General features: G+C 35.8%; 1 protein-coding gene and 1 long non-coding RNA gene across 16 annotated transcripts; both read right to left on the bottom strand.

Moving 5' to 3' along the window:
• Window positions 1–295: 295 nt before the first annotated feature.
• On the bottom strand, window positions 296–2,577 carry LOC128548994 (uncharacterized). Its single transcript, XR_008367406.1, has 2 exons — window positions 1,052–2,577; window positions 296–729 (listed from the first exon to the last, which is right to left on the bottom strand). It is a non-coding gene; the product is annotated as an uncharacterized LOC128548994 (long non-coding RNA).
• An 18,020-nt stretch (window positions 2,578–20,597) lies between these two features.
• On the bottom strand, window positions 20,598–56,571 carry LOC123533407 (uncharacterized). Of its 15 annotated transcripts, none has more exons than XM_053524872.1 (17): window positions 56,385–56,571; window positions 52,500–52,581; window positions 47,673–47,796; window positions 46,913–47,024; window positions 46,439–46,719; window positions 45,705–45,770; window positions 45,322–45,406; window positions 39,833–40,041; window positions 39,205–39,423; window positions 35,926–36,113; window positions 35,106–35,258; window positions 31,732–31,970; window positions 24,842–24,919; window positions 23,677–24,344; window positions 23,167–23,415; window positions 22,345–22,606; window positions 20,598–21,151 (listed from the first exon to the last, which is right to left on the bottom strand). In XM_053524872.1, the coding sequence occupies exons 14-17, from the start codon at window positions 24,111–24,113 to the stop codon at window positions 20,951–20,953; spliced, it is 1,149 nt and encodes a 382-aa protein (XP_053380847.1). In that variant the 5' UTR covers window positions 24,114–24,344; window positions 24,842–24,919; window positions 31,732–31,970; window positions 35,106–35,258; window positions 35,926–36,113; window positions 39,205–39,423; window positions 39,833–40,041; window positions 45,322–45,406; window positions 45,705–45,770; window positions 46,439–46,719; window positions 46,913–47,024; window positions 47,673–47,796; window positions 52,500–52,581; window positions 56,385–56,571; the 3' UTR covers window positions 20,598–20,950. The 15 variants fall into 15 exon arrangements, with proteins under 15 accessions (XP_053380847.1, XP_053380845.1, XP_053380844.1 ...); XM_053524870.1 differs by having other exon boundaries at window positions 46,439–46,634; XM_053524869.1 differs by lacking the exon at window positions 46,439–46,719.
• Window positions 56,572–72,089: the final 15,518 nt, after the last annotated feature.

Raw genomic sequence — 72,089 nt, 5'->3', positions numbered from 1 at the left:
CTTGTTTTTTTATCCCTGACAAGATATTAATTGAAAATAACTTGACTGACAGCTCTAGGACCTGTTAACATAAGCAGAAAAATGGCCGTAAAACACTGCAAAGTCATACATACTTGTGGAGGACTAATTTTCATGGATTTCATAGTTGTGTAATTAATTTCTAACAAGCCATAAATACCATTGTTTTTATCTTCAAAAGGTGAATTCTATAAAATCGTGTCCTCATGAAATAACCATTTCAATATAGACAAAGCAGTTATCAACAACAAAAATAAAAATGACTATTAAGTCTGTAAAAAGAGCTGATCCTTGTTGTCAAATGTTGTACAATTTATTACAATGCTAACTTCGAAAACAAGTTTGCACAAGTTTGTTTCAATTGATAATGCATTGTCTCATTAGTGATGGTGACTTTCCCCTTGTGACTCACATGTTCTGTTGGTTGTTCTGACTGAGCTCCTAACTTAGCCAGTTTGTCTGCCTCTTCATTGCCTGCAAGTCCACAATGGGATGGAATCCACTGAAGTGCTACTTTGCAGGTTATACTCAGGTGCTGCATTCTCCTGGCTAGCTGCGGAGCTTTATTGTTGATAAGAGCTTCCATGACAGACAGTGCATCTGTAAGAAAGACGACTGAGGAACTTTCTTCTGCCGAGTTTTCAATCATTGAGACGGCCTTCATGAGTGCGTCAGTCTCTGCCTTGAAATTGCTGTAGTGTTTTCCTGTGGCTGCGTTTAGTGTAGAGAAATTTCAATTCACCGAAATACATATAACTATATACATAAGTATCAATTATGTTTAATAATGTATATCATTGGTTTCTCCCCCCACCTAATACAGTGACATAAAAGTTCAAAGTATTAAGTATTATCTGATCAAGTCAGGGGTGTCATTGGATGCCATCCGGATTTTGAATATACAATGCGTCATCAGAAAAAAATGTCAGAGGTTAAATATGTCAACAATTTTTGAAGAATCTTAATTAATATTTATTTAAACATGTTTTTGTGAGGTAAGATACACTCGCTGGCCTAAAATACAACTGCTTACTTAAATCAGTCCAGCACCAGAGTCAGAGTATATGTGCTTTGCTTGAACCTTGAGTAGTATAACGTCATCTATTTTTGCACATTAACTACATCACAACTGTCAAACTTTGCTGAGTGTGTCTAAAACAAGGAAACAGCAATGATTTCAATTTAGGAGTTATCCCTGTTACAAAACACTTAATCTCTAATTTTCATCAAATTGAAATAAAAAAAAAGTCTGCTGGATAGTGGATACAGTTATATGATTACATCTCAGTCTTAGTCTTTGTGGCCGGATGGTTAGGGTAGTTGATATTAAATTATTTGTCCTTCACTGCAGTGTGCTCGGAACCTTGCTCAGGGTGTAGAATTCTTTCATGTGTGGATTTTTAAGTAATCCAGCTGACTTAACGGACAGTGGCTTTACCTAGCTGCCCGCCCATGCCTTAAATAATGCATTGAAAGTTGATATATGACCTATAATTCTGTCAGTCTGACATTAAACTTAACAAAAACTATCATTTGTATTCACTCAATTGGTCTAATGTTCTCGAGTGCAAAAGGAAGTGACTCAACTGTCTATGCCATAATTAGCTTTGCTATGTTAAATTGTGGCGGCACGTGAGGAGTAGTAATAGTAGTACATGTTATTTAATATGTTTGGCTCTTAGATACAAAATCTGTCATTTATCTCCATTTAGAATAAATCTGTATCTGTATGTTTTACAGTGTAGGGCCTGTTACAGCTTCGCACACTGGAGGGAGGCGCTTAATCGTGAAGAAGGGCAGACTTGAAGCCCTCTGTTGTCTCTGCGCGGACCACCCTATCGTCCAGGTGGTTCCATTCAATTATAGTTTTCACAAAAAATGAGTTTTTCAATTGCTCAGATTTACAATGCTTAACACTAAAACCTCTGGTATTGTTTATTACTTGGTTTTCAACAATGTTTGACACTTGGAAATCACTATATGATTTTGCTCTGATTTGTCTTTTACGAGTTACAGTTTGTAGGTAATCCGAAGGGTGTATAGCTGGCACCAGACCCCCGGCCACTTTGTAGAGAAATACAAGTCGACTGGTTCTTCTACGATCCTGAAGTGGAGTTAGTTTGAGAGATTCCAACATGTTTGTGACCGATCCTTTTTCTCTAGACCTGTAGTCGCCGGTAATAAATCTCGCTGCCTGACGCTGGATACGTTCTAACTTATTAATATCGCCTTCTAAGTAAGGGTCCCAAACGATAGCACTATATTCGAGAGTTGATCGTATTAAAGCTAAGTAGGCACTTTTTCTGCATGCTGATGGACAGTGGCGAATATTTCTACGGAGTAGAGCCAAGGTCGAATTTGCCTTTTTTGTAATTTTATCAATGTGCTTAGTCCATAAAATAAATTTAATCACTATTTTTCTAGATTCGTCATTTTGTTCATACAAACCGCCTGTTTGTTCAAGAACTCATTTTAACCGAAACCAGTTTAAGTTTATCATTATTTTTTATCCAAACCAAAACCTAAAACCCAAACCGGATTTTTGCAAACAAAAGCGCCCTAAGTGTACATACCATATTATTCACCTTTTATGATCATGCAAGGGTAAGACAGTGCTTTCATACAAAAATCGTCAAAGAACAACCCGGGGCCTACAGCCAAAATAATTACCAGGACATGATGAATATCTACCAGCAAGAAACCAGATTGTTAGGAAATGATGCATATCTTCCACCAAGAACACAAATTACCAGAACATGATGTATATTTACTAGCAATAAACCAAATTGTTTAGAAATGATGCATATCTACCACCAAGAAAACAAATTACCAGAACATGATGTATATCTACCAGCAAGAAACCAGTTACGATGACACGACATATATCTACTGCCAAGAAAACAAATTAGCAGGACATGATGTATACCTACCACCAAGAAAACAAATTACTAGGACATAATATATATCTACCACAAAGAAAACAAATAACCAGGATGTGTTGTGCATCTACCACTAAGAAAATAAATTACCAGGATGTGTTGTTATCAACCACAAAAAAAATACCAGGATATGTTGTGTATCTACCACTAAGAAAACAAATTACCAGGATGTGTTGTGCATCTACAATGTACAAAACAGAAGTACCAGAATATGTTCCTTACTGGTATTTATTGAAGCAAAATAGTTTCAGATACTTGCTTATGATGTGCTGAATAATCATGGCGCTGGCTAGTCATGAATAAATAGTCAATGATTGTAATTGTCAACAAACATTTTTTATCGTTGCGATTATTTTTGCTTCCTAAAAATGCCTATTTAATAAGCTGACTCTAGTAAAACTACCACCCTTAAATATAGATGCGCATGTGAAATGTTGTATAGTTAGAATTGTCACAATTAACAATTAATGGGCAATGTGTTCAAAACACTTTACTTATATAATTGCTCAAAATTGAAAAGTTTTATCTTTTATATTTACATTTTGCCAAAATTTATAATTATAATTATTTATACATGCCATATCTCCCGCCGGGAGACTTTTTATCTCGTATTTTCAGTATATCTCCCGGTCTCCCCCGGGACATGAAAATCTCCCGTAAAAAAAAGTCAGAAAAAGTCATCTGCCAGAAAATCGTATCTCGGACCCAATGTAGATGTAGCGGTTCTCGTATCGGGTGGCCTCGGTAGCTCAATTGGTACAGCGTTGGCACGGTAAGCCAAAGGTCCGAGGTTCGAGTCCTGGTCGAGGCTGCACATTTTTCCTGAGACGGTTACATTTGGGGGCTCGTCCGGGATGCTCACCCTTGGAGCCCATGCAGGGCGAATCAGTTTGGCTGGGGTGTGCAACTGAATTCGGTTAACAGTCTGCGGCAGACATTGGCCAGGAGTGCCAATGTCTCGCAATAAGAGGGAAAGTGTGTAGCGGTTCTCGTATCGGGTGGCCTCGGTAGCTCAATTGGTACAGCGTTGGCACGGTAAGCCAAAGGTCCGAGGTTCGAGTCCTGGTCGAGGCTGCACATTTTTCCTGAGACTGTTACATAGACAAGGATAAAAACCGTAGTATACCGATTGTTTATAAAGCAAGACGTTGTTCACACTTTCATTGAATGTTTGTTTGTAACAAGTTTCTTAATCGCCTCTGGCAATCGGAAGAAGTCAATCATGTGATAAGTAGCATTGATTCACTTATTAATGGATTAGGTAATAATTGATGTGTTTGAATAATCCCTGATTAAAGTGTGATTGATGTTAAGGTAATATAAACAGGGTGGTACATTACAGAATATGAGCGGAGTCTTTGAGTAAGAAAATGATCATGTTTGATTAAAATTTAAAAAAAAAATGTTGTTAATTTTCCTGATTAAATAACCGATGCTGCTATGTGAACAAAATATATTCAACATGCAAAATATATTGTGTCAAAGTGATCTGTATTGGTATTCATCCGACATGGTCAGAAAAAAAAAGCTGTAGTAAAATTTTGATGTTTTAGTAATGAAATGAAAACATAAGTGTGTAAAAGGTATATTTCTTATTTGAGTATGTGTTGATAGAGGCAAACAGATGCATCCACTGATCAAGAGGAGTATGTGTTCTTTCTTGAGCTTCCTACAGTTGTTGTTGTTTGTTGATCCAGTTGTTGTTTAAAGTTATTTATGTTAATTTCCACCATGATAAGGGTCAGCCAAAATAGCAATAACTTTTCCAACATATTAATGGAAAAAAGAAACTAATTACATTTGTATTTACTGTGCTTCATTGACTTTTTGGAAATCCATAGAAATCCTTTAATACAAAGACTGGATGCCTAGCAATAATAGAGTATCAGCTTTATTGCCTTGGCCAGAAAGCGTTAAGACCATCCCTCTAGATTATTGAATAATAAAAAAACATAACGTGTATTGCATATATCATGAAAAAGGACAGAAGTTTCTGGTAGAGAAAGTAAAATATGAAGAAAACTTGATAGATAAAAGAACTGTGCCATTACAGAAGAAAAAGGCCTGCTGCGTACTCTTGCTGTGTACATACAGCGTATATGATGCGTACATGATGTGAAATCAAGGGCTTTAAATAGTACGCAGGATATACACCGCACATACACCGATAGTACGTTTGTAGTACACTTTTGACATGCAAATGAGCTCTGCCGCGTACTACTTGCTGCGTACATGCTGTGGACTACATAGTACACAGGATGTACGCTGGAGGAATTTAGTATGCGGGAAATAGTACGCAGCATGTACGCGGCACATACACTTTTCACATGCAAATGATCCTGCGGTGTACTACCCCTGCGGCGTACATGCGGTGTACTCCTGCGGCGTACATGCGGTGTACTCCTGCGGCGTACATGCTGTGTACTCCTGGCCCGAGTCCTGCGGCGTACATGCTGTGTACTCTTGTGGCGAAACTGCTGTGATAATGTAAATTCCTTACCCCACCAACTTTCGTATGCAAATGCTGATCATTTGGACAGAAAAAAGATAAGTGATATGCATCAATAAGTATTTACCCTTACCAAAATAATGTAGATTGATGTTATCAAATTAATTAGTATGCTTTTCTTCATCCACTTTTCAATGAAATAAATCAATTTTTGTAGCATGTAATTTGGTAAACATTTGAAGAAAATGGCGTAACTGCATCAAGGGGAAACAACTTTAATGCAACTAAATATAAGTGTTATGATTTATTATAGACGATGTGTGCGTAGTATGTATTTATTTTGATTAAAATCCATCTGAGAAAAATCTAGGACTGGAATTATATAAGCATTTATACACTTTTACGTCCGTAAAAAGTAGCGCACCAAAAAATTTTGGATTGATTTTTTCTAATGGGGCGAGCGCAGTTAGCCAAAAACGTTCTGAAAATATACGAGCGGCAAATCCGATGAACAACTTTTTAATTTGGTGAGGCCTTAATGAGTTAACATAATGAGCATTAAAGCCTTTATAAAACATGATAGAATGGTGTTTTGCTTAAGAGTATTCAAATAACAGTGAGAGCTATTAATTCTTCTCATTCGGGCGCTGTTGAGGCATTATCTTGGTAATTATTTCATGTATTACAAAATGTAATGCAACAAAGTTCAAATAAGGCTTTTCAATTATCCAAGTTAGAAAGCTCCAGGATTAATTCAAAATGAAAAAGAATATACTTTTACACTGCATGCGAGGTGCTCAGAAATCACTAAGATGTAAGCTTCACAAATGAACATTGCAAATAGTTTGGCAAATTTTCATTGTTCAGAATACTGGTAATCTGAACTATTCTATGCTATTAAGATGAAAGTTACTCGAAAATCAAGTTCTTGCTTCCAAAAAAAAAAATGTACAAATCCTTCCTGCATGAAGTGTACTTCAGACTTTTACCTAAAAAAATTCAAAGTATAAACACCAAAAGAAAATGAACAAGTCCCTCCCGCGTATATGAAGTTTACTTCAGACTTTAACTTATAAAAAAAAACTAAGTATAAATGCCAAAAGAAATTGTACAAGTCTTTCCCGCGTATATGAAGTGTACTGCACAAATTTCAAAGTATCTGCGGTGTACATGCAGTGTACTATTTTCTTGTACAAGTCCCTCCTGCGTACATGCATAGTACTCCTTAAATTTTCAGAGTCTGTGCTGCGTACTTGAAGTGTACTAGTGACCTCCTGCGTACATGCTGTGTACTCGTCGAAATAGTACGCGGCATGTATGCGGCATGCGGTGTATGTAAAATGTACTCCTCTGGCGTACTACTGTGTTCGCGGCATATACACATCAAATACGCAGCATGTACGCCACAGAGGCTTGCTTCTGTAAGGGTGAACACTTGGCACAGTAAAGCTGAAGTTATTTTAGACTTTCGCAGTTTGTTGGATGACCCTTGTGAATTATGTCTGCCCCAAGAAGAATTCTAGGGAGACATATTGTTTTTCTGCCCGAGTTGTCTGTCTGTCTGTCTGTCTGTCAATCTGTCTGTGCCCATAAAACGAGAGTTAAGTGACTATAAAGCAATGGATAAATGTAAAATCTTTTGTTCATTCCAAATTTGGCTTAAATGGCTAAAAGAACAATAGAGAGAACAATAGGATAGTCACATAAAAGCAGTTTTTGAGAACATCTGTCTGACTGTCTGTCGGTCACAAATCGTGTCTAAGCCCATCCGCTTAGCTCAGTAGGTAGAGCGTTGGTCTACGGACCACGGGGTCGTGAGTTCGATCCTCAGGCGGGGCGTATGTTCTCCGTGACTATTGATAAACGACATTGTGTCTGAAATCATTAGTCCTCCACCTCTGATTCATGTGGGGAAGTTGGCAGTTACTTGCGGAGAACAGGCTTGTACTGGTACAGAATCCAGGAACACTGGTTAGGTTAACTGCCCGCCGTTACATGACTGAAATACTGTTGAAAAACGGCGTTAAACCCAAAACAAACAAACAAAACAAATCGTGTCTGGGCTGTATCTTTTAAACCCCTTGAAGGATTTCCAAAAAACTTGGCATAAATTATCACTGTATTCAGGTGATATGCAGAACACATGTTCCAGCCACCTACCCTCAATGTCAAGATCGCACGCAAGGGTCAAAAGTCATTGGGCTGTATCTTTTAAACCCCTTGAAGGATTTTAAATAACTTTGCATATTAAAATTGTCACTGTAACAAATCATGAAGGCTGGGGGAGACATACGTTTTTGTTACAAAAACCCTTTGAGTAAGGTTTGGCTTTGCCATCTGTCCAGCTGTTTTATTTGAAAGCACTGAAAATAGTCAAGGGTGCTGTCTTGTGGACATCATTTCCCATATTTAAATTCATGTGTTATTGTACCCCCCGACAACAAAGTTGTAAGGGGGGGTATACTGGTTTCCGGTTGTCTGTCTGTCTGTTCGCCCGTCTGTCTGTCTGTCCATCTGTCTGTCCGTCCGCAGACACAATCTTGTGTGCACCATCTCTCCTCATCCCCTTGACACACTTTAATGAAACTTCACACAAGTGATCAGTAACAACAGTAGTTGTGCATGGGGCATGTTAGGTTCTTTCAGAGAAAAAACTTGCAGAGTTATGGGACTTTGTTTCTTGTTAACATACTATGTACATACAGTCTGCATATGCAGTCTTGTGCGTGCCTAATCTTGAGTTATGGGACTTTGTTTTTTGTTACTATACTATATACATAGACACAATCTTGTGCGCACCATCTCTCCTCATCCACTTGACACAATTTAATGAAACTTCACACAAGTGATCAGTAACAACAGTAGTTGTGCATGGGCATGTTAGGTTTTCCAGAAAAAAAAATTGCAGAGTTATGGGACTTTGTTTTTTGTTACTATACTATATACATAGACACAATCTTGTGCGCACCATCTCTCCTCATCCACTTGACACAATTTAATGAAACTTCACACAAGTGATCAGTAACAACAGTAGTTGTGCATGAGGCATGGTAGGTTTTTTTTTTTTCAGAAAAAAAATTTGCAGAGTTACGGGACTTTGTTTTTTGTTACTAAATTATATACATAGACACAATCTTGTGCGCGCCATCTCTCCTCATCCCCTTGACACAATTTAATGAAACTTCACACAAGTGATCAGTAACAACAGTAGTTGTGCATGAGGCATGTTAGGTTCTTTCAACGACAAAAATTGCAGAGTTATGGGACCTTGTTTCATGTTAACATACTATGTACATACAGTCTGCATATGCAGTCTTGTGCGCGCCTAATCTTCCGAACCCTTGCACACAATTTAATGAAACTTCACACAAGTGATCAGTACCAACCCTAGTTGTGCATGGTGCATATTACATTCTTTTAGAAAAATATTCTGCATAGTTATGGGACTTTGTTTTTTGTTACTATAATGTATACATACAGTCTATATACATACAGTCCACATAATTATGCAATTTTGTGTGCGTCAAATTGCAATGTACTGTGTCAGTGCATGCGTGGGGGGTGGGGGGGGGGGGGTACATTCATCACCTTTAGTGATAGCTCTAGTTACTTAAGTCTGTAGATTGAAACTTCACAACGTCTTTGGGGTCAGTACGTAAAATCACTGGACAAATGCTAACTCTTGACTTTTATTTTTTATCCAAGTTTTGTTCCTTTGTGTAGTTAGTTCAATATGAAGTTTTTTTATGCAACTATTTTACTTAAGGAAAATTGAAGCCTGGAATTTTTGTCAGTGGTTAATTCTCTCAACAATATATAATAGTAAAACTAATAACACTTTAAATTAGAATAAGTATGTGTCTTTATACTGGTTTCATAAACACTAATGAATTCATAAGTGTTCAGAATTTTCCTTCCATGTTGGTGAACCTGGTCTGGGATTCACGAATTATTCCAAGACTTGAAGTTTAAAAATGTTCCTGACATTGACCAATGAACAAATTTTAGTTTATTGTTGACAACTACACCAGTTGCTTTTAGCTCACCTGAGCCAAAGGCTCAAGGTGAGCTTTTGTGACTGCTTGTTGTCCGTCGTCAGTCGTCTGTCTGTCAACAATTTCTAAAAAAATCTTCTTCTCCAAAGCCACTGGGCAGATTTACTTCAAACTTCACAGGAATGTTCCTTGGGTGAAGCTCTACCAAACTTTTCAAAGAATTGAATTCCATGCAGAACTCTTGTTGCCATGGCAACCAAATGGAAAAACCACAAGGCCTACAGTCTTGATATATGGTACATGTATGTAGCTTCATGTAGTGGTCCTCTACCAAAATTGTTCAAATTATTCCCCTGGGGTCAAAAATGGCCCCGCCCTGGGGTCACTAGTTTTACATTGACTTGTTTAGGGAAGTAATCAAAACTCTTCTCCTCCAAGACCAAATTAACGAGAAGCTTGATTGGTTTGTGGCATCATCTAATAGTCCTCTATAAAAATTGTTCAGATGTGAAATTTGGTCCCCGCCCAGGTTTTCCAAAATGTTACATTGACTTACATACTAGGGGAAAGCTTTAATTTGAGGCACATCCTTTAAATTTGGACCATGTCTAAAGTTTTGTATAGTGAAATGAACTTTGACCTTTACCATGACCTACTAACCTACTTTTCTTTTTTTAAGTTACAGCCTTCAAATTTGGACCACATTTACATTTTTGCATATTTAAATGAACTTTGACCTTTTTTAGCTCGACTATACGAAGTATAAGGAGAGCTATTCTACTCGCCCCGGCGTCGGCGTCGGCGTCGACGTCTTTCCGCGTCCCCACCTTGGTTAAAGTTTTGGTGCACTTTCTCTTTTTTCAACTTATCTCTGTAATTACTTGATGGATTTGATTCAAACTTGAAATACTTATTCCTCATCATCATCCACATCATCTGACATAAGGGCCATAACTCTAGCACCAATATTTCATGAATTATCCCCCCTTTTCACTTAGATTTTCAGGTTAAAGTTTTGATGCACTTTCACTCTATCTCTGTTATTACTAAATGGATTTGATTCAAACTTAAAATAGTTGTTCAACATCATCACCCACATCATATGACATAAGGTGCATAACTCTGGCACCATTTTTTCATGAATTATTCCCCCTTTTTATTTAGAATTTCAGGTTAAAGTTTTGTAGCACTTTCACTCTACCTCTGTTATTACTGAATGGATTTGATTCAAACTTAAAATAGTTGTTCAGCATCATCACCCACATCATATGACACAAGATGCATAACTCTGGCACAATTTTTCATGAATTATTCCCCTTTTTACTTATAATTTCAGGTTAAAGTTTTATGCACTTTCACTTTATCTCTGTTATTACTGAATGGATCTGATTCAAACTTAAACAATTGTTCAACATCATTACCCTTATCATATGACACAAGGTGCATAACTCTGGGACCAATTTTTCATGAATTATTTCCCCTTTTTACTTAGAATTTTAGGTTAAAGTTTTGATGCACTTTCACTCTGTCTCTGTTATTACTGAATGGATTTGATTCAAACTTAAAATAGTAGTTCAACATCATCACCCACACCATATGACGCAAGGTGCATAACTCTGGCACCAATTTTTCATTAATTATTCCCCCTTTTTACTTAGAATTTTAGGTTAAAGTTTTGATGCACTTTCACTCTGTCTCTGTTATTACTGAATGGATTTGATTCAAACTTAAAATAGTTGTTCAACATCATCACCCACACGATACGACACAAGATGCATAACTCTGGCACCAATATTTAATGAATTATGCCCCTTTTTGCTGAGGATATACTTATATAGTGTTTTGATACATTTTATCTTTACCTCTCTTATTACTTTAAGTTGATATTTTTGACATAGACTCAGGCTATAGTGCAATATCTTCATCCACAATTGGAGTCATTAAACACTCCAGTGACAGCTCTAGTTTCCTCAGATGTGCCCAGTTTCACTATCCAGCATCGAAATAGTCGAGCGCGCTGTCTCCTGTGACAGCTCTTGTTTCTTTACCATGACCCAATGACCTACTTTTCTTTTTTAGAGCTATACAGCCTTCAGATTTGAACCACATGTACACCTTTGCAGACTGAATTGAACTTTGACGTTTGTTGACCTTAAATCTTGAACTTGAATGACCTACATTTCCACCCCCCTCCAGTCACAAATTCATCAAACGGGCCCATTGTGTTCTTTCGAACACAGAGCCACGAGACAGGTGAGCGATTTAGGACCATCATGGCCTCTTGTTAGCTCATCTGAGCATCTGCACCCTCAATGTAAATACCCTTATTTTTCCATCTATATTTATCAACATGTGAGGTACCAGCTTCAGAAGAGCCAGTAACTCTGAGATTGTAAACTTCAGTCTATTTCTTTTATATTCAGCAATCAGCCTACCAACAGACCATGCCCTGTTTGTGGAGTCTGTTTCCCAAAAGAATTGCTAGAGTTGCATGCATCATCATGTGGCGAGGACAGGTCAGCACAAGTGGACAAGGACTCTTTTGTAAGGTATGTTTTCAGCTCACGTGAGCAGAAATCTTCAGAAATCTTCTCTGAAACAACACACAGACTAATTCTTTGATATTTGACTGAATTATCTCCCTTTTTGTACTAAGAAAACCATGGTTTACCTTGGTTAAAGTTTTACAAGCAACTTTATAACTTGATTGACTACCAAAGTTTTAATATGGACACTTCTATTGGAAAAATCAAGTCTTTTTGTCTGTACCTTCATGGCCGTGGGTTTTGATAATTGGTTTGTAGCATTGCCTTGATCAGGACCTCTACCAAGACTGTTCAAATTATGCCCCTTGGTTGAGAAGATAGTCCAACCGGGATCACTTGTTGCAAGAAGCCCACATAACTAGGCATTGTTATGGACCCTCATAGGTTAGGTCTGAAAAAGAGATGACCTTGATTTAAAGATTATTTAAAGTGTACACGTAACTTGTGTTATTGACCGTGTCATTCAGAGCTTTGAGACTCAGGTGAGCTATACAGGGTCATCATGGCCCTGTTGTTTAACTGTTATCGTAAGATCATTGTCATAGAAGAGATATTAAATTTAGAATCATATAGGATGGAAATATTTTGATTTTATGTTTTCTGTTGAATTACAGTTAAATTCTTATTTTGTAAGACACAATATTGAAAGAACAAATAAAAAAATATCTGATTAAAAAATAGTGATAAAAATATTAAAAAGAAAAACTGAAAGTCATTCTAACAGTAATCCTTTCTTTTTTTAAAGAACTTTAGAGGAAGAACTCGAGTGTATCAATTTGAAACTAGCAAAATGTCCAAATAATTGGAATGTTCGAATTATAAGGCGTCTGTTCCTGCAGACAGCATTAGAAGAACTCTTTGAAGCACAGACGACGATTGGGAAAACCACTCAAAGTGACTTTCATTGGAGAAGAGGGAGTTGATGCAGGGGGACTAAGCAGAGAATTTTTCACAATTCTCTTCAATAAAACCAAAACGTTTAATAGGGACACATTTCATCTTGATGCCGAACTTTTGTCAAATAAAGAATATCTTATTATGGGGAGGGCAACAGCAGTTGCCCTTATTAATGGGCACCCAGGACCCAGGTGCTTTAACCGACTAATAGCTGAATACATCACAAGTGGGGAGGAACCTGTCCGATGAATGCATCCAGAGGTCTGATGTTGAAACAGCAGTACGTGAAGTAAGTTTATTTCTGTCAACTTCTACCAGACAAGACTTAATTATTTTCAGGTCAAAATGCCAGAAATCGAGGACAGGGAATCATGAAATAAAATATACAATATAATACACATATAGCTGATAAAAGCAAATGCTTTAAACTGCAGTCATGAAAATTTCATTCAAGGTACTTCATGACAATCTCTACAAGACCTATTCATATTCAGGACAATTGTTCATACGTCAAGGTCAGACATGTGAACACCTAATTTAACCACAATCATCAAATGGTGTGATGTGTTCTTTTGAACACGTAAAGAACACAGAAGAAAACAACCATTTAATACATACAATATTCTTCCTTGTTATTACATTATTTTCATGATAAATTGAAAACACAATAATAAGATAAGTCTTTCAGTCATTAAAATTACTAACAGATGGAAACTCGTACAAATACAGACTTGCCAGTTCAATCGGTTATATGTATTTGAAAAGTTTCTGAATAGCTCTGTATAGTTTTTTTCAGTTAGAAAATGTTAATGCAGGGGAACTTAGTACATTAGTAGATCAGTATTCTGATCTACTAGGATCTACTGGATTTTGTAAGGTGTTGTCAGAATCTACCAGAAAAGAGGCTATCACTGCCTTGAAGACACATTATTCCTTTTACCAAATGATGGGGCCCTTGTTGCAGTATATGGAGGGTAAGTCTTCATTTAGTTCATCCTGTTTTTATGCTCACTGAAGGTGAAGCATATAGTTGCCACTTCGTCCGTCCGTCCCGCAAATTCTTGTCCGCTCTATTTCTCAGCAACTACTGGTTGGAATTTAACAAAACTTTATGGGAAGCTTCGTTACCAAGAGGAGATGCGCATATTATCAGCATGTTCCGGTTTGATGATTTTTCACAGATTTATGGCCCTTTCATTTCTTCCCCTTAATAGTATATACATACATATAGTGCTGTTCTTGTCTGCGCTATTTGTCAGCAACTATTGGCTTGAATTCAACAAAACTTTATGGGAAGCTTCGTTACCAAGAGGAGATGCGCATATTATCAGCATGTTCCGGTTTGATGATTTTTCACAGATTTATGGCCCTTTGAATTTTTCAGCTATATTTCAATTTATAAAAGTTATCAACATGTATAATTTCAAAACAACACAACAACAATTCCCAAACATCCCGACTCCTTGACCCACCCCCAGGTGCACCCCGAATCCCCCCTAACTGACATTTCCCCCCCCCCCCACAACCCCTGCTCCCATTTTTTCCCCATTTCATAGCTAAATTCCAATATGAACAAGTGAAATTTCAAAACAACACTACCCCCCCCCCCCCCCCCCTGCCCCCTATTTTTTTATCTATATTTCAATATGGACGAGTGAAATTTCAAAATAACACATCCCCAACATCCCGACTCCCTGACCCCTCCCCCACACAACAGTATGCTTCTTGGAGCATCCATCGGTTTAACGGATTCTTTGTTTTTCTACTTTTGATCTCAACCCGACTTTGCAAGTCTGTGTTATCTAATGTAAGACACCTTGTTCACATTTCTCAACAAGCAGAATTGTCTCTATTATTCAGCACAAGTGAGAGAAACCTCATACATGCCTTCCCCTTGTTACCAAGTGAATGTGTATTTTCAATAACCTGTGTTTTTCACCTAGATTTTTTACTGACAAAAGTTGTTTTATGGACAAGTACTGAGAAGAGTCGAGCCTATTGACAGCTCTTGTCAATGGTATATTTCAATTTTGTCAACTTTGCATACAGGCCCATTTCCCAAAACAAACCAGAAATCACCAAAAAAAACCTCTACTTCCTCAGCTTGTTTATATGAATTTATATTTTAGCAGCAATATTGGCAGTAAAAAGTCCATTTGAAGCCCTAGTGAATGTAGGGAGAAAATAAGTGAAAGCAAGTGAAATTGTTTTATTAAAAGATTTCCTGATTTACTTACAGGATTGAAGCTGCACGGAGTGTTAGGGGTGATCCAACAACACCGTCAGAAGAGCATTGAGTTTTTCTGTAAAGGGAAGTTTCCGACAAGCAGTGAAGTTCAGGATTTTTTGTGCCTTCTTTTTCCGAAGAAAAAGAGAAGAAAGATGTGGAGGAAGTCGTTGTTTACAATTTCAACAAATTCCTCAAGAAAGCTGAACGTTAGTTACATTGTATATTGATTAATTGCAATCGGGTTGAATTAACCAGTTTCTTTAATGTTACAGTGCCAAAAAAAAAAAATAACTTTGGTAATCTTTAATATTTGCTTTTGCAGATGATAATCATAAAACAACATGTTCTTTGTTGTGCTAAAGTGTATCAATTCCTGGTAGTATCCCAATAAGATGATGTCATGATTAAGGCGTTGGGTAGCCTTGTTGTCAAGTGTTTAAGGTCACGGACTTGTAATATAATTATGCAACCTCTAACCTCTAGTTTTGCTCCCCGGTACCAACCATGACCATTGAGACACTTGGTGGTTTGTATCGGAGGATGGGAGGAAAAGTGGTGAGGAAACTACCCCCTGTGTATGACTGAAAATTTGTCAAAAATGGGCGAAAAAACTGCAAACCCAAAAAAAATATTATAAAATAACATGGCAATTTTAAAATTAAAGGCATTTTAGCAGGAAAACTAACTAAAGCAGTTTGAATGGGTATTGTATCTTACAATTCTTCATTTACTTAATTTTACATGTTGATTGTATTTACAGCTCTTTTTCAGAGAATTATGCGTAAGGCTGTCAGTAAAGCATTACAATAAGAATATTATTAAAACTTCGTCAGGGATCTTGTATTCAACTTGAATGGTTTATAGCTCGCCTATTGAGTATTCAAGAATAAGGAGAGCATATTCTGTCAACCGAGCATCGGCGTTATCTCCCCCTTACGGACTGAAAAACTTTAACCTGACCAATATCTCAAACACTATCAAAGCTTTTCTCTTGAAACCTTGCATATGTATTCAGAGTGATTGTTAGAGGTCACTGATCAAGAGCAATAAATCTTTCTGGAAGTTTGACTGAATTATCTCCCTTTTTAGCTCGACTATACGAAGTATAAGGAGAGCTATCCTACTCGCCCGGCGTCGGCGTCTTTCCGCATCCCCACCTTGGTTAAAGTTTTGGTGCACTTTCTCTTTTTTCAACTTATCTCTGTAATTATGCCCCCCTTCGAAGAAGGAGGGGTATATTGTTTTGCAGATGTCAGTCGGTAGGTCGGTCTGTCGGAATGTAGACCAATCTGTTTCCGGATGATAACTCAAGAATGCTTGGGCCTAGGATCATGAAAGTTGATAGGGAGGTTGGTCATCACCAGCAGATGACCCCTATTGATTTTGAGGTCTGTATGTCAAAGGTCAAGGTCACAGTGACCCTGAATAGTAAAACGGTTTCCGGATGATAACTCAAGAACACTTGGGCCTAGGATCATGAAAGTTGATAGGGAGGTTGGTCATGACCAGCAGATGACCCCTATTGATTTTGAGGTCAGTATGTTAAAGGTCAAGGTCACAGTAACCCTGAACAGTAAAACGGTTTCCGGATGATAACTCAAAAACGCTTAGGCCTAGGGTCACGAAAGTTGATAGGGAGGTTGGTCATGACCAGCAGATGACTCCTATTGATTTTGAGGTCAGTATGTCAAAGGTCAAGGTCACAGTGACCAGGAACAGTAAAATGGTTTCCAGGCAATAACTCTAGAACGCTTGGGCCTAGTGTCAGGAAAATTGATAGTTAGGTTGGCCATGACCAGCAGATGACCCCTATTGATTTTGAGGTCATTAGGTCAAAGGTCAAGGTCACATTGGCCAGGAACAATTAAAACTGTTTCTGATCTTCTTGTCCAAAACCATAGGGCCTAGGGCTTTGATATTTGGTATGTAGCAAAATCTAGTGGTCCTCTACCAAGTGTTCAGATTATTTCCATGGGGTCAAATATGGCCCCACCCCGGGGGTCACATGGTTTATATAGACTTATATAGGAAAAAACTTTGCAAAACCTCTTGTCCAAACCACAGGGCCTATGGCTTTGATATTTTGTATATGACATCATCTAGTGGTCCTCTACTAAGATTGTTCAAATTATTCCCCTAGGGTCAAATATGGCTCCGCCCTGGGGGTCACATGGTTTACATAGACTTATATAGGGAAATTTTTTGAAAATCTTCTTGTCCAAACCACAAAGACTATGGCTTTGATATTTTGTAATGTAGCATCATTTAGTGGTTCTCTACCAAGTTTGTTCAAATTATTCCTCTAGGGTCAAATATGGCCCCGCCCCAGGGGTCATATGGTTCATATAGACTTTTATAGGGAAAAAACTTAGAACCTTCATGTCCATAACTTTTGACCTTGAGGTAGTCTTGAAATTTGAAACATTCAAAAATGGCTCAGTGGATGGCGGCAAGATCACTCTGTAATCTCTTGTTAGGTTAATAGGTTAAAGGTCAAGGTCAGATTAAATTAGAATGGTAGAACTTTTGTTTACAGTAAGCATATAATTTCTGTTCCTTGTGCAGTTACTAAATGCATCAAGGGGGGCATTTCGTGTTCGACGAGCTCTTGTTACTTGATGGATTTGATTCAAACTTGAAATACTTATTCCTCATCATCATCCACATCATCTGACATAAGGGTCATAACTCTGGCACCAATATTTCATGAATTATCCCCCCTTTTCACTTAGATTTTCAGGTTAAAGTTTTGATGCACTTTCACTCTATCTCTGTTATTACTAAATGGATTTGATTCAAACTTAAGATAGTTGTTCAACATCATCACCCACATCATATGACACAAGGTGCATAACTGGCACCATTTTTTCATGAATTATTCCCCCTTTTTACTTAGAATTTCAGGTTAAAGTTTTGTAGCACTTTCACTCTACCTCTGTTATTACTGAATGGATTTGATTCAAACTTAAAATAGTTGTTCAGCATCATCACCCACATCATATGACACAAGATGCATAACTCTGGCACAAATTTTCATGAATTATTCCCCTTTTTACTTAGAATTTCAGGTTAAAATTTTATGCACTTTCACACTATCTCTGTTATTACTGAATGGATCTGATTCAAACTTAAACAATTGTTCAACATCATTACCCTTATCATATGATACAAGGTGCATAACTCTGGGACCAATTTTTTCATGAATTATTTCCCTTTTTTACTTAGAATTTTAGGTTAAAGTTTTGATGCACTTTCACTCTGTCTCTGTTATTACTGAATGGATTTGATTCAAACTTAAAATAGTTGTTCAACATCATCACCCACACCATATGACACAAGGTGCATAACTCTGGCACAATTTTTCATGAATTATTCCCCTTTTTACTTAGAATTTCAGGTTAATGTTTTATGCACTTTCACTCTATCTCTGTTATTACTGAAGTGATCTGATTCAAACTTAAACAATTGTTCAACATCATTACCCTTATCATATGATACAAGATGCATAACTCTGGGACCAATTTTTCATGAATTATTTCCCCTTTTTACTTAGAATTTTAGGTTAAAGTTTTGATGCACTTTCACTCTGTCTCTTGTTATTACTGAATGGATTAGATTCAAACTTTAAAATGTTGTTTCAACATCATCACCCACACTATATGACACAAGCTGCATAACTTGGCACCAATATTTAATGAATTATGCCCCTCTTTGCTGAGGATATACTTATATAGTGTTTGATACATTTTATCTTTACCTCTCTTATTACTTTAAGTTGATATTTTTGACATGACTCAGGCTATTGTGCAATATTTTCATCCACAATTGGAGTCATTAAACACTCCAGTGACAGCTCTAGTTTCCGCAGATGTGCCCAGTTTCACTATCCAGCATCGAAATAGTCGAGCGCGCTGTCTCCTGTGCCAGCTCTTGTTGGACTTTGTTGCAATTTTCTGTTCAATTTCATAACTGTAAAATTGATAAAGATATTTAACTGAAACTTCACAGATGTATGCACTGTCATTATGTAATATTGTTGGCTAAAGGTGTCACATAATTAATTCAATTTTGCCAGTTTTAGCTCCACTATTTGGAGAAAAAGGGTGCTATCACGTCAGCTTTCCTGGTTAAAGTTTTTCAGTAACCTTTGTTTTTCTGTCATATCTCTGTGACTTTTGCATACATCTTACTGTGACTTTACAAGTTATACATGTATGCAGTGACTGTGCCCAGTATACCAAAGGTCAAGGTCACCAAGGTGTTGTACTTGTTTGTTTTAAGGTTAAGGTTTTTCGGTACCCTTTGTTTATCTGTCAAATGTCTGTTACTATTATTTATATCTAGGAAAAGTTATGGTTCTTTGACACTGCACACCCTCTCAGTGTGTTCTATCATTGTATGCAGTTAAAAGTTTGCATCTTCCATACTTTTCAAGTTATGCTCAGGACTAGAAAACGTGACAGACAGACAGACGGATGACAGAGAAGTAAACCCTATATATTGCAGCTACTCCGTAGCAGGCGACACCACAAGGCTATGATGGACTAAAAAAGGAAGTTTCCGTATTTTAATTGGTCATTTATTTCCAAAAAATACATAAATGTTTTATTTAATTCTCAGATCCTGTTGAACATATTTTTTATTGAAAGTGCCTATGAACAAAAATTAATTCAAAAGTTTAGGTCAAGATATAGTTCACCATTTATTGAGCAGAAACTGATTTTAAATTTCAGGTCACTGTGACCGAGATACCGAAATATTAACAAAAGTCATCTTTACATTATGACCAATATACCAATATATTTGATTTCTAGGTGAAACAGTTCATGAGTTTCTAGCAGAAACTGATTTTAACCCTTATCATGCTGGACACGGTTGATTCTGCCTTTGCGACCAGTGTAGATAATGATCAGCCTGCACATCTGTGCAGTCTGATCATGAACTGCACTGTTCGTCATTCAGTCAGTATCCTTTTGGTATGCACCCCTTTTAACATTTAATGGTACTGTCCAAACTGAAAGACGGACAAGTTCATTATATAAATTTAGCAGGGTAAGGGTTAAATTTCAGATCACTGTGCCCTTGACCTTTGACCTAAATACAGAAAGTGGTCAACTAAACATCATGACCAACGAACCTAAGAACTTTCACTGTTCTAAGTGAAATAATAATTTTGGTGACATTGACCTTTGACCTAGTGACTTCAGTCTCAGTTAGGACCAAATAGGGCACTGGGGATCATTGTGGCACAGTTTTATCAAAATTCACTCAGTAGTTTCATAGGAGATGCGATAACAAAATTTTATCAAAAATTTAAGTTAAGGGTCACTGTGACCTTGACCTTTAACATAGTGACCTCATTTTCAGTTAAGACCAACTAGGAAATGGGGGATCATTTTGGCTAAGTTTGATTAAAATCCCACCCATTTGTTTCAGAGTAGAATGTGATAACAATTTTTCCAAAAATTTAACTGAAGGTCACTGTGACCTTGACCTTTGAGCTATGATCTCATTTGGGAGTAAGGATCATTGTGACCAAGTTTCATTGAAATCCACTCAGTAGTTTCAAAGTAGGTGCAAAGTTGAAGGTCACTGTGACCTTGAACTTTGACCTAGTGACCTCATTCTCAGTTAGGACCAACTAAGGCACGGGGATCATTTAGGCCAAGTTTTGTCAAAATCCACATGGTGGATTCAGAGGAGATGCGATAACAAGAATTGTTAACGGAAGGACGGAGTGACGGATGGATGGACCACGGATGAAAAGCGATTTGACTAGCCCACCATCTGGTACATTGTAGATGGTGGACTAAAAATGCAAAAAAGTAGTTTCTTCACTTTTTGTATTTTCCTTGCACCTTTTTTCTAAAATATAGTTATAAGTTATTGACAGTCCAATATTCCAATATTTCTTGGTAGATATCAACACCAAAATTGTTCGAGTCTTTCTGAAGTATATGTTGTAACTGTTGTTTCTGATTTTCTGTGATTTCCATGCTGTCTGGAACAACTACTGATTCTGGATGAGTTATTAACGCCCCTGGGTTGTAGTCAATACCATAATCATTTGTACTGTCCTGAAGCAACAAAAATGCATTTGTCATACATTGCGCAATCATTCTATGTAAGTTATACTGAGCTAACAGACACAATAGTCAAACTTGATGTTTGGTTATCATAATTGATATCATAAACAAGAGATCCCAGAGGGATGACAGGGGTCATTAACACATGAAAATGATATTTTAGGAGTTTCAAGGTCGTTGGTTGAATGGTTCACCAGTTACCAGGTATTATGCAGAAACCAATTTTATTTTTCATGTCAATGTGATTTTGAATTTTGACTATGTATCAATGTTTTCCTGGTGAATGTCTAGTCCCCCTCACCCACCCCCACACACACAAATTAGGATCTATGATAAAGTATATATATTTCAGACAGGGCTGAAGATTTTGTTTGGTTTCAGACAAGATTTAAAAAGTTTTCACTTAAAAAGGTATTTTTAGCTCCTCTGACCTAGTTGTGCATTGGACTGGAACCATTTTAACAACTTCGAAAGAGGACCACCCAAGGATCATTCCTGTGAAGTTTGGTCAAAAGCCAATCAATAGTAACCAATCATAAGTGTAAAATGTTTATTTTATTTTAACATTTCAAAATATTTATCACCATACATTGTTTTAAAAAAAAAAAGATACCATAATCTTAATCATTATGACCAATATACTTATGCATTTCTAGATCCTAAGTGAAACAGTATACAAGTAAATGAGCAGAAACTGATTTTAAATGTCAGAATATTGTGACCTTGACCCTTGCCTAAGTGACCTTAATACATACAGGGATCAACCACACATCATGACCAACAAACCTAAGAACTTTCAAGGTTCTTGGTAAATAGTTCACCAAATATTGAGCAGAAACTGATTTCAAACAGTAAGTCACTGTGACATTGACCTTTGACCTAGTGACCTCATTATCAGTTAGGACCAACTGGGGCAATTAAGGATCATTGTGCCAAGTTTTATTGAAATCCACCAATTGGTTCAGAGGAGATGCGACAACAAAATATTACCTTGACCTTTGACCTATTGATCTAATTCTCAGGGCCAATCAGGGCACTGAGGGATCATTTTGGCCAAGTTTGATCAAAATCCGCCCAGTGGTTTAAGAGGAGATGCGATAACAAGAATTGTTTATGGACGGACAGAATGAAGGAATGACCACTTTAACTTCAGAACAAGCTGGTTTAAGTAAATATTTTATCACCTGATCCATACTCGTTGCATGATTACTGGTCAACCAAAGTTGCAAAGGAGTTCTGTTGTTCTCTGTTCTAAGTGGACGCCGCCTCAGTGCTTCGGTAAATCTGTCTAAATGAGCTTGTATTCTATGAAGAAACACAAGGTGTAGCAACATTAAATGTGTTTTGTTTGTCGGATCCAGAATACTGTTGTTTTCCATGCTGTAGAATAATGTGTAGTACAAACTTGTAACACCAGCCCACATTTCCCTCCATAACCGTTCAATTCTGAAATAAAAACCTGACAAATGTGGCAAAATAGTTGATGCTTAATATCAAGGTAGACCTTAAAATTATATTCCTTTATAAAACAACAACAAAACATTACAGTTGAGCTATCGCCCCTTAGGAATCTCAGACCTGGATAATATTGTCATTCACTTGTCTAAATGTACTACAAATGTGTAAAGTTTCATTAAAATCCTTTAATTAGTAAAGAAAGACAAGTATTGAGGAACGAAGGACAGGTAGACAAGATGACTCCAATATACATATGTACTCCCTCCAAACTTCATCTGGCAGGGGTATAATGCTAGCTGGCTTTCCAAAGCAGTATAAAACACAAATAAACCAAAATATGAATGACAAAATAAATTTTTAGCTTAAAATTTACTTATTAAACTGTGGTGTTGCTTAAGCACTGGTTTTTTCATGTCTTAATAAAAAGTTAATCTATTATGGCTTTCCAGAGAAAACCAGTCATGAAACGTAAAAATTAAAGCTAGAAAAATCCAAAAGTTTAGGGATGGATAATAAGTAACATATATACATGTAAGTATGATGCAAACCTTTGATTATGTACAGATCTCCCTGCAATGAATGGTCTATCAACTGATTGTTGATGCTGAAGCATGTACTCTGCCACTAAGACATTTTCACCACCTTTGTCAGACCTGACCCTAGCTGGCTTTCCAAACTTGTTAACAGCCTCTAAAAAGGCACATAGGACAGTTTGTGCACTATTATTATTGCTGACCTTCAAAAATACAGGGAACCTTGAGAAGCCATCCACCCCTCCATGAATAACTAGGCGCCATCTGAAAAACAAGTCCATTTCTAGTTTAATACCTAAACACTACCCTTTTCAGCCTTTTTTGCCAGGAGTTTGTTGAAATAATTATTTTAATAATTGTTTTGTTCCTTACATATGTTTGGAGTGATACATGTACTTCTGCAATAACTGTGTATAACAGGGTAATTGTTGTTTGTTCATACAGGTTTACCTATGGTAAGAGTTCCTTACCGAATGCATACATGGACAATTTATTACACATCATTCAAGAGTACCAGTAACTCACCTTATCAATTTGTGATTTCCGTCAATATGCCACAGTGCTTGAGGACCACTAACTGAGTATGTTCTTCTCTGTATTCTAGAAGATGTCAGAAATACTCTGCAAAAGAGCACTCCACAAGGATCACACTCTCTTAAAGCATGTCGTACTTTATGTTCCTGTATTTTCAAACCTTTTGAAAGAAGAAGACTTTGAATAGTTCTATATCCAACATTTGGAAAACTGGCAGAGAGCTGTTGAACTTCCAGCTTTATTTTCTCATCAGACAAGTTGCTATAAGTCTGACGGACTGATAGATTATACTCTTCCATTCTTCTTTCAACTGTTCTCTTACTTACATTCAGCAACTCTGAAATGTCTCTAACTTTCAGTCCAGAGTTTATTAGACACTGTAGCATTTGAAATGGAATATCATATTTTCTTCCTTGTTTTACCAACATTTCTATTTCAGTAATGCTGTTTTCAGGCTGTAACTGGACCAAGATCTGAAGTGCTTCATCAACAAACTGTATACAGTTATCAACACAAACAAATCGGGACAACTGTAACAAGTCTGATAAAACATATTGTAGTTCTGTTGTACTGTTTAGAGTACATCCATTCTCTATACTCTGAATAACAAAGCATATCTTTTGCCTGCAAAGATGCTCGACAGCAGCTGTTCTTCAGAGCTGAAACAAAAACTACTGCAATGAGAAAATATTCAAAATATCTTGTTTATTTTAATGCTATTGATTAATTTAAGGCAACCCATTTTAAGACTTCTAATACAATACTAGTTATTTTCTAGTCACTTGCGTAATTTCCGAAACTGGTAACTAGTATTAATTACTGGTAAGTAAGTAAGGCAAATTTGTTATTGAGACCACTTTTTTGCCAGCCCCAAGGGTGGTCTTTTTAATTTTGACACTGGAACTTAAATGTATTAAGTATGCTTTTTTGTGTACACTGTTTTTATACTATCCTATTAACCATGACTGGCCAATATGTTGACAACAGACCCCAGTTCTGAGTTGGGGTAGTTGCAGCTGTTAAAGTACACCAAGAGTTTGTTTCCCAGGTCATGACTGCCCTCTATTTTCTATGTAAGATTCCAAATTGCACATAAACCAAAAAGTATGCTAAATGTTACAAATTAGTAGTGTGTACATGGAGTATGGATACTTACTTTGTTGTTGAAAAGGGCTCCATGTTCGTTATTGCTCAAGAGCTAATATCTTTAAAACATCAGCTGTGAGTATGTGACCTGAAAACATACAGCATATTAAGTTTTACCTTGCATTTTTATATTAAATCTATAAGTATAGAATATCGTAGTGACTTTGAGATCGGCCTACGACATGTATGACAGGTGGTGGTAGAGCTACGGAGCAGTATGATCATTATGATGGGGTTCGAGTCCTACGTCAGGTGCACTTTACCCCCTTGGTTTGCTCTACTGGTGTCAGAAGTAAATGGTGTGCCGACGCCTGGAACGGCTTGGCCTGGTTGGGGAATCAAAAGATAAAAGGGGGTGGAGTGTAGCAGTGTGTAGTGATGTTGGGAGTAACCTACTACAGGCGCACAGCTAGCTCAATTGGTAGAGCTACGAACTAGTATCCTGGCGGTCGTGGGTTCGAGTCCCACCTCGGGTGCACTTTTCCCCCTTAGTTTACTTTATCAGTGTTATATCTTTGACATAAACAGTGTCAGTGAATGAGTGATAAACGAAAGATTTTTAAAATTGACAGACTGACCCCTACCTAGTCCACTTTAAAAACTGTGCCGTGACTTTAATTCTGCCATTTACTTTAATCAAACATTAATTTGTATCTTGACACCAAGGGTAGGGTCATCATAACCTTTATTTTTGGGGGAATGTAACATTTATTATATCACTTACCAAATCACTAGATCTTCGGCGTATGATGTTTGCGGACTTTTTTTCTTAGTATAAATTAGTGCAAACACCGGTTTGGGGAGCGTTTATTATTTTTACAGTTTTTACAAATTATCCCCCTTTTTTTAAAAGGGCCCATTTTAGCGCAAAGAAATTGTCAATATATAAGTATTAATCATATGACCAAATCAAAATAGATTTGAAAATAGGAATAAGAAATTTAACAATGCCATTTTAAGCATATGAATAAATTGAGAAAGTTAGCAAAATAACTTCTTAATTATAATTTAAATATTTGCATACAAAGTCCAGTGAATAAATTATAACTTGACGGTTTTCGTATTACTGGCATAGTAAGCAAATCAAATGCTTCATCTTTATTAAAATATCTACATATTAATTTTTATGACTGAATTATAAAAAACTTTTTAAGTTTTCAATGGTTGCAACATTAAAGGTCGTGTTATCATTACGATATCACAATTTACATACAAATATGGATAATGCACTATTAAAAAGCGACATGGGAAATGAATTGCCAGCATTGGAAAGGAATTGGCATACTGAAATACCAATTACAATAATGTGTGAAATGGCAGATGTCCCCTTCCATAGCATAGACATAGCACTTCATTATGTGAAATTTTCAGTCTGCCGATTCTGTTGCTTCTGTGATAAAAACGAGTAAAACGCAGGTTTCAGGACACTAATTTTTTAGACAAAAATGGCCCAAAATGCACACCTTGCGCAACCTGTACAGTATTATCTGCAAATGACTGACCTATAACACATGCATATTTTTAAAGCATGTGGCCAGACGAAAATAATGGTGGGGAGAAAAGAGTCTCATAACAGTTTACTTTTTCCGCGAATTTGTGCTGAAGCTGGATGGATGGATGACCGTTTCCAATTCGTCTGACTTCCGTTACCTCAGGTAAAGTTTTAGACCCGGCCGTCTACATGGAGCTAGGAAAATCGTCAATTCTGGATGTCAATAAGATTACTGATTTGAAAGATAAGTGAAACGCCTGGATAATTTTTAGTCAGTAAACATGATAACTGTATGTTACTTGTATATTGCATATGGCTATTCAGTGCTGTATCTAATTTAAACAATGGATGAGATTTGAATTTTGATGACTGATTAATATCTGATTTACCCTACCATGCTTAATTTAGGGACAGTGTAGACACAGCCAATCAAATAAAATAACTGGTCCCATATGATAAATACAATGAGGCCAAAATGGCCCTCTATCGCTCACCTGTTATCATTGCACTTAAGGACAGGAAGGTCAAAAAATCATAATCAAGATCAATCAAAAGAATTATGAGAAAATAAGTTGAAATTTTCTTCAAGTTACTTCAAATAAAATTATTTTCAAATCAGGCCCGTAGTTCCATGCCCAAAGGATTACATCAGAGGAAGATAGGAGCAAAATTTTGACTGATGAAGCCTACAGGACAGGAACAACAAAGAGAAGAAATTAAAAATAAATCTAAGTCCTCAGAAAAAATATCTAAGTCCAAAGGACAGGAACAACAAAGGGAAGAAATTTAACCAAAAAGAAAAAAATGTTCTTACAAGGTACAGGTATGTCAAAATACACCTAAAAATTGGAGGTACCATCCATGTTGAACCACAGAAAAGTGGTCTCGGTTTTTCCCTACGGCCAATAATAAAAAAGTTACTAAATAAGCTATTAATAGTAATGTAAAATGGAAGTAATTAAAAACAAGAGGGCCATGATGGCCCTAAATCGCTCACCTGTTATCATTGCACTTGAGGACAAGAAGGTCCTCAAAAAAAATATCTAAGTCCAAAGGACAGGAACAACAAAGGGAAGAAATTTAACCAAAAAGAAAAAAAATTTTTCTAAAAGGTACAGATATGTCAAAATACACCTAAAAATTGGAGGTACCATCCATGTTGTACCACAGGAAAGTGGTCTCGGTTTTTCCCTACAGCCAGTAATAAAAAAAGTTACTAAAAATAAGCTATTTATAGTAACGTAAAAGGGAAGTAATTAAAAAGAAAATTTTTGTAAGTGAACAAAAGAAGGATCTGCCAAATAAATCTGTTCACATTAATGAAATTTCAGATCAGTATCTTCATTAGTTATGGATATATACCCATTTTAATTTGAAATAAAGGGAGGTAATTTGACATAAAATCAGTCCATAGTTATCTACCCTGATTGGCTCAGTCCAACTGATGACAATAATGAAATTTCAAATAAGTCCTATAAGTATTTACTGATATAAATTCATTTTGATTACAATCAGGGGAGGTAATCAGATATAAAATAACTCTGGAACCTACGATTGGATCTGATTTGTCATGGAATCCAAGATTTATTGTTGTTGAAGATATTTTGGAAGTTTGTATCAAATAAAACCATAAATGAAGTCTCTATATGCCTGCAAAAGCCAAAATAACAAATTTTGGACCTTTAGGGGGCCATAACTCTGGAACCCATGATGGAATCTGGCCAGTTCAAGAAAGGAACCAAGATCTTATGGCAAAAAAAGGTTTTGTGCAAGTTTGATTAAATTCAAATCATAAATGAAGCTGCTATTGTGCAGACAAGGTCAAAATAGCTAATTCTGGCCCTTTCAGGGGCCAATACTCTGGAACCCATAATGAGATCTCGCCAGTTCAAGAAAGGAACAAAGATCTAATAGTGATACAAGTTGTGTGCAAGTTTGGTTAAAATAAAATCATAAATGAAGCTGCTATTGTGCAGACAAGGTCAAAATAGCTAATTCTGGCCCTTTCAGGGGCCATAACTCTTGAACCCATATTGGAATCTGGCCAGTTCAAGAAAGGAACCAAGATCTTATGGTGATACAAGTTGTGTGCCAGTTTGGTAAAAATCAAATCATAAATAAAGCTGCTATTGTGCAGACAAGGTCAAAAAAGCTAATTTTGGCCCTTTCAGGGGCCATAACTCTGGAACCCATATTGGGATCTGGCCAGTTCAAGAAAGGAACTGAGATCTTATGGTGATACAAGTTGTGTGCAAGTTTGGTTAAAATAAAATCATAAATGAAACCACTATCATGCAGACATGAGCTAAAAAATATTGTAAGTGAACAAAAGAAGGATCTGCCAAATAAAAACAAGAGCACTGCAATGCAACGCAAATGCAGAGCAATATACACACAAAACAAAGTCATATGACCTTTGACCCCTAAGTGTGACCTTGACCTTGAAGTGAGCCATCCGAAACATGCGCTCTGCACATCGTTTTGATGGGGTGAATATTTGTGTCAGGTTTCTTTGAAATCCTTCAAGGGGTTCAAGAGTTACAGAGCAGAAAGGAAATTGCTAACCAACAGACAGACTTTGATAGTGAATAACTATTTTAAGTTTCAAGTCAAAAGCTTTGATAGTAACAGATACTGGACTTTATCCAAAACAAAAACTTAACAAGAATCTGCATTCAATAAACGCTTGATGCCCCCGGTGGCATCCTTGTCGATACAAAGCAACCTAAGTCCAAAACGAGGTCAAGGTCAAACTGAGGTCAGGTGATGTTTGAAGATGAGGAATGGTCACAGGTTACATCTGCATTAGTATCAAGTCATTCTAGTAAGGGGTACTGATGCTAGACAAAACGGTCCCATTTGGTTAACCAAGAGATGGCCCATACAAAGCAACCTAAGTCCAAAACAAGGTCAAGGTCAAGGTCAAACTGAGGTCAAGTGATGTTTGAAGATGAGGAATGGTCACAGGTTACATCTGCATTAGTATCAAGTCATTCTAGTAAGGGGTATTGAAGCTAGACGAAACGGTCCCATTCGGACGGATGAACGGACAGGACAATCACTATATGCCTCCCGCATCAGAAGATGCCAGGGGCATAAAAATTATATGTTAAATAGGGACATAACTTTGACAAAATTTAATCAGAGTTATGGGGATTGTTTTTCCTGGTGTAGACTGTGATAGTGAATAACTATATTTTAAGTTTGAAGTCAATAGATTTGAAAGTAACAGAGATATTTGACTTTATCAAAACTTTAATCAGAGGTGACAGTGACGCTGACGCTGGGGCGAAATTGTGAAAATTCGAGGACTGAGATATGAAGTCAAAATACAACACTCCTATTTAGGGCTGGCCCAAAACTATAGACATAAGTTTACCTACTAGACCAGATAGTTCATGATAATATTCCCAGTACCAAGCCAAGTTTCTGTTCCTGTTACAAGTGAAACCAAGCTAAAAAAAATAAGGTTGTTCCAGTAGTTTCTTAAATCAGTAGCATAATTATACAGTTAGTGTGAATAAGAAATCAAAACTGATTCCCATATATTACAATTGCATATGACTGTTCAAGTTATTTTAAATTTGATAGTTAATGTTGCGTTTGCGTTACGCCTTGTTAATTTAAATAGATATGTCTACATACTAGTTATGTATGAAAACAATAGTTAGCAATGCAAGAAAGTATTGAGGCAATGTAAGATTTAACATGTCTAAAACTAGTAAAGACCAAACAAGACAGTTTATTTTTCCTATCCATTACTTTAAAGGTGGATAATCAGATTTTGGCTAAGTAATGGATTTGTTTTAAACTTTAACATCTGATCATTTACACTCATTTATGTTTAGTTAGCGCTTAATACAAGTTAGGTTTTCACTGTAGATATTTTTAATAATTGGTTTTCCTATTGCAGTTGCCCAACCAAGATCGAGTTATTTTATCATCAGTATAAATGTGATAAACATACTTTACCTAAGAAAATGTATAACTAACCGATATATTGTATTATATTCGTAAAATAATTGCATTAACAATTACATATATAGATTGAATTCATTAGAAATGCAAGTTTGAACAATTATTATTACCTCCCTTTGCCTATCTTGGTTGCGCAACCAAGATAGAATGGGAAAAAAATGAAATTTAGAAGCTACATGCATTTTAAAACCCACCTTTTGGTTCAGATTGTTAAATATTTGGTATATCTATTCAATGCGAATGTAAAACTCGGAATTATATGGAAATAAAAGGAAATACCAAGCATTTTAAATAGTTTCATATTAAAGGGGAGTAATTACAAATTTTTATGAAAATCAATAAAGTATACATTTCTAACAGGGATCTAACTCTAAGTAATGGGTATTTTTGTTTCTTAAATAAATCTCTAACAGAATATACAAAAAGTAAAAAATGTCACTAAATTTTGCTTAAATGTGATTGACCATCTTTAATGCAATTATCTAGAAAATATTTGAACATACAAATCTATTGATTTAACTTTCTAAAAAGGACACTATTTAACCCTTACCATGCTGGACACGACTGTTTCTGCCTTTGCGACCAGTGTAGACCAAGATCAGCCTGCACATCCGTGCAGTCTGATCATGGTCTGCACTGTTCGCTATTCAGTCAGTAAATTTTCAGTAAACATCCCTTCAGATGATAAATGGTACTGCCCAAACTGGAAGATGGACCAGTCCATTATAGAAATTTAGCATGGTAAGGGTTAAGTCACACTTTTTAGCACTGTAGATATAGTGATCTGAAAAATAATCCTGTGTTGAAAACTGGAACAAACTTATTACACACCCTTTAGTCTGGTAATATTACTGTTTGCTACATCAGGACCAGACAATAATACACATTCCCTCTTCATAACGAAACAGCCAAGGAAATGATTCAAGAAATTGTCCTGTCAATACTCTGACAAACGAACGTGCAGGTTAGGGCAAACCTAAGTTTCAACCTAAGTGTGCCCATAGAATGTTTCACAGCCATCTATAATAGTACACTCATTATGAAGTTTTATCACATGTCTTACGTCGCGGGAGTGTAATAAAGCCATTAAATAAAAATGATTATACACTAGCGTAATAAAGCTTTGACATTGACGTCATTTATAGTATAGGCGACGCCGGTCAAATTGTCTTGTTTATATAGTAAAAGAAAGTCGAATTTTTGATGTTTCAACAAAAAAGGCTAACATGTGATAAAAAGAATATTACATTTGTGACTTTCCACATTGAATTTATTAAACTTGTTGAACAAAATTGATAAAATGCTTGGCAGAGCCTCGCATTTTATTATTTTATTCAACTCGTTTAATAAATTCAATATGAAAAGACACTCATGTAATATCCTCTATGTTAAGTACAGGTAGTAGTATATTCATATGCAGTTTATATTACCATCACATTCAATCAAGAATGCCTCCAAGCAGTATACTGTATCCTTCTCCAACCTTTGGTTATTGGAACCCTCTGGACTGAAGTTCACTTCATACAATAATCTGAATGTGTCAAACTTTAGATGAACAGCTTGATGAACAAACAGACTAGAAAATGCTTCAGGTGCATGGAGGATCTCTTTGTGCAATGAAGCCACTTTATCCAGTCCATTAACAAATTGGTTAATTTCAGCATGGAATCTGAAATGTTTGGTCAATGCATGAAAAATGATGTCAAATACAAGGAATCCAGAAATGACATGATAGCAACATCAACATTTAAAACCCAATGGGAAACTAGAAAATGCTTTTGTAAAAAAGCGCATGTCTCCCCAAATGCAAAGTCCTATAGGCAAGAAGTCAATAGGGGTCAGGAGCGAAAGTCAAAGAGACACTGATGGTTGGCTGCAATAGGGATCATCTACTTGGCATGTCCAGTCATCCCGCTAAATTTCAACACTCTTGGCCTAGTGGTTCTCAAGTCACTGTTCAGGCTCCTGTGACCTTGACCTTTCATCAAGTGACCTCAAAATAAATAGGGGTCATCTACTCTGCATGTCCAATCATCCTATTAAGTTTCAACATTGTAGGTCAAGTGGTTCTCAAGTTATTTACAAAAAATGATTTTACATGAACAGGCCACTGTGACCTTGACCTTTAGTTGACTGACTCCAAAATCAATAGGGGTCATCTACTCTGCATGTTCAATCTTCCTATGAAGTTTCAACATTCTGGGTCAAATGGTTCTCAAGTTATTGATCGGAACTGGTTATCAATGTTCAGGCCCCTGTGACCTTGACCTTTAACGGAGTGACCCCAAAAACAATAGGGGTCATTTACTCTGTATGAACAATCATCCTATGAAGTTTCAACATTCTGGGTCGAGAGGTTCTCAAGTTATTGATTGGAAATGGTTTTCCATGTTCAGGCCCCTGTGGCCTTGACCTTTAACAGAGTGACCCCAAAATCGTTAGGGGTCATCTACTCTGCATGACCAATCATCCTATGAAGTTTCATAATTCTGGGTCAAGTGGTGCTCAAGCTACTGACCGGAAATTGTTTTCAATGTTTAGGCCCCTGTGACCTTGACCTTTCACAGAGTGACCCCAAAATCGTTAGGGGTCATCTACTCTGCATGACCAATCATCCTATTAAGTTTCAACATTCTGGGTCAAGTGGTTCTCAAGTTACTGACCAGAAATGGTTTTCAATGTTCAGGCCCCTGTGACCTTGACCTTTCATGGAGTGACCCCAAAATCGATAAGGGTCATCTACTCTTCATGACCAATCATCCTATAAAGTTTCAACATACTGGGTGAAGTGGTTCTCCAGTTATTGATTGGAAATGGTTTTCCATGTTCAGGCCCCTGTGACCTTGACCTTTGATGGAGTGACCCCAAAATCAATAGGGGTCATCTACTCTTTATGATCAATCATCCTATGAAGTTTCAACATTCTGGGTCAAGTGGTTCTCAAGTTACTGACCGGAAATGGTTTTCAATGTTCAGGCCCCTGTGACCTTGATCTTTGACGGAGTGACCCCAAAATCAATAGGGGTCATCTACTCTTCATGATCAATCATCCTATGAAGTTTCAACATTCTGGGTCAAGTGGTTCTCTAGTTATTGATCGGAAATGGTTTTCAATGTTCAGGCCCCTGTGACCTTGACCTTTGACGGAGTGACCCCAAAATCAATAGGGTCATCTACTCTTCATGATCAATCATCCTATGAAGTTTCAACATTCTGGGTCAAGTGGTTCTCTAGTTATTGATCGGAAATGGTTTTCAATGTTCAGGCCCCTGTGACCTTGACCTTTGATGGAGTGACCCCAAAAACAATAGGGGTCGTCTACTCCAGCAGCCCTACAACCCTATGAAGTTTGAAGGTTCTAGGTCAAATGGTTCTCCAGTTATTGCTCGGAAATGAAGTGTGACGTACGGACGGACGGAAGGACGGACGGACGGACGGACGGACAGGGCAAAAACAATATGTCTCCTAGGGGAGACATAAATACAGTTGACAGTACAAAAGTGATTACAACTGAGGCACTGTCAGTGTTGAACCTTAACACTAGGGGGGTTAAACCAATTTACTGGAGTTAAACCTCACTGTTGTCACAAAACCAATCTATCGACTAGGCATTGTAAACCAGGATTGTTTGTAAAACATGTATGCTCCCCCTCCTCTCAAATGTGCAACCATGATTTATTAAGGGGCTATTGTCATTTCAAGCAATTTTCAAGAAATAATGGGTCATGATCCTGGCGCAGTATGGCTGGTTATAGAACATGACTCATTTATTATGCCTATATATAAAAATACCCGCTCTCTGAAGAATTCTAACAAATGGCAAAATGAAAAGGACACAGAGTATATTATTCCAAATTTACTCAATGACTCATGGCTGTAACTAAGAGCACCAAAATCGTCACACTTGAAGGTATAATAAAATTTGTCTACCAAGCAACTATCCACTTCCTATGTTTAACAAGAATTACCAATGAAGGTTCATTCAGTTCAGCAAACATATTATCACAGCACAATACAAGCAGTTGTTTAATTTCAGAAGGCATTGAATTTTGCTATATTTGTCGCTATTCAACAAATTCGAACCAGATCTGACCATTAGAAATAAATCAAAATTGAAAAAAGATGCAAGTATTTTCATTGATGATGTTGTAAAATGCACATATATTACTTATTATTCATCATATTAAGCAGAAAGTACATTATATGTGATCTTTGACCTCAAATTGTGACATGAACCACTTAGGTACATTTGGAATATCCCTGTACTAACCTTTTTGGTCTTAAGCCTGAACATCCAAAGATAGCATGCATATATGAGGTTATGTAGTCATGGATATGCATGTATCGGCCTAATAAGAAATTCAGGTGTGCATTTATCCCAACAATCAAGCGTTCGAAAAGGTGACCAGTTGTTTGCAATGTTAGCAAACATATACAGTTTTGCACAAATCTTGAAATATGACTTCCACTATATAACAACTGAATAAGATTGAATAAATGAAGATCCCGCGTTGAACGGATGAAACCGGTTGTTTATTTCTTTGTTTTTATTGATTTTTAAATGTTGATAGACAATATTAAAATGTAAAGACTTGAGCATCTTTCTCCACATCTTTTTTCCCCTGTATTTAATCCGTATTGTGCTTTTCAATTCGGATATATATATATATATATATATATATATATAACTTCAAGACCTAAACTGAAATTATTTTAAAACCCTTTTGCAGTATATACCTTCTTTTGGTGGGTAGTGTTCATTTTGACATTTGTTTTTACACCAGTAAAATACATCAACGTATACCTGTAGTAAAGTATGTTTTTCAGCAGGTATGTAGCTACTTTATCTTTCTTCTCCAATTTTGTTTTTGTAGGAAGTTAAGCCTTGATCAATAATCCAGTCAGCATGTTTGTCGATAACCGACTTAAATCCCTCATCGTCTGGGCTGTCCAGGATCTGGATAAAATATGGAAACTGTACTATTGTTTACTTTGTTATGACAGAAATAGAACCACAAAGTCACTGTCAAGGAGTGAAAATCTCTCCATTCTTGTACAGGGATATAAATATGCAGGGGCCCAGTAGCCCATGGCCCCTAGATTTTGGGCAGGGCTCCTAAATTGTTAAGAAAATGCCCAGACAGTCTGGGCCCCTAAATAAAAATAGCTACTTTATATCCCTGTTGTATTGAACAGTCATAATATTACAGTACAGGGTCTGGGCAATCAATGTTGAACATAGATTTTGTCTCAAAAGAATTGACAGTACAGGGTTTCAGCAAGCAATGTTGAACATGTTAGATATGTCTTGAAGAATTGGCCACAAAATGTCATGGTGACGTTGCATTACTCGTATAATAAAGGAATACATTTCCTTTTTACATACAATGTCACTTGAAAAGTTAGTTCAGACTTGTACATGTATGTAAGCTCGACTTATTTGTGCCTAGCAGCCATGAAATGCCTGTATATGTTAATAACAATTTCAGCCACTATCATGGGGTTGTCATGCTAAAATCACTGTTATTTTGGGTGAACATAATTGGTCTTCTTACAACTTTTTGACAAATCCTCTGAGCTATACTATATAGGCACTAAACTTTAAAGTCTGACAAATTACAAACCTCCTTAATGCGAGAAATTTCCTTGGTCTGGGAAAGCGTAAGAATATCTACCATTAAGGACATTGTGTGCTGTCTATTTACCATACATTTCATATGTCATGTGCTCAAGCTTTTCACCATCATGGGCGAAGATCAGGTTTCCCTCAGGGCCACACAAGGAAGCCTCTGTAACAGCTTTGCTCAGCAACCTAAAGCAATACAAGTACAAAGACACTCATTTATCTCACCAGAGCTCCAGATAAGCTGCGTATTTGCGTATTTACGCAATTAAAATTGCAGAAAACCCAATTGAATTCATACAGCGTGCGTACTGAAACGCAAGTAAAATTCCTAATACCCAATTCGTAAAAAATCGCTTGCGTATCGCATTTTCCTTATTACTAGAACGGGTACTAGACTTTAACGCTAGATTTGACTGACTGGTTATACGTTACCGCAGAACAGGTTGAAATTTATCGGAAAAATCACATGACCATTCAGTTGACTGATCAGTGTTATTTGGACGCTTTGTAAACAATTTTACGCCGATAAAATGTAAAAGAGGTTGCAGAAAAAACATTGTTGCAGCACAAACAAACAAATTAGTGGGATATTTTGCTGTTCAACAGTGACAGTTAACTGTTTGTGACGATGTAGTGTCACCAATACTGGATGACATCTTTTGGGAGAATGCATATTGCGGTGACCACATCGTTCGGGATATTGTGGATGAACTGATCTCCGACTGCATTAAAAGTGAAAAAGAAAACAACAGTATGGAACATTCATTACAATTTTAAATACATTTTTGTATTAAACATTGAAGGGTGCCATTAAAGTACTTAGGTATTTAGTCAATCCTGTTTAATGATATATACCATGTATACTGTAAGCAAAAAATACTCAGTTGTTATTGCGAGATTGGTAAAATACCCAATTACTTCTGAAAAGGCTGGGTAATGGTATTATTTTTACCCAATTCAAATTTCCAATACCTAATTCAGACAAAAAGTGATGGGTAAATACCCAATTGCACCAAAAGCTTATCTGGAGCTCTGTCTGTCCTTTGTATAATTATTTCCATGATGACACCATATGGAAATGCATGAAGCACTTTTGCACATGACAAAATATTCTAATCTATAAGGAAGTTATTTAACTGTAAATAGTTCTGCCCAAGAAAACATCCTCCAGCAAGACTTAAATAGGTTACAGATATGGGAAAGTAAGTGGGACATGGAGTTCAACCCCTCAAAATGCACTGTTATGAACATAACAAGGTCAAAAAACCCTTTTAAATCAAAGTACACACTCCATGGCCAAGTCTTGGAAACAGTTCCTGATGCAAAGTACCTTGGGGTCACTATATCCTCAGATCTAAATTGGAATAAACACATCAATTTAGTCACGTCCAAAGCTACCCGAACACTAAACTTCATTAAACGAAACATCCCATGCAAGAACCCAAAAGTTCGAGAAGTAGCTTATAAATCACTAGTCAGGCCACAGCTAGAATATGCTAGCTGTGGTTGGAACCCTTACACCCAACAAAACATCCACCAGATCGAAATGATTCAGCGGAGGGCAGCGCAATGGGTAAATCATGACTACTCCCCTTACAGCAGTGTCACAAACATGCTATGTCAGCTGAGATGGCGTATCCTTGAAGATAGGAGATCTGATTCACGCCTCATGTTCTACAAGATAGTGAATGGTTTGGTTGCTGTGCCACTCCCCCCCCTGTATCAGCCCCCATCCCGTCTAACAAGACATATGCATCCCCACTCCTATACCCAGATCCTCACTCCCTGTAATTACTATTATACTCTTTCTTCCCAGCCACCACAGTACTTTGGAATGCCCTTCCAGTACAACTTGTGCAAGCCCCCACCCTGAATCAGTTTAAACAGGGTGTGACCAAACTTGTACACAATGCTTAACATGATAGACCTGTTTTTAAACTGCTTTTATCTGTAAATCCTTCTTGTTTTAAACACTGTCAACTGTATTTATACTGCAATACACACCCTGTATTACTTTTATCCTCCTATCCAATCTACTCTTAACTTCTTGTACAGGCGCGCAGCTGCACATAATACTCGCAGAGAGGAACGCTGCAGTATAAATAGATAGATAGATAGAGTCCGGACAAAGTCCATTGTACCAATTTTACACCTTAAATCTCTAAGCGTGACCTTGACCTTTCAACAAGCAAAGGTGCTTAGGCAGAAATGAGCAAAACAGAATTCTACGACTTCTATGTACTGTCATTTCTTTTTTCAAAAGAGAGCAAAAAAAATCCATGCATGTGAGAAATGGACATTCAATCAATACTGGAAGTTACAAGTTTTGACACTGATTAAATGCAAAGGACCTAAGGATCTTGCATGAGGTCAAAGTCAAGCTTACAAACCAAATCATTGTAAAGGACAGCCTACACTGAGTGTATGTCTGAAGTTCCAAGATATTCTGTCAATGTTTTAAAGTGTTACTGTAATATGAAAATAATAAACAAGTGCAAAGGGAGATAATTTGCTAAAAAAGCCAGGAAAAGTTATGGTTACCTCATTTCCGAACATTTTTGATGAAACTGATGAAGTTTGAAGGAGCAGAAGGTGCAGCAACATGCAATAAAGTGTTGCACCTGTATTATGTAACACAATGTTTTTTACCATGTCAATACTTGTTCTTCTATGAAAATTCATGTCTTCACTACAGGTTTATTGAATTTTTGTATTATACGAGGCTATAAATGTATTATGACATTTAATGCTAACAAAATTATGTAATGTTATGTTATCTATTACGTAACATAACTGTTATACAAAATGTTGAATCTATATTCCAATCCCAGGTGCACAGGTTCAGACTTTGTTTAGTGTACACACTATGTTAGAAAGGAATCCTTTGAAAACTGTAACTTGGGGAGTTGCGGCGACACAAAGTAAGGTATACATAGTTAATGGTCAGATAACACATGAACAATATACGTCTATTAACGGCCGTATAAAAGCCATGAAAAGCAAATAATCACATTGAAAGAGTTCAATTTTAAAATAATATCAAGCATACTTTTTTAAGTACATTGTAAAACTGCACTGAGAGTTACCTGAGCTATGTCTGACATTCAAATACGGTAAATATGAATGTTTCAAAGGAATGTATTGATTAAAACGAATAAACTCAAAAAAGTTTCTGTTATCAATTTGTTATTATTTGAAGTAAGAAAGCTCTGAAGGGTTAAGAAGCTGCTGTGCAGTCACCAAATACAGTGTTTTGAACAAATAAATTGAAATGTACCAGAGATATTCTCTCTTTGGACCTCCTTGGTCATCTCCATCTTCATCAGAGAATACTATTCGAAGCGGCTGTGACCAGTTGAAAGTCTATTTACCAACAACTCTTAACTTCATTTGTAACAGCCTCTCCCACTGAACAACTATTGTTTGTGGCTCTGAGGGTTGTAGTGCTTTGTCAACCCATTTCTTCAACAGTGAGCTGTCTTTCTCTTCTTTATTGCTGTAAATGAATGACATCATTCAGAAAATAATGTCACAACTGATTTCAAATAACAAGAGATCCAACAGGCAGAGGCGCAACACTAGTTCCAATGACCTAAATATGAACGCACCAGAGCAATTAGTACAATCTTTGGAGGTGACCACCAAAGGATTAGACTGATATGGTTTGAAAAAATTGTTCATGCGTTGACACGCACACAACAGACACATGGCAATCAACATATTGCTCATCTTTAGTACAATGTGATCAGATGAGCTGAGAATACGGCAACCTAAGGATAAGAGCCACGCTTTCTGACCTGAGCAGAGTTGTTACTCCCTTATCAGCTGGTAAAAAGTTATGTATTACAATAAAATGTGACTAATTACTTCTAACTTCATTTAGTTTGCATCAAATTGTTTCTTACCTATTACAAATACTTAACAAACTTTCTTCAATGGCCAACTGGATGTCATCTTGTCCGAAATACTCTTCCGCTGACATAGCATCATTTGTCTGGTTGGAAGACTGATCTTCTACCATGTCGGCATCAGGTCCTATAGAGTGGTGGTTAATACTACCCGACATATCAGCTGTTTCACTGTATATTACTGTGGCTGAAGGAGACACTCTACGCTGGAAGGTAAATATATTTCATTTTGATTGTACTCAAGTGAGATGTCAATTAAAATAAATCATGACTATTGGCAAGCCCTATCAGACCTCCAATATCAGAACCAAGAGGTTTGACTTCTACTGAATCATTTGTCAAGGTAGACCAATGTTTAAAGATGTAAGATGCAGCTGTGTATTCAGGTGATAGTTCAATCAACAATTACAAATTTAAAATCTATTTAACTGATTTGATTCTTACTGTAGTGCTGTATTAAGAGTAACATCCCCTGATACCCAACAAGACTAGACAAAACTCTCTTATACCTCAATAATAAGCTAATGTAAACAGTACACCGTAACACGGTATACAGTTTCAGTGTTTTGCTGGTATAAAAATAATTGCAGTATTTGATACTTGAAATCCACGGAAATTAAATATGCAAAATTATAAAATTTAGACAAATCTACGAAACTTACACCACATTATACGGTAGTCAAGCTAAGAAAGATTGGAACCAAAGTCAATAGAATGGCACCCTTCAATGATTGTTTGTTTTAAAGTTTCATGAAATTTTGCCCATCTACTTAAGAGATATTAACTTGTAGATTACAAAAAAAAAAAAAAAAAAAAATGGAGATAATTTTGTAAAAACTACAAAACAGAATTATGGGACCTTTACATACTTAATGTCTTTTCAAAAGTGAGCAAACTTTTGCTGCACATGTGAAATGGGCCTTCAATTATTTTTGAAATTTGATTAAATGCAAATGACCTTGAATGCTGTCAAGGTCCAAGACAATGGAAAGGTCATCCTACAGCGGCCATAACTCTGGGGTGACTTGCATGATCATATTCTAACTTAATGGCCCTCTTCACACCATGATGATAAATTGTAGCAAGAATAATTGAAATCATTTGACAGTTACTTAGATATGGCACCTGACGAACGGAAAAATGGACCACCAGATGGACATTGTTAGGAAAGGATACTTATGTGGACACTCTCTTGTTCTCCTGTTCGTTCTGTTAGCCACGTGAGAGAAACGGAATGAATAACATCGGTACAGTTCTCTATTGTTCTTCTAGCCACATGAATACCTATCTGTTAGCTTGGACAGACGGGGGAAGGACAGACAGCGGAATACTTTATCCTTTCCCCTTCTAGCAGAGGAAATAAGCCGTGCCCACTATAGCTATGCATATGAACAAATATAGAGGCATTCAGCTATTGATTCACGACAAGAACAGATATGTCTATTTTTAGCTCCTGAGACAATCTGCGGCAGATCTGAACGATCATTGCTGTAAATTTTCAAAAAAAATTGGCCCTGCTGTTTGAGTGGACTATTTTGACATTTTGTTGAAGAAAAGACACACATGTGACAGACCACAGATGAAATGCGATCACAATACCTCACAATGATCCTGTTGTGCTCAGGTGAGCCACCATATAAATAGCCAAAATAACAAGAGATGTCTGATGACAGCGCGCTCGACTATTCGAAGAATTGATTGAAGAATGGGGTCAAAATATTTCCACGGATATTCAGACAAAAGAAATAAATAGATTAGACAAACAATGTTCCTGTATTATTTTGAAGTCTTGCACTAAATGGCAATATATGAGCCAATTTCAAAGTCCAACAAGAGCTCATCGAACACAAAATGCCCCCCTTGATGCATTCAGTAATTGCACAAGGAACAGAAATTATATGCTCACTGTAAACAAAAGTTCTACCATTCTGGTTTAATCTGACCTTGACCTTTAACCTATTAACCTATCAAGAGAGTGATCTTGGCGCCATCCACTGAGCCATTTTTGAATGTTCCAAATTTCAAGACTAGCTCAAGGTCAAAATCAAGGTCATTGTCAAGGTCAGTTTGTTTCGGTACACAATCCTATTCATGTGGTCTAAATTTGAAGCCTGTAGCTTGAGAAATGTGAAAGTAGGTCAATAGGTCAATCTTAAGGTCAAAGTTCATTTCAGTACACAAAACTATGCATGTGGTCCAAATTAAATTTTGAAGGCTGTAGCTTGAGAAATGTGAAAGTAGGTCACTAGGTCAAAATCAAGGTCAAATTTTATTTTGGAATACAAAACTATGCATGTGGTCCAAATTTGAAGCCTCTACCTTCAAAAATGTGAAAGTAGGTCACTAGGTCAATGTAAAGGTCAAAGTTTGTTTCGGTATACAAAACCATGCACGTGGTCCAAATTTGAAAGTTGTAGCTTGAGAAATGTGAAAGTAGGTCACTAGGTCAAAATTAAGGTCAAATTTTATTTCGGAATACAAAACTATGCATGTGGTCCAAATTTGAAGCCTGTACCTTCAAAAATGTGAAAGTAGGTCACTAGGTCAATGTAAAGGTCAAAGTTTGTTTCTGTACACAAAACCATGCATGTGGTCCAAATTTGAAGGCTGTAGCTTGAGAAATGTGAAAGTAGGTCACTAGGTCAAAATTAAGGTCAAATTTTATTTCGGAATACAAAACTATGCATGTGGTCCAAATTTAAAGCCTGTACCTTCAAAAATGTGAAAGTAGGTCAATAGGTCAATGTTAAGGTCAAAGTTTGTTTGGGTACACAAAACCTTGCATGTGGTCCAAATTTGAAGGCTGTAGCTTGAGAAATGTGAAAGTAGGTCACTAGGTCAAAATCAAGGTCAAATTTCATTTCGGAATACAGAACTATGCATGTGGTCCAAATTTGAAGCCTGTACCTTCAAAAATGTGAAAGAAGGTCACTAGGACAATGTTCAGTGCACAAAACTATGCGTGTAGTCCAAATTTGAAGGTTGTAGCTACAGAAATGTGAAAGTAGGTCACTAGGTCAAAATCAAGGTCAACTTATGTCAAGGTTCATCTTGCCACTCAAAACCATACATGTGGTCCAAATTTGAATGTTGTAGGTTATTGACAAGAAATTTTTAAAAGCTTTTCCCTATATAAGTCTATATGAACCATGTGACCCCCAGGGCGGGGCCATATTTGACCCTAGGGGGATAATTTTAACAAACTTGGTAGAGAACCACTAAATGATGCTACATTACAAAATATCAAAGCCATAGTCTTTGTGGTTTGGACAAGAAGATTTTCAAAGGTTTTCTCTATGTAAGTCTATGTAAACCATGTGACCCCTAGGGCGGAGCCATATTTGACCCTAGGGGAATAATTTGAACAATCTTAGTAGAGGACCACTAGATGATGTCATAAACAAAATATCAAAGCCCTAGGCCCTGTGGTTTTGGACAAGAGGTTTTTCAAAGTTTTTTCCTGTATAAGTCTATATAAACCATGTGACCCCCGGAGTGGGGCCATATTTGACCCCAGGGAAATAATCTGAACAATCTTGGTAGAGGACCACTAGATTTTGCTTCATACCAAATATCAAAGCCCTAGGCCCTATGGTTTTGGACAAAAACATCAGAAACCGTTTTAACTGTTTCTGGCCAATGTAACTTTGACCTTTGACCTAATGACCTCAAAATCAATAGGGGTCATCTACTGGTCATGGCCAACCTAACTATCAATTTTCCTGATACTAGGCCCAAGCGTTCTAGAGTTATTGCCTGGAAACCATTTTACTGTTCCTGGTCACTGTGACCTTGACCTTTGTCATACTGACCTCAAAATCAATAGAGGTCATCTGCCCGTCATGACCAACCTCCCTATCAACTTTCATGACCCTAGGCCTAAGCGTTCTTGAGTTATCACCCGGAAACTGTTTTACTGTTCAGGGTCACTGTGACCTTGACCTTTAACATACTGACCTCAAAATCGATAGGGGTCATCTGCTGGTCATTACCAACCTCCCTATCAACTTTCATTATCCTAGGCCCAACTGTTCTTGAGTTATCATCCGGAAACCGTTTTACTATTCAGGGTCATTGTGACCTTGACCTTTGATATACAGATCTCAAAATCAATAGGGGTCATCTGCTGGTGATGACCAACCTCCGTATCAACTTTCATGATCCTAGGCCCAAGCGTTCTTGAGTTATCATCCGGAAACGGATTGATTGGTCTACATTCCAACCGACCGACAGACCGACCGACCTACCGACCAACATCTGCAAAACAATATACCCCTCCTTCTTCGAAGGGGGGCATAAAAAGGGCCATAATTCAGCCAAAATAGTTATGTACTCTTGCCTACAAATGGAAATCATAATGATAAACAAGTGTTCAAAGTATAAAAGCCATATGTCAAATAGTTTTGACAAAACATGGACTTGTATGAAAACAGAGCCAATTTCAAAGTCCAAAAAGGGCCATAATTCACCCAAAATAGATGACTGAGTTATGTTCTCTTTCCTACAGATAGAGACTATTATACTAAACAAGTGGTAAAAGTTTAAAAGCCATATGTCAAACACTACAAAAAATATGAACTGGTACGAAAAACTTAACCAAGATTTCTAAGTCAAAAGGGGCCATAATTCAGCCAAAATCTTTGATGGAGTTATGTACTCTTGCCTATAACTGGACATGGTGATGGTTAACAGGTGCTGAAAGTTTCAAAGCTTTATCTCAAAAGACTTTGTCAAAATATGAACTGGTACGAAATATTAACCCAGATTTCTAAGTCAAAAAGGGCCATAATTCAGCCAAAATCCTTGATGGAGTTATGTGCTCTTGCCTATAACTGGACATGGTGATGGTAAACAAGTGTTGAAAGTTTCAAAGCTTTATCTCAAAAGGCTTTGTCTAAATATGAACTGGTACGAAAAACTTAACCAAGATTTCTAAGTCGAAAGGGGCCATAATTCAGCCAAAATCCCTGATGGAGTTACGTACTCTTGCCTATAACTGGCCATGGTGATGGTAAACAAGTGTTAAAAGTTTCAAAGCTTTATCTCAAAAGACTTTTTCTAAATATGAACTGGTACGAAAAACTTAACCAAGATTTGTAAGTCGAAAGGGGCCATAATTCAGCCAAAATCCCTTATGTACTCTTGCCTATAACTGGCCATGGTGATGGTAAACAAGTGTTGAAAGTTTCAAAGCTTTATCTCAGAAGACTTTGTCAAAATGTGGACTGGTACGAAAAACTTAACCAAGGTGTGACGCCGATGCCGTGGTGAGTAGGATAGCTCTACTTATTCTTCGAATAGTCGAGCTAAAAATTATATTATAGCGATAAGCAGACAAGCAGACATTGTCATATATTTTTCAAACCATTGAACCATATTTTTCATAAATAAGGACACTGCCAACTGCTCCAAACTTCTTCAAATGAATTATAGGGTCACAGTGGGCTTGATTCTTAGTTGTACGATTATATCTGTTTATAGCTTACCAAACTAAACTGTCTTCTCTGACGAGGAGCTGGTGTGTCTATAAACTCTATGTCTGCCGTATCAGCTGCACCACAAGCCTAGCTCCTAATAAAAATAAATAAACATTGGTTGAAATTCTAAAATAAAATCTATTTTCAGATATTAATCTTTGTCCTACTTCCACTGGCGTGCTTGTAGAAAGCTTTTAATAATGATTTCAGTGAAACTTCAAAATATAGGTCCTAATGCCAAACTTTTATATGGAATACACCTTATTCTTCAGTTGCTATGCTCGAGCACTTAGCATCTACCGGTATCCCTTGAATTCTTAGCAGGATCTAAAAGTCCCCCGAAGCATCCGTTATGGTTATAGAAAATGTTACTACTGGAAACAAACTCTTACCATGTACGTCTGCCTATTTGTCACCACAGTAGGTGTTCCTAATTCAATGTCATCTGAGCAGTTCTCCTGAAAGAGATTTAAATACTGAAATGACATTTTTTATTTTAAGTGACTATTCTCATACGAATTGTTTGTAAATACAACATGTCGACTAGTTGAATGCTTATCAAAGTATTAAGTATACTGCTTACTTATATATGCCAAGTGATCAAGATTATCTCATCATAAAATATACATGACTGAGTTAATTTTCTTTTATTATATACCTATATAAATTCTGTAAAAAAATCAGCTAGTATTTCACAATTAAATATGAACAGACAGACAAATATTCCGTATTGTACCTTTTAAATTCCGTCTTGTACCTTCCGTATTGTACGCTGCCGGACTATTTTCATAAATATGCATGACCCGACACATTTCTATAAATAGTGCACATAAAAACTTCACTAAGTTCCATTTAATATCGATAAACATTGAAGATTTCGTTCAAGAACAAAACTAGAATCAAAATGGTAAAGGTATATAATAAAAGGGTCATTATAACAGTAGCTAGATCTGGGACTTTGTATTCGGCTCTCGTGGATTTTGCAAGGTTGGATCACACTCGGCGCTTGTGCAGCTCGTGAGATCCGATCTGGCAAAATCCACTCGAGCCGAATACTGCATCCCAGATCAATCTACTGTTATAATAACCCTATTATACGTAATAGATCAAAAGGATTTAAAATTACCAAGACAACACATTCTTTACTAGTTTCGACCTTTATGTCTTCATAGAAATTATACGTAGAAATTCCTCTCTAAAATTACTCTATTCCCCATGAATAATCCATCAACGTCTCAATTACACAGCATTGTTAATGGGTGAACATATTGTGCTAATCCAGGAAGAGTTATCAAACATTGCATTGGTGGTGGCCTAGAAGGCTAAGATGACACAGAAAGTTACTGTTTAGTTTTAATGCTACACAAGCATGGAAAAGGAAGATAAACATCAATCCAAAGCAAGAATCTGCAGAAAAGATAAGCACTTTATTGTTAATATTCCACCTGAAGTTATCAAACAAACTTCTATGACCCTAAAAACAGACATTACTTGAAGCATGATTTTGTAAATGTAACTGTACAGAATCTACAACTGGACCATTTCTTAACCGAATTTTGGGACAACTGTGATACAATTAAACAAGAGTTAACACTATTACCTGTCGAAACGCTTGGAGTGTCTCTGATCTGTGTGACTCGCACTTTATACCAGACGAGGGAGGTGTCTGGCAATGACACTACAGTGTGCTGGTCAAGCTCATCTGACGAAGACTGAAATTAGAATGATCACTGAAGTATATTTATATGCAATAATGGTGCTGTATCAGTAACTGTATGGCCAAAGTCCAAGAGTAGGTAAATCTGCAATCAAAAATGAAATATAATTATATCACGAACATTTACAATTCAGCTACACTTCAGGATGATCATGTGTACAAAGGAACCAGTGTTGCACATGCCAATCAATAGGCCAAGAAGGAAATAGACCAATGGACGAACCAGACGAGATATTTTGTTTATTCCCATGATTAGACACAAAAAAGCATGTCTGCAGTTTTTCTTTATATGTGTTTGTTCATCACCTCGAAGAATATTTTTTATTTTGTTTTCTATTACAGTTAGAATTCATTATGTGGATATCGCTTATGTCGAAATTCCTGATATTTCGAATATCACACGATTTTTTTATTTACAAGCTTGAATATACAAAACTGTAGAAATGAAATTATGACAAAATGACAGCAACATTGGCACTCCTTTCCAGTGGCATCTACATCTTTCCAGCGGCATTTATGTCAAATATTTACTAGATTCCACAACATATTCTAGATTTAAATCTGAAGACTTTGAAATAAACAGCCTGTGAATATGGCACCTAAAGTTCAATTTCACACCACTATGTTCCTACCATGCACTCACTGGATGTGAGAAGAGTTGCGTCAAGAACAGCAATCGGCGCCGTGGTCACGATCTGAACCTCTGGTGCCACCTCTTCCATTGTACTGGACGGCTTGTTGGTTGCAGTGTGCACCTCTTCTCCTACCTGACAACACAAGAGATAAGACCTTTATTTAAATTACACTGTTTGGCAGAAAGTACCTTATGAATAGAACTATCACTTATGGTTCGTTATATATACCCCAACAATACCACTTTATCAGAGGCAAGCTGGATCATTTTCACACAGAAGAATATTTTGTAAGCATTCTGAGGATAAAAGTATGTTTGGCGAGAATTGGTGTGGTGTCTTTTTGTTAGCATCAGTGCATGGGATGCGACTTGATATATGTCATGACTCAGTATAGCTGCCACATCACATTGTAATGTGTGCAGGCACGTGTCCAGGTGGGGGGCCAGGGGGCCCGGGCCCCCCCAGCTGGCTGGCTAGTTACGATTTTTATTACTATGGGCCCCTCAATTAACAAATTTATACACCAGCGCAACTGGCTTGATTTGACAGCAATACACAGGCTAAAGAGCCATAAAACCGTGTCCGGTAGTGGAAATTAGCCCCAGGCATGTCACAGGTAAAAGTTTATCTGTGCATGCTTCATTGATCGCTTGATTGGTACTTGATTGGGTAGTGGAGAAACTATTATGTTTTTTACTCTTTGGAAGTGTTATAAAATGATCATTACATTGTTGGTTTTGTTAAGTATTAAATCATAAAATGAATCTGAAAATTGAAACATTATAATGGTTGTATTTTGTTTTTACATTAAGGCACATTCCCCAAATTTATTAAATTGATAGATATTTATCCTATCTTTTTATTTTACAACAATTATGAATTTGAAACTACTGTATCAATTTTACTCTTTTGGGTCCAATAACCTTACTTAAAAAATCTCATAGTTTTAAAAGTAGTTTCTCAGTAAATCTTACAAAACGCATCTAAAACTCGTTACTTATGAGGGGTTTTATACATAAAAATATCATTTAATATGTGCTGTTGTGTTATAGTTTGTACAGTCAAAGAAGTATAAAATACACATCTATTTATTTTTATAGATCTTTAATACAGTTAAGAGTTCATTGTCGTTGGAAATCTGTGATGTAAATAGTAATTGTCATAATACTTCGTTTGTTTTGTTGGAAATCTAAAAACATTTGGCCATTTTGCAAATAGGATACCCTTAATAATTAGACTAGCCACTAGACTGATAATTACGATATTTCTATGATTTTTTTCTTTTTTATGTTCATAGAGACAAAAGCCAGTCTATTCTAGAGATTTTCTAAGAGGACTGATGTTAAAATTGTAATATTGGACATAGTATATAGACTGGCTCAGTTCACTACATGAACTCATAAAAATGTGAAAAAATCATCACAGTCTAGGAGCTAGTCTACTTAATAATCATCTTAAAACTTCAACATTTTTTTCAACTGGGTATCATACAGAAAAATAAGTCCATACACTGTGACTGTACAATCATACATATATTGAAAAGGCTTGATGAAATGATTAAAAAGTAGACTTTCCTTAAATATATAATACATTCATGCATCCTTAAAGGTGTTTCAGGTAGCAGGAAAATGCATCTATTCATGTGCATGTATTAAAAAAAGCTTTAAAGGTTTATGAGTGTTTGGTTTCATTCAGCTAAACTTTAAGCAAGGGTAAGGTTGAAATGTTGAATGTAAAAACTATTCTATCAGTATAATGTTTCATGACATCATGGTGTAACAGCCCAGTTTTTCCCCCATTTAGTATTTTTCCCCAGGGAAAACTTAGACTGGCACAGTTTTTCCTAACATAGTCAACTTCTTTCCTTAGGAAAAACCTAGCCTGCCCAGTACTGTAAAAGCAGAAATTTTCGAGAGGGTTAAATTTCGCTACATTCGCGAAGCCCAACATACTAGTATCGCTAAAATAGTTCCTCACGTAAATATTCATGGTAAATATAATTCAAATTAAAGAATGATACCATTTTCACAATTTCGCGAATATTAAACTTCGAAAACATACTCAAAATTTCAAATTCGCGAAATTTTGACCCAGCGAAAATATGTGCTTTTACAGTAAATCATTAGTAACTCATCGCACACATAATTTCACTATACCTTTTCAGTCTTCTTTTTGGTATATAAATATACCCGAAGTATCTTTAATTTTGACTCAATATAGAGTTCGTTGATTGTATTTTCCATATTGACACACATGCCTTGGAAGTCTTTCAGTTCTGTTTCAAACTCTTGTAGAATACCTCGTTGGGAAATGCGGGATGGAAAGAATGCATCTAAAGCATGGTTAAGGACTGCCTTTAAAGAAAGTGTTTTCTCAACCGTGAGATGGCAGACACCACCTCCACATAGTTGCCTCACTTGCTTATAACACATGGATTGGTTGTTGTAATCCATCCATCCTAGCTCCAATCTTCTTATGGTCCTTTCTGCCTAAGCATTTCCAGCCTTGAAACCACAGCTGCTGTGGAGAGTAGATCGCTCTTTTTGCCATTTCCCACGTAATTATTTCAATGCATTTGAGCACTGATCACCTTCAGTTTTAGACCTGCAGAAAGCAATTGCCGACACTCTATCACCATACACAGGTAAGTATGATTTCATATACTGTCATCCATTAACAGCATGACACTGCAGTCAATCTACAAAAGCATAGTGAACAATTAAAAATTTAGAACTATTATGTGCTATCTATAAATATATGTAGTATGTATATCACATGTACATTGAACAATGGAACAATCAAACACTTACTGAAATGTAAATTTACTTTCTTTACTGCATCAAATAAGAGGTATCTCTGATGGTGAGGAATACCCTCGCTAAAGCTTTGACACAACACAAAGTGCTTGTTTTGAATACAATACAGAAGTAAATGAGAGCTGTAACTATTGAAAACTGGTCCTCTCCAAATCATATATGTACTTGTTTTGAAAACATTGTGCAACATCTGGTCATAGTTTATATGTTTTCAAACATAAAATGTGCAGTTGAATTCCTTATAAACTGTAGAAGAAGCTGAGCTGACAAACTTGCACACAGTAATCATGTGGTTATTTTCAATAAACCAAGTGTTATAATTCCTGTTGAAATCACTCTAAAAGGCCTCTTTAAAAGTATCTGATACATCACCTTATAGTTATCACTTTCAAAAATGTTCATCCAATTTACTTGTAAACTGTAGAAGGAGTTGTACTAAAAACATGCATGCAAGTGTTCTTAATGAACAAAGTGCTATAAATCCTCCTATAACATTCTGACCAAACAAAACAGCAACAAACACTTCATGATAAGCATGACCTGAAAGTTTCATCAAAATCCCTTGCAAACTGTAGGAGGAATTACATTTAATGTGATATGGGACAGATGGGACATGACGCGATGTTATGTGACATGACAAACAACTTCATTCCGGTATAGCCTCCACTTCACTTTGTGATGCAGGGTATCTGTAAAGACAGACTGCTCCACTATCTGAATGCGTGCCAGTGTAATAAATCAACCCTCAACATGGCAAAACATTTTTATAATGCTTAAAGTTTTCCAATGGCTGCAGTTTTTGTAACACATGTATTCCACATTTGTTGAATAACTTGTGTGTAGTTTTAATGCAATACATAAATTATTAAGCAAGATGTTCACTGATACAAATGCACACTATGCACACTATGCACACAAACCTAACCTGCCACAATTTTTTCACTGAAAAATTTCATTGGACTGCCATTCTTGTAACCCAACTAAATTTACCAAACATGACTTGGATTGTAGTCAAGATGGTTAGAAACACTCATGTGTAATGTGAATATGTATGCAATGGTAGCAGAAATATGCACTTAATGCCACTGCACATACACATACACTTTAGAGTGAGGTGTGATGGGACACTAAATGGTGATACAGGGATGAGCTGAAAAAATTATGCTCAAAAATTAATATAACTGTAATGTAATTGAGCAGCTAGTTTAGAAGAAATCATGTTTCAGAATGATAACATCTGGTACTATTTCTGACACCAGTTGATAACTTCTGTGATAAGCTATAAAGTTTTAGATATTCTGTCAGCCATGCATTTTGGACTTTGGCGACCATACAAAATTTTCACAATGTGTGTCAGGCCTACGTGAAGTGAAATATACCGTACATAAATATCATGCTAGCAGATCTAAATTTAATGCAGATGTGCAAATTATCTCTACAAAGTAATCACTGTAAATGCAGTGCAGATTAAGTGAAATGCTCATTAATTGTCATGCTTACTTGGACCCCGTCATGAATTTGAATTCTTCAATGGGCAACTTGTTTCTGTTTTTCTCAAAAATTTGGAATATCATGTCACCATAAATCTCTCATGTGATCCTTAATATGACATACTATTAGAAATAATACTAATAGCATCAAAATGTACACAATTGTATGTTTGTTTCTGATGTAACAAGCGTATCGTGTCTCTCCAAACAACAGCTTGAGGAAAAGAATCACATATATCCACACAAGATCCTTTCATTAGTCTTATATCATTACCCCAAAAAGTACAAATGTGCTTGTTTTGTCTGTTGTACAGTTAACTGATAAACACTGATAATAATAACTGCTCAAGGGTCATGATAAAATAAAAAAAATATAGTTTCTTATGTGAAGAGTTCAATATAGATCTATCATTACTGAAAATTATGAAGAAACAGTCACATTGGAAACGTAATTTGTGTTCCTGATAATCCAGATTTTCTTATGCAGTATGCAGTAGAAATTTATATACCAGTGTTATAAGTTATATACCTTATCAGCGACAAGTCTTTGTAGTACAGCCGGCCCAATTCCTCTCTTCAAAACAAATTCCTTAAGTTTGTCAGACATACTGCTGCAAATATATTAAAAAAAATATTTACATTTCATTTACACTATCCTTCCAGGGCTGAAGATGGTCGCTGCATCTGAAAGCCACAGCATATTTTCACAAACCCATGTCCTTTCTGGAAGTACTGTGAATACTTTATCGCCATATACTTGTCTACCCTGATCTTGAAATTATCCTATGTCAGTGCTGTGACAATCTCAGAGACAGATAGTAACCAATGTGATAAACATCTGTGAGAAAAGGTACTTTCTGACATTTTTTTGGAACGATTATTTCTCTAAATTCATGGGATATCCATAGAAACACAACATTAGACTACCAGTACATTTTACATTCACCAGGTCATGATCAGTTAACTTAAGAATTCGGCCCTATAGATTATCATATATGAATGATTTTCAGCTGAAAATGGTTGAAATAATGATTTGCATGGACTATGCAGACTTCCATTCTTCACTGTTGACTTAACAATGGGAATATGTCAGGGGTTTAGGATATGGTCTGTCACCCTAAAGCTCCGAGTTTGATCCCGGCATGGCCTTTCATTTCTTCATGCTTTTTTCTCTCTGAATTACACTGCGTGCTATATGTATGAAATGACTTTTTTGCCTATATTTATTGGATATATATGTTGCAAGTTCATTCTCTATATTTTAGTACATTTATGATTTTATAAATTTTGTCATATAATCTCATCTGAACTATATAGAGAAAAGCTACTTAGCACAATCAGATACATAGGTTACATGTTCCTGGCATATTAACACCCTTTAACAGAACTGTCGATAAGGCTAATTTTACATAGACAAGCAAAGCAACAATGAGGTGCCAGGCTGCATGGTCTGGTCCTTGTGCACCTAGCTTAAAATAAGGGGGTCACTAGTTCGATCCACAACCCAGCCACAACATTCTGTGAAATATAATTCCGAAACTTTTTTTCCACGGTAACTTGTCTGCCACTGTTGATTAAAGAAGCTGGTTAGCCTTCAGTTTGTTTGACCAAATGTGGGCACTGGTTTATCCAGGAAAGATTGACAGCCGCCTTTATTTTGTTGTTATCGTGCTGAATGGGCACGAACACACAGACAGACAGACAGACAAACAAACAACAGATGTGACGATGAGTAGGGCTGCAACAAACTACATTTAAACCAACTTAAGTAAAGGAAAACCAAAGACAATCAGAATTAAGTAATTCCTGAGCTTGCATAATGATTTTTACGTCTAATAAAGTGAAACAAATAATAATAAAAGTATATCAAACAACTCCTGTTGTGATTCGAAGTCATCCATAATTTCTTAACTATTGCACTATAGAGCCTTTTAGCATTCAATGGGAACAAAGTTGATATAACCTATAACTTGTGAAACACGAGTTTCGTGATAACCACAAGACTTTGCCCATTTACCATCTATAGGCTATTGAAATGGACTGTGCTCAAGGTCCAGGTTCAGAGGTCATGTCCAAACTATACTGAGCTGTGTTGGACACCACAGGTTCATGTGTCTACACAAAGAACTATAAAATACATTTTTATTTTTATAGCTCTTTGGTCTACAAGTCTACAGAAAGGTCTTCTACAGGCTGGTAACATTGCCCGATCGGGCTTATGACACAAAAAGTAGTATTTCTTGAAAAATAATGAAGCTATTTCTTTCAAACTTGGTCCATTTATTAAGCATACCCTATAATGCTTAACAAGATAGAAATTACTTTGTTGCCTTCAGTTTTGTTAGAATTACTTCCCTTTTTCAGTATTTTATGATGCATAATTTTTGAAGTCCAAACAATACATGTATATGTTTTAATGCAATGTTTAAAACAGAAAAGGTTCAGTGGCTTTCTATTGCTCCAAACTTGTGTGCCAATACCTTTATTCTATGTATTTAGAGTAAATACTTTGTTTCTAGTGCAGATGTATGAGCAATGTTTTTAGAACTAACATTTCTCAATAATGTTGTAAGTGAAAGCAGAGTAAAATGCATACATTCTTTTACTAGCGCAATAATTTAGAGCATTAGAAAGCCATTGAACCCTTTTTTGTTTTAAGGAGGTAGGTTACCTTGTTACAAGGGTAAATTCAAATTAGTTGAACCGCAGCATCTTTTTGTATTTCGTGTAATATGAAGTTTTAACTGCTAAAATCTCAGTTTCGTTTGTCTCTGTCCTTTCAAGTTCAATTTTTATACAGAATTGAAGAACATGACCCTCCAAAGGTATTCCATATTGAAAGAAGAAGGAAAATGCGGATATTTAACACTTTTCAGTGTATTTTAGTTTCATTGATATCTGTAGAAGTCAGCATAATCTATAATTTTACTTGTATGCACGTTAGCTTTCTAATATAAGCTTAAAATGTATATGTCGCGGGGTTCGTGTTTCCATGGTAACGCATTTTCTCTCATTTTTAAACAACTATGTATAAAAATTGGGGTTTTCGACGGCTTCAGTGCCATTCTGTTAATGACCAACATGGAATATTTAGGTGAATATTCTTAGCAAAATACCAAGCACTATACATGGTACCCTATTTTTCTTAAAGTTTAAAGTAACCATGGCAACAGAGATGTTTAAAATGGCTTATATCTTGCTTTTTGTCGTAATTTCTTATAAAATAATATTGAATAAGATTATCTTTCTAGTTGATGTAGCTTTAAAACATATTATTTCTAACGCAAGTTATATTTTCGTGTTATCTGCATTTATTCAAACAGATTTCTAAGCTTAGAATACTTACAGCAGTACCCCTCGTCTGGCATTTTTCATGGAAAAATCGTTCAGCATGCTACTATTATTCTCATGGATATTGTTGAAATGAAAATAAAAAGCCGAAGCTGTGTTTCTTAAATAGACTAGTGTCAATGCTTTTGAATTTTACATTTAGATACATAGGTCACGGGCTTCGTTTCCATGGTAACATCAATTCAATTCAAGAAACCACAATTTTCTACTGAAATTTGAACAATTTTAGATCTTAGTTTTAGTATATAAGTAACAAATTATCAACGGAACCTGTAAAATAGGTATTACAAATCAAACTGCTAGATTTTTTATTTGAAAATGGCCGTAACAAGTAAACTCTCACCCAACTATATTCCAAATAACATTGGTTACCATCATCATTTTCTTAAATTCTACATAACATTTCAATATAACTACATAAAAGAAGCAAAATATTGATTATTATTCAGAGCAAATGACTCATAAAAAAATATTTCAGCAAATAATGGTTATTTGAAAATAGTTTGAATAAAGAAAATGCACAGAATTACGTACTTTCAAGATAAAAGCTATTAATTTTGCGCGGTAACTGACACGTAACGTCATGACATCAATGACGTCATTTTAAGGCAACATTGTTTTGAAGCGTTTCTGCGGCAATTTATTCATTATTTCTGCATTATTAAACCATAAAGCGTCAGATCGAAGACGGGTCTATGATTTGTTTTCAGAAATATGAATATACAAACACATTTAGTTTGTCGTAAACGTCGTCGTAAATCGTCACGTTAGCTTCCGGTTGGACATGCGCACATACAAATATAAAGGTAACCTACCTCCTTAAACTTAGGATTAGAACATATTTTTTTTTGGACTTCAAAGATTATGCGTCATAAAAATCTGAAAAGGGGAAATAATTCTACCAAACCTGAAAGCAAACAAGTTATTTTTATTCTAATTTGTATTATTTGTTATGCTTAATAAATGGACCAAGTTTGAAAGAAATATCTTCATTATTTTTCAAGAAATACTACTTTTTGTGTCGTAAGCCCGATCGGGCAATGTTACCAGCCTGTTCTATTACCGTTATCTGGCACTTGGCAGTTTTCAACAACATTTCATCTCTAACATTGATCCATTGTAGCTACTGTAGCCAACTTTCATCTTTTTAAAATGTTACAGTACAGTGAATTGGCTATACACCATCAATATACTGACCCTTGTTCTATATAAACCTGCGATATAAAACTTGAATTTGAACCGTTTTTCAGTATACAAATGGTGAATTTATTATCAGGGGAAGTAACTTTCACATAGGAAGTGTCTAGGGGTACGGATCCGTACCTCTAGAATCTGATTCTAGAGGTACGGATCCGTACCTCTAGACAAGCCTGTTAGGGGTTTTCTAGGGGTACGGACCTCCTTTTTCTAGATATGTAGGGTTATATATATCTTAATTTTTGTTGAAAATGAAATACAAAATAAGACTTAACCAGTGTTCACTTAAAATTTGGATCTAAATGGTTTACAGATTCCAGCGTTCACCCGATTGTTTACCTTCTGTTTCAAAACCTAAATAACCGAGGAACTCCAAATGAATACACTGTTCCGTGCCGAATTTGGTTGTAAAATAAACTGTTGATAACAGATAGTGAGTGCTTGTAACCGTAAAATGAATTCTATTTGAAATTCAGCAGAAAAAAAAATTAAATTAAGCATAATAATATGCACCTATTTATTTTGTTATTTAACAGAACAGAACAGAACAGAACATGATCTTTATTACACCCAAGTAATTATACATTGTACAATATGGGGATTAAACATAATGACAGTATGTAATAACATGTTTACATGAACTTCCGACAGGCAAATATTATTTTGTTGTTGGGGGAAAACATGAATGTATCAGAAATTTTATACATCTAGTAAAAATCAGTATTTCAAAAATTATAGAGACTACAAGTTGTATTTATAGTTTACAAACATTAATTTAAGTTGTAGGTAAAAAAAATAATAAATAAAAGGAATCCTAGCAAGTAATGTAGTTATTAAAGAACGAATCTACAAAAAAAAGGTCGTCATGAATATCATGCGGACGCTTTAAATTCTGTTTGGGTAATGTGGTCAAAGGTGAGTCACTTACGCGTGGGATTTATTCTAATAATAGCGGCTACATCGCACTATGTTTTAACGCGCACTAAGTTTTACTATGATAGCAATGCGGTTATAATATTTACTCAAGCATATTATTCATTCATAATGGAGTAAACATGTGTGGGCGGATTATAAACTAAGGTAAAAGTAGGTCAGTTAATTCAATTAGAACTGAGTTATTATTGCTCTAATCATTTTGCACGTTTCTGACAAAATACATGGTGAATTTGAGTTAAGTAAATTTCGAAAGCAACGTTCAGAATCAGTAACATTGATATTCGCTAAGAAATGGTTTCGTTGTTGCTCAAAGAAGTTACATTTGAGCAAATAGTGCTGCTCAGTGCATACAGCTCCGCTATTGCATTTTGAACATGTTCGATCCAGAAAAGATATGCCATCGTACCTCCCGGTTTCAACCGGCAGTCTGTGATTACATGTACGGAATTTGAAAAAAGTAAGGTAATCATTCTTCTGAAGAATTCGGAAATAATTTTCATACTCTAAGTTATCTTTAAAACTATTTATATCATTTCTTTATTAGACTGTTGCATCTGGGTGTGCCATTCTTGTTGAAATTGGTCATGAGAGTTTGTTTAATTTGCTTATGCAAATGTTTTGTGACAGAAGTATTCTGGTGTAACCATAGGTCAGGTCTTCCAACAGAATTTAGAATTTCCTGATTTTACTTATCCATTTATAGTCGAACTGGTCCTGAGATACCATATATTTGTAAATTATAGAAGACAATTTTGTATCTTTGCCTAGTAACAGTTTAGCCCAATAAGAGATCATTTTTGTTTTAACTATTATAGATATTGGATATCTACCCAATTCGCCATAGAGCATATACATTGGAGTACTTTTGCGCGCATTTGTTATCCTTCGAAGGAAATCATTATGAACTCTTTCAAGTAAATCAATATTTTCAAAACCAAATATTTCCGATCCGTATGTCAGTATTGGTAAAACTGTATGGTCGAAAAGTTTTAAAATGAGATCGACAGGGAGATCCGCATTATTTGCCCTTGAAAATAAAAGGTACATAGCTTTGTTTGCCTGCTGGACTACATGTTTCCTGGCGTTCAGGAACGAACCATTACTTGAAAAGGTAACACCTAGATAATGATATTTATTCGTAATTTCAACTTGCTGTGTTCCGAGGTAAAGTTAAAATTATTGGTGTTTCTTGCACCAAAGACAATTATTTTTGTTTTTTGTAAATTAACTTTTAATTTCCAGTTATTACAGTATGTATTAAATTGATCTAAAGAGTTCGGAAAATCAGACGCATTAGAAGAAACAATAACAGTGTCATCAGCATAGAGTAATAGTAAAAGTTTCAGCCAGATCTCATCATCGGGACTATATAACTCTATGCCCATAGCACCATTTCCCTCTAGAAAAGATTGTAAATCATTAAGATACAGGGAAAAAAGTATGGGACTCAAATTTTCTCCCTGACGTAAGCCGATTTCAGACTGGAAGACTAACGATTTATTACTGTTGTGGGAAATACAGGATTTGATATTCTGATACATATTAAATATTACTTTAAAAAACTTCCCATGTATTAGATTCTTTGACAGTTTATGCCACAACCCATAGCGCCAGATTTTGTCAAAGCACTGGGAAAAATCCACATATGAACAGAAAAGTTTTTGCTTCTTTTTCTTTAGAATTTCAATAAGGGCATGAAGAGTAAAAATGTGATCTGAGCAAGAATAGCCTTTTCTAAACCCAGCCTGATTTTCATCTAACAAATTGAACGTTTCGACATATTTTGTGAGACGATAATTTAGAACTGCGGTAAAAAGTTTGCCTAAACAGCTTAGTATTGTAATTGGCCTATAATTATTAGGTTCCTCCGAGTTTCCTTTATTTTTAAAAATAGGTATAATGGTTCCCTCAAGCCAAGAAGAAGGGACAAATCCAGTATCAAGCACGCTATTAAATAACCTGACATATACTGGCATTAAAATACGTTTCGTGCTCTTTATGTATTCATTAATGATATTGTCCGATTGACTCGATGCTTTTCCGTTGTTAAGCTTGTTAATACACGCAATTATTTCGATGTCGTTAATCGGCGAATTAAGAAATTCATTCGAGTTAGGCCAGTATTTTTTTATTATTAGTTTTACCGATTTTTTTGGAAAAAAGATAGGGTCGGCGGCGGGAAAAAAATTAAAAATAAAATCCTCGATTGTAAAGTATTTTTGCAAAATCTCGACCTAAACTGAAACTACTAATAAGACAACACTCTTACCAATTTATTTGACGATTATTGAATCAAACTTGTGAAACAAGTTGGCGGATAAAAGTTAAAGACAGTCGTTATAGTTTTATTTTTCTCACTTTTAATTTTCTTTGGTTTACAGTACGTCCAAAATGAAAAGTCCCAATGGACACCCAGCGTGTCCAGACACGGTGCTCGCCAACCACGCTGTTTCGCCGTGAAATCGCGGTGAATCGCAGTTTTCAAGATTGTTTTAAAATATGCTATTTTCCATTTTATTTATCCAAAAATGAAAGGAAATATATATATGTATGATAACATTAAATAACATCGTAATTTTTCAGTTTCAATGTTCGTCTGCTAGTTGATTTGGAGACTTTTCGTATTTTGCAGGTAGAGCACTTGACAAGAAGCGTATACGATGAGACTGTGCTTAATAAACAATAAAACCTGTGAATTCAGTTGTTTTATTTAGAGTTCACTTTTCAGTTTTATATGTTCGTTGCAAACTTCTGTTGTTATACTAACAAAATTTTAATACGATAACGTTATTTAACACCCTAACAATTAATCTTCGTTCACAGTTTGCATGGAATTTGATAATTATTTAAGAGGTAAGTTACCAGTTAAAATCAATAATTTTTAAATAACTTGTTAATTTGTTACGAATTTATTTGCTAATGTAACTATCAAAAAGAATTTGAAATATAATTTTAGTACAATATAGAATATCAGAATTAAAAGTTTTTGCTCAGGAAACAGTGGTATTCACTTTTATATAAACAAAGCAATCATCCATTTAAACATTTCGATGCACGTCTACATGTCTGAAATAACAATCGAATTCTATCACATGACATGTCGAATTTCAAGAAACTATTAATGTGTAACATACATCTGTATTAAAAATATAAATTTTATCTGCTTTTTTTCAGGGCAAGAAGAAAGCTGTACACGAGCCTTGGAAGCAAGAACTTACAATTTAATGTTTGTTTTGTTAATAACATAATTTTATTAGCATTAAATGTCATAATATATCTATAGCATCATATAATACAAAGACCTGTGTATTGATAGTGCTAACAGATTATTTTGTGTTCATCATATAATTCATATATGACAAAAATTGTTTATTCTCCATTCTGTATTATTTTCGGCAAAATTAAGATATTTGCATATTTGTAAAAAACATGTCAAGGGTTCAACGCAACAAGGGCGTATCTACATATAATTATTATATGTAGATACGCCCTTATTGCGTTGAACCCTCGATATGTGATCTTCTTCATAAAGTTTGTTCTGTGTAATAGGCTAAGGGGAACAGCAGCAAAAAATAAATACAATACACTGTTTTGTTTTAACAACTGAAGGTATATTTGTCACATAATATCTGTAATTATCACATGACGGTTTATAGAATATGTATGCCTGTCTGTCTGTATTTTATATAAATAAACTTCAATTGTTGGTATCGTTTAAATCTATGTACATCTTATGAATAAGAAATAAAGAAATGAAATTAAATGGAAGCATTATAATTTTTATGAGAACGCAACATAACAAATGTTTTTTTCTGTCTATTGCAAAGCATTTTTGGCTTTTTTTGTTTAAATTGTTTGTGCTTCCTAATAATGTTATATTCCGTTAAATTTTGTATAGAATAAAAGGGAAATAAAAAGATATAGAAGGCCGATTTTTGTTTCTGCTCCTTCCCTCCTCTGGTGTTGTGCTGTAATTTTCACTCTTGTTGAAAGTTTCTTCCCGTAAGCATAGATAACAACTATTTTACGCTTTCATTATTTATTATAAACCATGTGGAAATACATATTTATAAGTGGCTTTAAAACATCCTTTAGTGAACGGTCCCGCACGACGGCCAAAAATGTAGTAGTATGTGATTATCACTGTTTGAAAATAAACTTCTTTTTATACAGTTATTTGAAATCAAAAACATTATCAAAACTACTCATATAGTCCAAACACGACGGTCTAGCTGAACGTGCCTCACGTATGACTAGCTTTAGTACCGTGCGGGACCGTATTACTAGCCACTAACGCGTCATGCTCCGAAACTTTACTTCTTGTTTCTTTCTAATTTTATGTACTAGTAGTTTGTGACTGTACCTGAAATAGAATACAATAATTGCTTCGTTACATTTCATTTATCCCTTAATTCATTGTAAACATTACGATAATAATAATACGGTACCGTAATCGTAGCCACTGCCTTACGATAATAAATCAGTGCAAAATAAAAATAAACGGGGCTACAAGTAAAAATGAAATTGATTTAAATATCGAACAACTTTTACGAGTTGAAGTTAATATTAACTGTTTTGAAACTGCAAATAAGTTTTTACTCGAAAACAGTCAAAATTTAATTACTCTTTATTGATAACAAACGTATGGGCCGTATTGAACGGGCACCGACAAATTATTATCTAATTAGCACTTATTAACCAACATGAACTTATTAATTATAAGTAACTTACCAATAGTTTTGCAACATGTGAAAATGGGCAAACATGCTAAACGAAAGAAAGAATTATGCAGTTTAATTGCAACGGAGGTGAGTAAAACATTTATTCCAACATGTAATGTTAGTAGTAATTGTTAGTGGACGTTTTAACAATTTTACATAGAATTATAAACATAAACAAAGGAAACTAAAAGGTTTATAATTACACATCTTATAAGCTTGGTATTTACCTGAAAACAGAAAACAAAATATGGGAGCAAAAATTATCTTTCTACAATGAAAAACGGGGTTAATTTAATTAGACGTTATATACACAGAGAATCACCGCGATTGCACACCACGACACAACGTGTCCGCCGATCGCTGGGCGCGGATAAACGGACACGGTGTTCGTATCGATGTGCTTTTTGTTGCACGAAAAATTGACATCTCTTTTTGGACGTACTGTTGGTATAAAAGCCGCACGTTTAACGTTCAGTTACCGTTTTAATTATGGTCAGTTGGCGGATCACTCGTGTGTGCATCAGTTTTTGACACTTCGATTTTTTTCTGAATTTTTTTTTTTTTTTTTCACTTTCCCAAATTTTAGGGTCGGCGGGTCGGTAAAACTAAAGATAAAAAAATACTGGCCTTATCGAGAAAAATTTGTTCATCTAACGGATCATATCCTTGATCGTCATGCAAATTCGTATTTATTTTCTTGAAATATTCATAAAACTCTTGAATGGATGGCGTTTTGTCTTCCTTTTGTTTTGGTTTTAAACTTTTTAGGAAACTCCAGTATTTTTTTAGGATTTTTCGAACTAATAGATCTTAATTTTTGAGCTTTTGAAAATTTGTATTTACCAATATAAAAGTTCATAGTTCTTTTATATGCCTTACTTGCGTTTTTAAGTCTTAATTTATTATCTTGTGTTGGGTTATCTCTGTAAGTCGACTTGGCATCATGGTAATTATTTCTTGCTCTATGGCATTTTGGGCCAAACCAAGGTTTATTTTTATCATTTCTGAAATACCTGTTATCCGCGCAATTAAATGTAATATTGGCTGAATGTTCAAAAAGTGTCTTTATTTCGTAAGTAATATTTTCTATAGACTGTTCAGTTTGCGGTGCATGGAACATTTCTAGAATATCGTTTACCTGCTTTATATCAATATTCTGTATAAATTCGTTACATTTATTTGTGTTCCACTTTGGTTTCGACCCAATAGACGGACTGTTCATCCGAGCACTTTGCTCTTTCATATGTATTTTTAGCGACCAAATCAATGCGTTATGACCATCCGAAAAGAGTGAATCAGTTTCAATTATTTCAAATTTGTTCAGACTACTAAACCCTTCCGCACTTGTAATCACATAATCAATAATGGACTTATCCCTAAAAGTATAGGCACCCTGGTTCGAATCATTCCCAAATCTACCATTAACGATAAATAAGTTATTATTTCGGCACATTTCAATCAACATAAGTCCATGAGCATTTCGATGGGTCAGTGCAACATGGTCGTAACTTGATTTTTTTACCAAATACACTTTTTTACATAATTTGCCTTATTTAACAGAAATACATCACTTGTTAAAATATCTAAATCACATTCTTAAAATTAAAGTGAAAAAAGTAAAATTGTCAAAAGGTTGTATCTCAGGAAGACACTTTCAGTCAGTGCAACATGGTCGTAACTCAACATACGTCTTTGTTGCACAGAGTTAGTATGCTATTTCACTTTGAAATTTCTGTGCAACATGGTTGTAACTCACAAAGAGTAACATATTACAATAGTTAAATGATAAATAAGGATGATTTTAGTTTTTCAACAACTTAGAAATGGTATTTATACTACAAAATTAATATTATTACCATATTTCATATTTTATCAATGCAAAGTGGTGTTAAGAATTTATTGACCAACATGTTTAGGATTTTACCAAAACATTAAAAAGTCTTGCTCTGTTAAAAAAATGCTCTGTTAACTATTTCTCAGCAAAACCTCTTCCAAATTCAGTAGTTTTTAGCATCAGAAGCCCTATTCATAATGTCTTGACTTAATTTTAAGAGGAAAAAATGCACCTTTTTCAAACCTGTCAAGACACACGCATTTCGGCCCTAGATCACGCTCACATGCCTTCTATTCAAGGTCACACACATTTTAAAGAAATAAAGAAATCAATTGTTTTTTTTTTCGTAGAAAATTTATAATAATACTGAATCAAACATGCGAGGAGACATTGACACGGTGTTTCCATACCGTATAATACAGCTTTTACATTCACCAGTGCAACGTGTTATTTCTACCTCATGAATAAACGTCACAAAAAGTAAACACGGAGGGAGACTATTCAAAACTAGATATATTTTGTGTTAAAAATCTATATTTTCCGTGTGAGGGCGTTTCCGGCTTTTAGGGATTATCGCCCTCTAGACCCCCATGAGGGAAAACCTTCCCTTTGAACCCCGATCACACTCGTGGCCTTTGTGGAGCCTTGACAGCTATGCTTTTTATACTTGTAATTTTTAAATAAACTTTCCTTTATGCAAGTTTCATGTAAAACTGTGAAAGGATAACAATGAACATTTTTCCTTTTGTATGCATATTTCCATGAACTGTGCAAAATACAAAATGGTATTATTAAAGGTGGAAATTTTTCTGTGCTATAAGTGAAGCATGACTTCTGCTTGTAAAGCTCGTATTCCGATAAGTTTTATTTGGATATACAGAAGATTTTGTTAGGTATATCTAATATTTGTATAAGTGGTTAAACCACTAAAACATAAATGATCAGCATTAATAATTTTACATTTAAATTTAATGAATGATTTACTTGATTTTTATGTTGCAAAACACCAACATAAAGGCCTGGCTGATCAAGGGCCATGGCCAAGAGAGCCCATGCTCCCCCTATATCCCCCACCCCACACTGACTTAAACTCATCAAAGTTGCATGCAAACAAAATAATATTTTTTCAATATATAGACCCAAAACTGCACCAGAGGCCACCATTTCATGCCTGCATTTCAAAATTTCCAGGAGGGGAGATGCTCCCGAGCCCATAACAGGAGGGAAGTATCCCCTCTATACCTAAACATATAGACCGATGCAAATGCACTAGAGGCCATTATTATGTCTCCCACACCACTGTGTGGTGGGAGACATATTGATTAACTCCTGTCTGTCCATCCATCCGTCTATCACAGATCTTGTCCACACTCTTTAAGTCGAACAGTTCTCATCCAATTTTCCCCAAACTTGAAAAAATGTGTTTGCCAATAAGTCCTCATCCAAGTTTGATAACAAGCCAAATCAACCCAGGCACTTTGGAAGTATGGCCCTTGAAACATTGGTTTTTGATAAACAAAGCACTGAAAGTCTGATTGCATTGTATTTGATAATCAAAGTTCTGGAAGTCTGATTAGGTTGTATCAAAGCTCTGAAAGTCTGATTGGGGTGTTTTTGATAATCAAAGAACTGGAAGTCTGATTGGGAATTAAGAATATATAGGGAGAAAGGTTTACGCTTGAACATTTCTCGTCCGATCTCATACTACTATTCTGATGACTTGGCAGCTGTGGGAGACATGTGCTTTTCTCAAAAGCAGCTCTAGTTTCATACCTAATTTTCAAAAACTTCCAGAGGAGACACATTCCCCCTCCCCAAATAGGAAGGAGGTATTATACCAAACAGGAAGGCGTTATCCCCTCCTGTACTTCGAAATTTAGGCCCAGAAATGCACAAGAGGCAACCATTTCATACCTAAATTACAGAAATTTCCAGGGAGAGAGCCCTTCCCCTCTCTCCTCACTTTAGTCTTACTAACAGTAGGAAGGGCTAACCTCTTGTACCTCAAAATTCAGACCCAAAAATGCACAAGAAGCCAGTATTTCATAACTATGTTTAAAATATTTCTAGGGGGGAAACCCTCTGAACCCCTTCTATACCTTTACATTTAAACCCAATTGCACCTGAGGCCACCATTTCATACCTATGTTAAAAAAGAAAATCCAGGGAGAGAACCACCTGACCCCCTTAACAGGAGGGAGGTATCCCATCATGTACCTCAAAGTTGTGACCCAAAAAGGCACTAGAGGCTTCTATTTTATACCTATATTCCAGAGGGAGACCCCGCTGACCAACCTAATAGGAAGAGGGGACCCTCTTAATACCTGAAAATTTAGACAAAAAATATGCATCAGAGGCTGCCACTTCATACATATATTACAAAATTTTCCAGGAACAGACCATACTGACTTTCAAATTTTACATCAGGTGTATGGCATCATTTTTGATGTTAGTTTCATGTGACTGTGTTGTTGTGTTTATCATGTTCTTTAATTATAACATTTTCAGTTTTACTCAAGCTAAAGAACAAATTTATACCATTGATAATTGTTTAAGTGTAGATTTTTATGTAATAAAAAGACATTTAGACTTGTATCAAGAAGCATGCACATGTTTATTTGCAGAATAGTATTTGCTCCTGGGGCATGCATTATTCATGCTGCAGAACTGGTGCATATTTCTTGTTGAAAATCTAATAACTAAACACAGACATATTCAAATACCTTAGACCTTAAAGGCTCATAATGCCTATATTCTGTAAAATATGCAAATATCTTGTACTTTAAAGACACTCAGTGTCTACATACTGTAAAATATTCAAGTACCTTGGACCAGTCAAGCACTTTTTGTCCATTTACTGTAAAATACTGAAATAACTTTGACCATAAAAGCTCTCAGAGCCTATATTCATTAAAAATGTAAATATTTTGGACCAGTCAAGCTTCTATTGTCCATTTACTGTAAATTAATGAAATAAGTTTGACCATAAAGGCTCCCAGTGCCTATATTCAGTAAAATATTTAAGTACCTTTGATCAGTCAAGCTCTTATATTATGTCCATTTACTGTAAAATACTGAAATAACTTTGAATATTAAAACTCTCAGAGCCTACATTCAGTAAAATATGCAAATATCTTGGACCAAGTCAAGCTCTTATTGTCTTTTTACTGTAAAATACTTTTAATAATTTAAAATGTGTTTTTGTAGTAGTACATTTTTATTTCTACATATTATATGATTTTTTTTTGACATTTTTGCGAGTAAAACAAGTCAATGAAAGTACAGAAAAAGATAAATGGATATGCTTAAAAATATTGAATTAATAGACTTTTGAATAAACATCTCTGTTATGAATTATCTCCAATAAATTATTTGTTATCATTTAGTTACGACCTTGTTGCACTAAGTTTTTGACAATATTTCCACACATTTCAGCGCAACATGGTCGTAACTGAAAAACTTTCAAATAACTCCTCAGTGAACATTTTTTTGACATTTTTTCCCATAGTATTGTAGTTATTATTGTTATTTGATAAAAATAATATAGATTGTATTGTTTTTCATTACATCATTTGAATACAAAAATGTTTTTTGCTTCTCCTGTAAAGTTTTCAAAAAATGAGTTACGACCGTGTTGCACTGACCCATCGATTTGTTTTCTTATCTCGAGATTTACGTGACAAGGGAATTCCTAACTCTTCCAAGGCAGTATATTTATCAAAATGAGTCTGCAAATCTTCATCAATGTGAAAAACTTCATTAAGGTACGGATCTGAAGGTATAAAATCTGTTAACTGAGATACTCTGGCGTTAAAGTCGCCAGTTAAGAACACGAGTCTATTTTGGCTACAAAATGTGATTATTTCATTTTCAAAAGTGTTTAAATCAAAGTCATTTAAGAAACGTGAGTTTTCTGGGGGCAGGTAGATGACGCCTAGAACAGCATTTTCACTAGTACGTAACAATTGTTTATCGACGGACAACCAAAGAACGTATTCATTATTGTTTGGTAAAATTTTAACGTATGCAGAAATATTCTTGCGGACATATACACCTATACCACCAGATTTACGTTTGTAACTCTGTTCTCTATTTTTTGCCAAGTAAACATAATCATCAATCTCAACCAAATCAAAGCTATCAGTATGGGTTTCGATAGCACAAAAAATGTCATACATTTTAATAAAGTCAACAAAGTCCGGGTAGTCTAATCGCTTTTTGAGACCATTTACGTTAAGGGAACATATTTTCAAGTCACTTTTAAAGTTAGCAGAGTTCCCCCATATGTCCTAGTGTGGTTGTGACACGTTTGGTTTTGACCACGGCAAAGAGTTATTGTCCCACGGACGAGCGAAGTTGGGTATATCGCAGCTCGCACCTGCAGCTGAGTTGATGTACCTCTCTGGTGCCCGACTCCTCTGATGAGCCACGTTGCGGCGAGGTGACCTTGACTGGCGGCGCCCACTATGTTGCCGGTCATGCGAACTGCATGACTTAGGCGAGCTAGGTTTATTTTCGTCTCGCCGCGGACTAATACTGTCTGTGTTGACATTGTCCACACCTGATAAATCACCTGCACGATTTTCACGCCTACGACTGTCGTAACCTTGCGTAGTAATATTTGAGTAATCAGCTGTTTTGTTGTGATTAATTCTGTCCATTTTCATTATTGAATTCCAGTCGGGAAATTCATCTCGCACAACTTCTCCATTCATGATTATTTTTGCAGGGTAGGCGATGATTACTTTGCTATCGGGATTTGCCCGTTTAAGGTCCTTATATGATCCCCAAATGTTCTTTCGTGCACTGGCGATTTCATGTGGAAAATCTTTGTTAATGCTATAGTGTGAGCCCTTTAATAAATATGCTCTTGATAAAATGGTTTGCACGTCAGTGTAGTCTCTGAAGGCAACTATAATGGCACGATTTTTGCCACGCTGGAATCTTCCGAGCCTGTGCGCACGTTCGAACTGAACAGGCCATTCGATCTCTAATGTTTTAGCTAGAAAATTGTCAATAACTTGATCACAGTTCTCACCTTTTGATTCATTTATACCTTCAAATAACAAATTTTTGCGTCGACTTCTTGCTTCTAAATCTAAAGATTTATACTCGAGCAATTTCAACCTGTTTTCATGACTTAGTATAGACTCTTCAATGATATTTACCTTGTTGTGTATTGATAACACCTGGTCAAGTTTTATGTCAATGTCCGCCATTTTGCTCCTATTTACTGCTATCTCTGAATACAAAATGGACAGTTTATCGTCAACAGGCAAAGTTCTAAATTCATCTAAGTTTATTTCAACACTTTGTCCACCTGTACTGGCTCTCGCTCTTTTATTTGGTCGTATTTTTTCCCATGCCGTAGGATTACATGTGCTACCTGGGGTAATGAATACCGGGTCGCCATTTTCATTTTCCACGTTGGCAAGAATTTCAAACGGGTTTTGTGTCTCTGCCAAATCACTATTTGAAATATTATTATTCCCAGTAAGATCCGACGAATCTTCCATTTTCAAAAATATCACCTTTTCGAGTCTATTTACTTTTAGAAGCTGTTTTATTTAAAGATTATTACCCGCGATGTAAACAATGGGCATCTTGTTCTCTACCGGAAGTCCAAAAAACAAGATATAATGTAATCGGCACGGAACTGATTGTTTAATAATCAATTAACCGACATTAAGTAAACGAAACTGTTTGTGAAAACATCCCTTGTATCTCGTAACGGCTACCAAATGTGTGGAAAACATAAATACCATAAGGGTTAATTATCATTAAAAATAGTTTTTTTCCCCCAAGATATTTAACTTTTTTTTTTGTTTAATCTTTATATCTTTTTTTCTGCCAGTTCGAATCCTCATGATTTATTCGGTGTTCCTCGGTTATTTACGTTTCGAAAGAAAATGTAACAAATCGGATGAACGTTGTAATCTGTAAACCATTTAGATCCAAGTTTAAGGTGAATTCTGATGAATTGTTATTTCATTTTCAACAAAATTTGAAATGTAAATGACCCTTATTCTCTAGAAAATCGGAGGTCCGTACCCCTAGAAAACCCCTAACATGCTTGAGGTACGGATCCGTACCTCTAGAATCCGATTCTAGAGGTACGGATCCGTACCCCTAGACACTTCCATTCACATAATAAGGATCAATTACCAAAGACTAACATTGCAGCAATAAGTCCAAAGTATTTAGTAGCTCTATTTACCTTAAGTTTATAAAGTAAGTTCTTCTCGTTTTTGAAAAAAAGGCTGATATTTCGATTAGCTTCATTGGTCAATTATCATGTTCGCACGTGTTAATTCGTGCGCACGTGAAGCTAACACGTGCGCACGTGACAAATAAAATATTTCCTATGTCCCCTCTATGCCACCGTAATGCCACCATATTAAAAGAGTAAAACACACTATGTACCCGGATAATCCTAACTCTGTTCAGCGACCCTAACTCAGTGGCAACATGGCCGACAGAAAGACGATGTATATAGTTAATTTCCTTGTCTTTTTTCATGTTTTTATGTTAGTATGCAATGTTAGCGTAAAACTTTTGATAGCCATAATATCCTGTATTGATAACGTTTTTTTTTTGTGTACTAAATATTTCAATCGACAAGTCACATTATGTTGCTGGAATTCATTAAAATGTACTCGAAAAAGTCTTCAAAATGAACATGTTTTATGTTTCTAACTGTTTTAATGTACCAGAAATTGCAATAAGACCTTACTCATCAACTGTATTAGTTCAATAAACATCTCTTTGACAATGTTTAATAGTACCAAAGTTTGAAATTCATTTTTATAGCTTAAAAACTGTATTGATTATGAGGTGGGTTTAGATTTTTGGATAATTCCTGACTGGTATAGGAAACAGTGCTGGATAAATACGAACTTAGAATGGATAAACACCTAACCAAACGAAAACATAGCTATTCGTCTGTGCTTAATGTATGAACTATAGATGCTCGAAGTTCTTTGACCCACCCACCCCTGCAGGGATTTGGGATTCCTAAGCCCAACATGTGATTGTTTGCCGGCGGACAAGTGAATTTTTCATTGGTTAACAACATTGTGTAAATGGGCCTATAAAGCAGTATATTTTTGCTTTCAAACAGCAAAATAGTAGAGGCGTCAAAAGCATACAAGTATCTTTTAAGATTTTTTTGTAAAAAATTTCATTGAAAAGTTTTGCATTGTTCTTCGGTATTCCACCTGAAAACACAAGGGTTGATATATTTAACATGATACATTTTGAAATAAATATACACTTGATCAATGGAGACAGACGTAACAACCGAAACATTCCTTTATACATCAAAATTACACAGAAAACAAAGTTGTATCGGCTTTACATCCGCCATATTGGCACTGAGTTAGGCTCGCTGAACAGATTTTAGGATTATTCGGGTACATAGTGTGAAAAGGAGACACTGTTTGTGCTTCTTTCAAGATTTTATAATATTTGTGGGGTATGATGTATTTAATAGTGTCATTTAAAGTATTTTTTTATCTGACTTTGATTTAAATAATTCTATCATGGGTCATAGAATCAGGTGTGCAAACTGAAGTCACACTCATTAATTTTTCAAAATGAAGTACAATCTTACTGCTGTTGACAAGCACTGTTTGATGCCACAATTTATCTCACAGTATTATACACAAAACCATTTCAATAACAAGGTGTTCCTGGAATGGTGCACATACAGTCCAGCCAAAGTTCACTGAGTGGCTGGCAACCATAACCTTATACAGGTATTAAAGATTTCTTAATTCTATTGTGTTTTGCCATTAATTATAAAACTTTGCTGAATAAAAGTTTTGTATAAACTTTCACATATATTTATAGCTATTTAGTATATAAAAGCAGTCTACACAAGAGATAAAAAAATTCACCAGTTTAAATAAACTATAACTTATTACATATGGTTTTAGATATGAATTTATTTTGGCCATTGCCTCAGTTGATTTATATTGTTGTTTTGTCAGAATGAAATACACTGTTTGTTATTTTGTTACTGTTTTGTTATTTGTAGACATAATGTGCAAATATTGTGTAAAAAAAAAACTGGATGGTC

The sequence above is a fragment of the Mercenaria mercenaria genome, chromosome 15 (genome assembly GCF_021730395.1).
Source record: "Mercenaria mercenaria strain notata chromosome 15, MADL_Memer_1, whole genome shotgun sequence".
Taxonomy (NCBI): Eukaryota; Metazoa; Mollusca; class Bivalvia; order Venerida; family Veneridae; genus Mercenaria; species Mercenaria mercenaria.
Note: the sequence above shows the minus strand (reverse complement) of the source record. Positions and strands in the feature narration are given on the sequence as shown.

What these genes read in the sequence shown, in the direction of transcription:
- LOC123533407 (XM_053524872.1), bottom strand. Translation starts at nt 24,113, where the DNA reads ATGTTGGTAAAACAAGGAAGAAAATATGATATTCCATTTCAAATGCTA. An exon ending in GGAAATCACAAATTGATAAG is followed by an intron (nt 23,416 to 23,676) that starts GTGAGTTACTGG and finishes CTTGTTTTTCAG; the next exon opens with ATGGCGCCTAGTTATTCATG. An exon ending in ATGCAACGAGTATGGATCAG is followed by an intron (nt 21,152 to 22,344) that starts GTGATAAAATAT and finishes TTGTTGCTTCAG; the next exon opens with GACAGTACAAATGATTATGG.